Genomic DNA, 72089 nt, shown 5'->3' on the forward strand with positions numbered 1-72089 from the left:
CGATTTCCCTTCACTGGAACTAAGGGGCCAAGCCCAAACCATGAAAACAGCCCCAGGTGCCTTCCTAGGTTTTGGCCTTTCTAGGGAGTTTTTCCTAGCCACCGTGCTTCTACACCTGCATTGCTTGCTGTTTGGGGTTTTAGGCTGGGTTTCTGTACAGCACTTTGAGATATCAGCTGATGTACGAAGGGCTATATAAATAAATTTGATTTGCCTTAAATACAATATAATTCTTTGGAATATTCCACATCTATTCCCAACTCAAAGACACAGCTATCATAGCTCAGAGATCAGAACTCACTACTGGTGATGTCAGTGGCACTCTGTCTCTGTCTGTCTGCCTGTCAAAACAAATAAAATATAAATGTATTTGTCACATGCTTTGTCAACAACAGGTTTTGTCTTCCTGCCTGCCTGCCTGCCTGATCATATGCTTCTCATTTGGAGTAGTGTGGAAAGTAAATGAAAACACAAAGCCTTGAAAAAGGCTAACACAGTAAACTGAACAACAGAGTCAAGAACCTAAGGCTCACACCTCTATGGAGGCTCCTCAGAGGGGACACATGACTGAACCTCTGCACATTATTGGCATGGTGACGTGCTGCTATCTGGGACTATTTATATCACCGCGGCATCTGCGGAGGAATACGTATCCAGTTCTTCACAAGTGATAATACAATAATGTGACTATATCCTAGTTAGAGGGACCATCAGTGACATATTGAAGACCTGACATGAGACTGAGGTGGTTACCACCATGAAGGACTGATAAAACTGTGAGATAAAGTCCATTCTGTGCTGTCCATGTCTATGTGTGTATTGTGTCCAACATATGTGTGTTCCATTGTTGTACGTTCAAGCACAACAGCATTCCATGCAACCAGAATAGTTTTAAGACATTTATTACTGATGATAACACAACTTTTCCACAATGTTCAAAACTGACCATATAGTGCAAACTAATTGATTGGAAGACTGCATACCTGCATACCCAGTGATGTAAAATACTTTAAAGTACTACCTACATAGTTTTTTCTTTGGTATCTGTACTTTACTATTTATGTATATTTTTGACAATGTATACTTTTACTTTACTACATTCCTAAAGAAAATCATGTACTTTTTACTCCATACATTTTCCCCGACACTCAAAAGTACTCATTACATTTTGAATGCTTAGCAGTACAGGAAAATGGTCCAAGTCACGCATTTATCAAGACAACGTTCCTGGTCATATGTACTGCCTCTGATCTGGCAGACCAACTAAACAAAAATACTTTGTTTGTAAATTACGTCTGAGTGTAAGAGGGCGCTCCTGGCTATCTGTAAAACAAATATGTAATAAAAATATGAGTGCCGTCTGGTTTGCTTTATAAAAGGAATTTGAAATGATTTATACTTTTACTTTTGATACTTAAGTACATTTTTGAGATTACATTGACTTTTGATACTTAAGTATATTTAAAACCAAATACTTTTAGACTTTTACTCAAGTAGGATTTTACTGGGTGACTCACTTTTACTTGAGTCCTTTCATATTAAGGTATCTTTACTTTTACTCAAGTATGACAATTGGGTACCTTACACATACCTCAGCTACATAGTCTACAGAACCAGTGGCCACAGGGAAAGGGTTGTCGTAGACTCACACAAGAGACAGTCAGGGTGGGCTATCCAAAGGGTAAAGCTGACACACAGGTACAACACACACATAAGACATTCCCTCCACAAAACCCTGCTCTCTTCTTTGCACAACATCTCTTTAAAATAGTATTGAGACAGTGACATATTTTTGGTTTGTTTTGGCTCTGTACCCCAGCACTTTGGATTTTAAATTATATCATGACTGTGAGGTTGACGTGCAGAGTGTCATATTTAATTTGAGGATATTTTTATCCAAATCGGGTGAACCATTTAGAAATTACAGCACTTTTTCTACATAGTTCCCCCATTTTAAGGCACCAAAAGTATTACGACAAATGTACTTGTATGTGTATGAAAGTAGTAAAAAGTTAAGTATTTGGTCCCATAGTCATCGCACACAATGACCACATCAAGCTTGTGACTCTACACATTTATTGAATGCATTTGCTGTTTGTTTTGGTTGTGTTTCAGATTATTTTGTGCCCAATACATAGGAATGGTAAATAATGAATTGTGTCTGTAACTTTCTCATTCATCATTATTCACGATTCATTCAGGATTATCCGTAATCATGGTAGCATCCACATTAATGCAGAAATGTTTAGAAACATATTTTATTCTTATTTTACAATTAAAGTGACTCCAAAATGACACGATACATTATTGACCATTCATTTATATTGGGCACAATATAATCTGAAACACAACCAAAACAAACAACAAATGCATTCAACAAATTTGCAGTCACAAGCTTGATGTAGTCATTGCGTGCGATGAATATGGGACCAAATACTTAACTTTCTACTACTTTAATACACATAAGTGCATTTGTCCAAATGGGGGGACTATTTACAAAAAGTGCTGTCATTTCTAAACGGTTCACCCGATATGGATGAAAATAACCTCAAATTAAAGCTGACAGTCAGCACTTTAACATCATAGTCATTGAATAATTTTAAATCCAAAGTGTACAGAGCCAAAACAACAAGTTTCACTGCCCCAATACAAATGGAACACACTGTATTAATATAATATGAATGCATCATCACTGACACAGCTCCGGTGCATAGCTTAGACTTAAACAAAAGTGTGGTATGTAAGTATGCCTGCATGCACTGACACAACTCCGGTGCATAGCTTAGACTTAAACAAAAGTGTGGTATGTAAGTATGCCTGCATGCACTGACACAACTCCGGTGCATAGCTTAGACTTAAACAAAAGTGTGGTATGTAAGTATGCCTGCATGCACTGACACAACTCCGGTGCATAGCTTAGACTTAAACAAAAGTATGGTATGTAAGTATGCCTGCATGCACTGACACAACTCCGGTGCATAGCTTAGACTTAAACAAAAGTATGGTATGTAAGTATGCCTGCATGCACTGACACAACTCCGGTGCATAGCTTAGACTTAAACAAAAGTGTGGTATGTAAGTATGCCTGCATGCACTGACACAAGCACGCTCGTGCTGGAACACTCAAAACGTACAGTACTCTTACTTGTTAGGAGGCATATTTGTCACTAAACAAACCATCTAAGGGCCTTTGAGCATTTGACCATATCCTCTGACAAGCCACTCTGAAGATGGGGAGCATGCATAAAAATATAAATACATCTCAAAGAATGTATGTAATTCTAAACAAATTAGCAATGCATATTGTGGGATTTGAAGTGATGTGAGTTGTGTCCGTGTCAGAGTCATGCCAGAGCATAGCAGGCCAGCTGAGTCAACATCGCACCACCTCTACTGATCCTCCACTGGAACACTTTAGACAGCTACTCAGACGTCCTGCTCTCTATTGTTTATGCAGTGAAAACAGGTGTTAGCTGGCTGCCAGCATAACTGTAAAACAATTAATGGAGCTATAAAGCGCAGTATAAAAAATTAACATAAACTTCAGTATTCCGGAGTAGAGGAAAAGTCAGAGACGCACAATTATAGTACATTATTAAAAACGCTTTAGTAGTATCCCAGCATAATTGAACTTCAGTTTCTGTACTGTCATGGCTGCTCTCTGTTGGACAAATAGTAGAACTGCGACTGAACAAACCAAGGCAAAACAAATCTAAAATTTTATGGGTGAGAATATGATATATGGGACTTTTGTAAGAAGTTTTCAAAATGCAACATTTTGTTTAATTTCCTATGTTTAGCTACATTTAATAAGATAAAAACACAGGAAATTGATGCCAGTATCAGATACTGCATACTGCTAGATAAGCAAATAATAGAACAGTAAAACAAAATAGAAATTACAATCAAAATCTGCATATGCAAAAAAAAACAAAAGTGCCACCTTTAAGAAGTTGAATAAGTAAATCCAACAGTATTGCAAGGTGTGTGTTTAATCCTTTGTCACCATTGTGGTGACGTCATCCTCACGATCTTTCCCCCCTGTTGACACAAACACAGAAAAGAGAACCATATGAACGTCATGCTGCATCATTCTCTGGTCCATCCTCTGTTAGGGCTGAAGGAGAGAGGTACTTACTGAAACAGAGCTGGAACCTCTCAGATCTCCTGAGCACAGTGTATGACAGACCAAAGACGATGAGGATACCAAAGAAACCACCAATGACGCAGCCAATGAGGGTGGCAAAGTAACTGCCGTCCTCTGAAAATGTATCCGAAGAGGACAGACAGACAAACAGGATAGAGAGACAGACGGGATAGACAGACAGGATAGAGAGACAGACGGGATAGACAGACAGGATAGAGAGACAGACGGGATAGACAGACAGGATAGAGAGACAGACGGGATAGACAGACAGGATAGAGAGACAGATGGGATAGACAGACAGGATAGAGAGACAGACGGGATAGACAGACAGGATAGACAGGAAAGACAGACAGACAAAGAGATTAGGGTTAGCTAATGATGACAACGTCAAATACCATACGCTCAGGGAAGGTATATTAGAGAGGTGTATTTACCGTACACCCAGAGGTATCCATCCACTAGTGGTCGTCCTGAGCTCTCACATACCACACGTGTGTGGTTGTCAGAGCGGGATGTCCCACTGATAAGCCATATTGCAAAGAGCTCCTTACCTGTGTTATCACAGTACCCTTTTATTGACTGAGAGGAGAGAGAGAGAGGAGGGGGGAGAGATTATATCTTATCTCATCTGGTGATGCATAAAGACTCCAATTAGCAAGTAATAAAGAGGCAATGAAAGTAATTGTTTTGCACTCCAACAGGCCTGCTGAATTGAGCTACTGTATGGATTTCTCAGTGATTTCAGCTGTACCAATGGTCAAGCTAATTTGGTCACCTGCGTCATCCAGGCCTGTACAGAGCAAATACCTGTAACCTGGATGGTTGGTATAATATAAGCTAAGGCTGTGCCACTCACCTGGGCAGCCAGATACTCAGTGTGGTCTCCTGGGCAGATGAGGGTTATGTTTCTATGGCTACCATAGAGAGTGAAGTTGAGTTGTCTAGGAGGAGGGGACACACCACACTGAAAGGCAGCAGGCTTGCCAACAGCCACTGATACGTTATTTGGGAGCGTAGTGTAGTTGTTCAGGGCTGGAGGATGGATGATGATGTATTAGGAAGAGATGGGTACAGTGAATGAGAGAAATGGGAGGGGAGAAGAGACAGCAAGGAGAGAAATGCAACATAATCAGTCATAGCTTGTGACACAGCCTAGTCCTCATTTGCCTAGGAGGCAAAGCGCACTAGTTCTCATGGAAAGGGTTGTTTGACTGTTTGACTATTCCAATGTGAATTGGTCTGAGATTGTATTTTCCTGATACAAGGGACATCAGTGAAACCAAGGCACCACTGAAAATATTGCTCTCTGTCTACATTCTAGGTCTGGATGGCTGCTCTTGAGCCCAACCAATCTTGGCTAAAATAAACACAATATGGTAGCGTTACAGTAGCTACCTTTACATGTATGATTGGCAAGACAGACCCAATGGTCAACCAAGTCAGTCCTACCTGAGCATTGAAGATGAAGCAGAGCCAACAGGAACACAGACAGACCAAGCCCTGGTCCCGTCATCCCACATACAGACATTATTCTTCTCTTCATCAACAAAACAACGTTCTACCAACCCCTCCAAGACATTCGCTTCAGTGGACATTCATGTCCTGAGACTCTAGCTGCTGTCAATGATTCCAGCCTGAAAACGCAGAGAGAGAGAGGACATACAACTCTCCTTGAGCTACGACCTAAACAAATGAACAAACAACTTTATCTATGGTGAAAAACAAATGAACTCCCTGGACTGATTTGCAAGAAAGATTCCTGGGAATTAAGATAATGAGAACAGGTTGAGCAGGGCTGGGCCGCATTTGGCATAGAAAGCGATGAGGTTATTTCCTTTCCTTTCTCTCTCTCTCATTCCTTCTCAGAGCACACCTGTGATTTGAGTAAAGACATTTCACTTCCAAAGCAGACACCCAATATTGTCCTCTTTTTACCAAGGGAAAAAGAGCCAGTGTCTCACTATACCACACACTATACAGTTCACAAGTAATGCTGAAGACTTTAAGGTGAAAGGTTATGTACTTTAAAAACCCTTTAGGTTTACTATCAACAGATGTGTTTGCATGGCCAGTGGACATAAGTCTAGCACATTTGGGTCTGGGAAAATACACAGGCTAATGGGGTTGCCTGGCAGGGGTCATGCAGGGCAGTCATGCAGAGTTACCTAATGATGTAATGATATGTTAGATTACATTTGACTGTAGAACTGATCATATAGTGAGCCATTTATAGTATCACCTTTCAGGATGTCTGAATAGTTCAGTTCCTGTAAACCAGGAATGTTTAGATTCCATAAAACCAGTTCCACAACTGTGTCCAGATACAAAGTGTTATGTGTTGCAGAAATGACGGGCTTTTTACTGAGGCTTTAGCCGCAAAATATAATGCTGGTACAGATGTAGGATCTTAATTTGATCACCCTGTTGAAGGAAATGTACAACTTGAAAAAGCTTCTGGAGTTTGTCATTTCCACTTTGAAATTTCAGGCTTGATTTTCCCTTACAGAAAATGTATCTACTACTACAAAAATATCCATTAATTATAATCCACATAATTCATATTTCCTGTTGCTTCAGGATTAGTTTCCTTCTGTAGCAAACTGGCTCAAATTAAGATCACATATCTGTAGATGACATTTGACATACTTCATCCAGTTTGTTAAATTAAATCTTTATTTCAATACAATATTCAATAGAACAATTTACATTTACAGAAGGAACAGAGTTTAAATCAGTAATAATAACATTCTTACTAAGAATTTCATAATTTCTTCACAGAAAATATATATATTCACATCTGTTGAAGTCATCTGCATATAGACTAGACTTCAAACAATATAAAACGAGGAAATGAAAGCATAAAGGCCGTCAAATAAGTTTGATAAACTACATCACAATAAACTACAGCAAATTGAGTCATGATGATCAACAGACAATAGAGTTTTTCTCGTGTTGCTGTGTAGCTAATTCTCTACCAATAAGGTAGTTGTGGTTCTCAGCAGGTAATAGGCCCTTAACTGACAACACACAGCTGAGTATGATCTCTGTAGTGTAGTGCATCATCTTGTGATGAATATGTTATATGACTTGGTGTTGTTCACCGTTAATCCCTAGTAATTTGTGAAGCAGAAATGGTTAATAAGAACTTCATTCTGGTTGTTATTGCACATTTGAGATTGAAATCCATAGATCACTTACAAATAAACATCCATTTTCAAAAAAATCTGTTACTAATATTTACAATAAAGCCAAACAAATACAACACTGATTTAACTACGCATATCTCATACGTTCAACAGCTCAATTTCTAATCTACACAGGCTATAGAAATAGCATTTACATTTCACCTGTTTACTTGTTCCTAAATTCATGTCCCCACCAAAAACCAAACTAAGAAACATCATGTATCATTATAGAAGGTAACAGTCACTCTGAACTGCAATCTGTGATACAAACAAAGGATAGAGAGACAACTCAAGAGCTGAATATCTGACACTAATGTTTTTATTTGTTACAAACATTTGAGGTCTTAGGGAATTTCAGCTACATGTTGTCTATGTTAAAATCTCTTCAGTAACTTTGGCATTATTTGTTCAAGGGAATCATATAAAGGAGAAACTTCAAGGCAAAACTATCCAGAATGTTATTTAACATCTGTTTGAGCGTTACATTTTGATACACAGACTTGATGTGTATCATAAGTTGGTTGCACCTAAAAGAGTCAAACTGTAAGAAAACTCTGAATACAAAAATGAACCCTTTGATGACATACACATAATCCCCATGACAGTACAATCTGCACATTGGCTGGCAGAGTGGTGATTTTCTATGACTTTGTCATGCAAGTCCCATAAGTCTTTTCATTTGATGCTTTCTCATTTCACCATACACTTATTGATTATTCTTTGGTCAAGCTACCATTTCAAGGGTTTCCTCAGGTAATCTAGCTGAATTTACCTATACATCCAATTGCTGCACAAGGTTCCCTAATAGGATGGGTTTTTGGACAGGTGAAGTGCAGTAAGTCTGAATGGATAATATTTTGGTAATTTCTGATCCCTTAAAGGTCAGTGCTCCCATGTACGCGCCATTTTGTGCACTCCTGGTGAATTGTGATACGTCTGTGAAGATAAGACAGGAAAAGAAGATTATACTTCCACCTGTGTGCATCTATGTGTGTGTGTGTGCGTGTGTGTGTGCATGCGTACATGTGTATGTCTGTGTACTGTACTCACCCTCATGGCTGAGGAGATCCAGGGTAGGAAGCGGGACACTCTGGTGTAGACGCCAGGCTTCTTGGCCATGGCACAGCCTGTTCCCCAGCTCACCACCCCCAGCAGGCGGTAGCGGCTGGCCTTGGACAGGGAGTCCTCAGCCACAAACGGGCCCCCGCTGTCCCCCTGAGATAAGAAAGTCAACCACTCACATACAGTACATTGTAAAATCAGTCTCACTTGGGTGAATGGATTATATAAATATGAACAATTTCTCATGTAAAAGCTAGAATCTGGATAGAGAGCAACGGTATAGACTTGCTCATATCCGACACATTCAGATGTCAATAGATGACGTCAATAATTGACATGTTTGTAAGTGGAAGACAGAATACGGATGGAAGGTGACATTTTTGTACAAGTTTATTAATTGACTGTCAGGGCAGGGAAATGAGATGTCACTATAGCTGGTTACCTGACAGGCATCGGTACCACCCTTCTCAAAGCCAGCACAGAACATGCTGGTGGTAATCTGGTTGTCATAGTAATCAGGGGCGTTACAGACAGCGTCGTTGATGATTGGCACGTTAGCCTCCTGAAGAACGTCAGCAAGAGTACCTAAGAGAGAAAGAGAGTGAGAGATATAGAGAGAGAACGAGAGAGGGATAGAAAGAGAGAGAGAGAGAGAGAGAGAGAGAGAGAGAGAAGCTATTAATCCCTCTATTCACATTAATGATGGCGTGATCCGACAACCATATCTGACCAAAAGATTGTTGATTCCTGGACAATAGTGCTTGGCACATCTGCACACTATGACACTGTCCCTATTTACATACTCAAAGGTCATACAGCGAGAGAGAGGAGGGAGAGAAAGAAAAGAGATAGGGAGAGGCTGTCTTGTCCAATGATAACAATGATACACCTACTCTGTCTTTCCATGGTTCCAGATAATGGTTTAAACCCAACTCCTACACTATCTGTCTCTGGGAAAAGATGATGTTTTAAACTCAGCTCCTACAGTATCGGTCTCTGGGACCAGATTACGTTTTAAACCCAGCTCCTACAGTATCTGTCTCTGGGACCAGATTATGTTTTAAACCCAGCTCCTACAGTATCTGTCTCTGGGACCAGATTATGTTTTAAACCCAGCTCCTACACGATCTGTCTCTGGGACCAGATTACGTTTTAAATCCAGCTCCTACAGTATCTGTCTCTGGGACCAGATTACGTTTTAAATCCAGCTCCTACAGTATCTGTCTCTGGGAACAGATTACATTTTAAACCCAGCTCCTACAGTATCGGTCTCTGGGACCAGATTATGTTTTAAGGCCAGCTCCTACAGTATCTGTCTATGAGCCCAGATGATGTTTTAAACCCAGCTCCTACACTATCTGTCTCTGGGACCAGATTATGTTTTAAACCCAGCTCCTACACTATCTGTCTCTGGGACCAGATTATGTTTTAAATCCAGCTCCTACAGTATCTGTCTATGAGCCCAGATAATGTTTTAAGGCCAGCTCCTACAGTATCTGTCTCTGGGACCAGATTATGTTTTAAACCCAGCTCCTACAGTATCTATCTCTGGGAACAGATTATGTTTTAAACCCAGCTCCTACAGTATCTGTCTCTGGGACCAGATTACGTTTTAAACCCAGCTCCTACAGTATCTGTCTCTGGGACCAGATTATGTTTTAAACCCAGCTCCTACAGTATCTATCTCTGGGACCAGATTATGTTTTAAACCCAGCTCCTACAGGATTAGTCTCTGGGACCAGATTATGTTTTAAATCCAGCTCCTACAGTATCTGCCTCTGGGACCAGATGATGTTTTAAACCCAGCTCCTACAGTATTAGTCTCGGGGACCAGATTATGTTTTAAACCCAGCTCCTACAGTGTCTGACTCTGGGACCAGATTACGTTTTAAACCCAGCTCCTACACTATCTGTCTCTGGGACCAGATTACGTTTTAAATCCAGCTCCTACAGTATCTGCCTCCGGGACCAGATTATGATTTAAACCCAGCTCCTACAGTATCTGTCTCTGGGACCAGATTACGTTTTAAACCCAGCTCCTACAGTATCTGCCTCTGGGATCAGATTACGTTTTAAATCCAGCTCCTACAGTATCTGTCTATGGGACCAGATGTAAGTTTAAGGATGTAGAAGCCAACACAGTCACTCACCATAGTAACCTACATTTCCCCAGCCTGTCACTGTCCCTATCTGGCCGTCAATCAGGCGCTGGCCGTAGTGGGGTAAACACACCGGCTGGATGTAGTCTGCAGAAAACAGAATGTTTATTATATTTTTAAATTTCACCTTTATTTAACCAGGTAGGCTAGTTGAGAACAAGTTCTCATTTACAACTGCGACCTGGCCAAGATAAAGCAAAGCAGTGCAGCACAAACAACAATACATGGAATAAACAAACATACGGTCAATAGGTAATAAATAGCCATAGTGGCGAAATAATTACAATATAGTAATTAAACACTCAAATCAAATCAAAGTTTATTTGTCACGTACGCCGAATACAACAGGGGTAGGTAGACCTTACATTGAAATGCTTACTTACAGGCTCTAACCAATAGTGCAAAACGGTGTTACGTGAACAATAGGCAAGTAAAGAAATAAAACAACAGTAAAAAGACAGGCTATATACAGTTGCGAGGCTATAAAAGTAGCAAGGCTACATACAGACACCGGTTAGTCAGGCTGATTGAGGTAGTATGTACATGTAGATATGGTTAAAGCTACTATGCATATATGATGAACAGAGAGTAGCAGTAGCGTAAAAGAGGGGTTGGTGGGTGGCGGGACACAATGCAGACAGCCCGGTTAGCCAATGGGCGGGAGCACTGGTTGGTCGGCCCAATTGAGGTAGTATGTACATGAATGTATAGTTAAAGTGACTATGCATATATGATAAACAGAGAGTAGCAGCAGCGTAAAAGAGGGTTTGGGGAGGGTTGGGGGGGGGCACACAATGCAAATAGTCCGGGTAGCCATTTGATTACCTGTTCAGGAGTCTTATTGCTTGGGGGTAAAAACTGTTTTGTCCTAGACTTGGCACTCCGGTACCGCTTGCCATGCGGTAGTAGAGAGAACAATCTATGGCTGGGGTGGCTGGGGTCTTTGACAATTTGTAGGGCCTTCCTGGATGGCAGGCAGCTTAGCCCCAGTGATGTACTGGGCCGTACACACTACCCTTTGTAGTGCCATGCGGTCAGAGGCCGAGCAATTACCGTACCAGACAGTGATGCAACCAGTCAGGATGCTCTCGATGTTGCAGCTGTAGAACCTTTTGAGGATCTCAGGACCCATGCCAAATCTTTTCGTTTCCTGAGGGGAATAGGCTTTGTCGTGCCCTCTTCACGACTGTCTTGGTGTGTTTGGACCATTCTAGTTTGTCCAGAGTAGTGGTGCTGGGTGGGCAGGCAGAGTTGTATGACATTGAAGCTCGTCTGGAGGTTAGTTAACACAGTGTCCAAAGAAGGGCCAAAAGTATACAGAATGGTGTCGTCTGCGTAAAGGTGGATCAGAGAGTCACCAGCAGCAAGAGCGACATCATTGATGTATACAGAGAAAAGAGTCGGCCTGAGGATTGAACCCTGTGGCACCCCCATAGAGACTGCCAGAGGTCCGGACAACAGGCCCTCCGATTTGACACACTGAACTCTGTCTGAGAAGTAGTTGGTGAACCAGACGAGGCAGTCATTTGAGAAACCAAGAATGTTGAGTCTGCAGATAATAATGTGGTGATTGACAGAGTCAAAAGCATTGGCCAGGTCGATGAATACAGCTGCACAGTATTGTCTGTTATCGATGGCGGTTATGATAAGGTGAAGAGAAGGGAGCGAGAGATGAGATTGAATTATACTTAACTTCACTAGGGTAGGGGGCAGCATTCGGTATTTTGGATGAAAAGCGTGCCCAAATTAAACTGCCTGCTACTTAGGCCGAGAAGCTAGGATATGCATATAATTAGTTGATTTGGATAGAAAACACTCTACAGTTTCCACAAATTTTACAATAATGTCTGTGAGTATAACAGAACTGATATGGAAGGCGAAAACCTGAGGAAAATCCAACCAGGAAGTACTATTATTTTGAAAGGCTGTTTTTCCATTGAAAGCCTATCCACCATACAAAGACTTAGGACTCAGTACACGATCTCTATGGCTTCCCCTACATGTGGCCAGTCAGGCGTTTACTCTGAAAAATGAGGGAGATACAGCACTTTCAATGAGATGCCAGTGGAAATTTCCAGCCATGAGCGCGCATTTCTTGTTTCTGCTTTTCTATTGACGTAGCTTTTGTCCGGTTGAAATATTATTGATTATTTATGGCAAGATTTTTGGACATAAAGAGGTACATTATCGAACAAAACAAACATTTATTAACATGGAGACCTGGGAGTGCCACCAGATGAAGATTATCAAAGGTAAGTAATTAATTTTAACGCTATTTCTGACCTTGGTTGGATAATGGCTGTATGGTTTTTGTGGCTATGCGCTGACCTAACATAATCGCGTCGTGTGCTTTTGCCGTAAAGCCTTTTTGAAATCTGACACAGCGGTTGCATTAAGGAGAATTTGATCTTTAAATGTATGCTAAACACTTGTATCTTTAATCAATGCTTATGATGAGTATTTCTGTAATTTGATGTGGCTCTCTGCATTTTCACCGGATGTATGTTTGAGACAATGATTACTGTACATAACGCACCAATTTCAACTGAAGTTTTTGGACATAAAGATTAACTTTATCGAACAAAACACACATTTATTGTGTAACATGAAGTCCTGTGAGTGCCATCTGATGAAGATCATCAAAGGTTAGTGATTAATTTAATCGCTATTTCTAACTTTTGTGAGCCCTCTCCTTGGCTGGAAAATGGCTATATGGTTTTCTGTGACTAGCTGCTGACCTAACATAATCGTTTGGTGTGCTTTCACTGAAATTGGATTTACAAGAGTTTACAAGAAGTTTATCTTTAAAATGGTGTAAAATACTTGTATGTTTGAGGAATTTTAATTATGGGATTTCTGTTGTTTTGAATTTGGCACCCTGCAAATTCACTTGCTGTTGTCGAGGTGGGACGCTTGTACCAGAGAGGTTAAATATATACTTGCACAAAAATTGAGATAGTTTACTTGCGGGCATGTGTGTTGTATTCACTGTGGATAATGTTCATCTTGGCGGCTGATGTTGCATGTTCTCAATTTACCCACCAGTGAGTTATTATATCATGAGAATAGCTGCAATTCTGAGTCCAACCACTAGATGTCAGACAAGACCCAATATATATGTCCTTGATAAACAACAGGAAGTTCACTGCATAACAACTACATCCTAGATCAGTTTCCCAAAATCGGGGATGCACGTTTTGTTTAATGCCCTAGCACTACACACAGCTGATTCAAATAATCAACTAATCATAAAGCTTTCATAATTTGAAACAGCTGTATAGTGTTAAGACAAAAGACAAAATGTGCACCCCTTGGGGTTTGGGAAACGCTGTCCTAGAGAGTTTTATCTCTCACATTATAACAATGTAATGTTTTTCTATGTACGTCCAGCAATTCCAGGAAAAATGACAGTAAAACAGAGGGCAAACTATTCTGTCCGGTTCTGATATCATTGTCTTTTGTCCAGGGGACAGCAGGCAGGCAGTAAAGAGGGCCTTTGTTTGGTAGTCTGACTGGAAACCTGAACACTGAAGAAGGGAATTACCATAGTGACTCGTCCCTCATCTCTACCTGGCTTTATCACTTCTCTCTACTCCCCTTCTCTCTCCCTCCCTCTCTCTCTCCCTATTCTACCTCTAAGCACACTGTGGCTTCGTCTGATGTGCCTTGAAAAAGAACAACAAATCATCACAGTATAATAAGAATATAATAAAATGGGCCCGGATGTGTTTACCTGTGAAGTGCAGAGGCTGGGCCAGAGCCAGGACAGCGATGTCTCTGCTGTTGTCGTCTATGTTGGGGTCTACAAAGGGCAGGTAGCTGCTGTGGTACACCACAGTCTTTACCTCAAGAACTCTAACATTCTTATGGGTGAGCTTGTTGTAGATGGAGCCCAGTAGCACCCTCCATCGAGACACCTGACGGTTCCTCCTGAGGACAAACAGAATCCATGAGAAGAAGTGTGTGTAAGCGAGAAAAGAGATAGAGAGAGCAAGTGAGACAGTGTGTGTGTGTGTGTGAGAGAGAGAGAGAGAGAGAGAGAGAGAGAGAGAGAGAGAGAGGGAGACAGATGGAGATAAATATTCAGGGCTTACTCTGGGAAGCAGTGGGCTGCGCTGACGATCCAGCGGTCTGAGATGATGGAGCCTCCACACTGGTGCACCCCGTCATACTGCAGACTGACCTGCCACGGCCAGCTACCCTGCCTAGCATCTACACCACTTACTATACGGTCCTCTGTCAGACTACGCCTGCCACAGTCTAGACAGACAGAAAGAGAGGGGAGGGAGGGATAGGGAGGAGAAAGAGATATGGATGGGGAGGGAGGGAGGGAGAAGACAGAGAGAGATAGGGAGGGAGGAATAAAGAGAGAGGTAAGAGAGGGAGAGGTACAGGAGAGAAAGAGAGATAGGGAGGAGTAAAGAGAGAGGTAATGGGGGGATGCAGGACAGAGAGAGTTAAGCCATCTTGTACAACTCTCAGGTTGTTTTTCATCACTTTGTGTAAAAACTGTATCACGGTGTCAGGACCAAACCAAAGCTCTCAGCAGAACCTACCTTGACAAAGCAGACTTAGGACCTGGCCAGTTTCACAGTCACTGAAAAACAAAACGACAACAGTCAGACACAGCAGCCTGGAACCCATCTATGAGATATGAGTGTTATAAGAATGTCTGACCAGGGATATAGAGACTCTTTGATCTTCTTTCCATAGGTCAGTTCCTTCTCTTTGACACAGAAGAACTCCTCACGGTCGTTACTGCCTTCAGGGATACTGGACACGGAGTAATTCACCACGCTGGAGGGGACATAAGGCATGCATCTCTTTATTACAGATCCCTGGCCTAAACCAGATGAAGTTGTATAACTTTTTGGGCGACCCTACCAAATCCACATAGCAATGTAAGGTAAAACATACCCTCGTAAAACTGACCATCTTACCGATCCTCGACTTCGGCGACGTCATTTACAAAATAGCCTCCAACACCCTACTCAACAAATTGGATGCAGTCTATCACAGTGCCATCTGTTTTGTCATCAAAGCCCCATATTCTACCCACCACTGCGACCTGTACGCTCTTGTTGGCTGGCCCTCGCTTCATACTCGTCGCCAAACCCACTGGCTCCAGGTCATCTACAAGACCCTGCTAGGTAAAGTCCCGCCTTATCTCTGCTCGCTGGTCACCATAGCAGCACCCACCCGTAGCATGCGTTCCAGCGGGTATATCTCACTTGTCAACCCCAAAGCCAATTTCTCCTTTGGCCGCCTCTCCTTCCAGTTCTCTGCTGCCATTGACTGGAACGAACTACAAAAATCTCTGAAACTGGAAACACTTATCTCCCTCACTAGCTTTAAGCACCAGCTGTCAGAGCAGCTCACAGATCACTGGACCTATACATAGCCCATCTATAAATAGCCCAAACAACTACCGCTTCCCCTACTGCATTTATTTATGTATTTTGCTCCTTTGCACCACAGTATTTCTACTTTTCACACTCATCCCCTGGTCAAATCTACCATTCCAGTGTTTTAATTGCTATATTGTATTTACTTCGCCACCATGGCCTATTTATTGCCTTTACCTCCCTTCTCACCTCATTTGCTCACATTGTATATAGACTTATTTTTCTACTGTATTATTGACTGTATGTTTGTTTTACTCCATGTGTAACTCTGTGTTGTTGTATGTGTCGAACTGCTTTGCTTTATCTTGGCCAGGTCGCAGTTGAAATGAGAACTTATTCTTAACTTGCCTACCTGGTTAAATAAAGGTGAAATAAATAAATAAATAAAGATCTCTCATTGAAAGGAAGTCTGAGAAGTGGTAGATCCATTCTATATGCAGTATTTTTTATACTTCCTGTCCTTAAGTTTAGTTTTCGCCTCCTTTTATTTTCAGCTTTGTACATCAGCTGAAAATACAATCTTTTTTGTTTTTGAAAATATATTTCACAGCTGTTTAGATTCCCTAAACTATACATTGCTTGCTTTGTGGCCATAAACTGAAATTAGGCAAACCATTAGAATTTTAGCAACCAGGCAAGGGTGGAGCACTTTCTGTGCAGCCTTCTTGTATGGCATAGGGGTATCAGCCCCCCACACCTCTCTGATTCAGATGGGTTGGGTTAAATGCGGAAGACACATTTCAGTTGAGTGCATTCAGTTGTACAACTGACTAGGTACTGCTTCCCTTTCCCTTTCCTTTTATGATGCTGTAGATAGTGACTCCCACTTTGGGATTGAATCTAAAGTCTTTCATATCACAATCCATCAATCTCCTCACCTGACAAAGCCCATCTCCTCACAGCTGATGTTGGCCAGGAGCTGGTTGGCCTCTGAGGAACAGAGGTGTCTCCACCGTCGCTCGGCCGAGTCAAACACCCGGAGACGTAGGTCCGAGCCTGGATTGGAGTTCACCTGGACTGGGTTGGAGAAATGAAATACTGGATCAAACAAACTATTCTATCGATTCAGATACGATATGAGGTTGGCTTTGGTGGAGTGGTTTCCCTCTCACTTACCATCATATAATCCTGTGTCTTCTTCTCTGATACAAAATGTTACTAGGATTTGAAAAACAAACAAACAAACAAACAAACAAAAGTCAACAACATGTAATATAAAACTGCAAAGTGCATACACACTCTGTTGATGAAACAGCAAACCTCACAGAGCCTGCAAACAAATCCACTGACTGCAATCAAACAATGTTGGTAATATCTGTACTAGAGTTCGACCGATTATGATTTTTCAACGCCGATACCGATACCGATTATTAGAGGTCCGAAAATCTGATACCGATTAATCGGCCAATGTTTTTTTTGTTGTAATAATGACAATTACAACAATACTGAATTAACACTTATTTTAACTTAACATAAAACATCAATAAAATCAATCTAGCCTCAAATAAATAATGAAACATGTTCAATTTGGTTTAAATAATGCAAAAACAAAGTGTTGGAGAAGAAAGTAATATGTGCCATGTAAAAATGTGTGCCATGTAAAAAAGCTAACGTTTAAGTTCCTTGCTCAGAACATGAGAACATATGACAGTTGGTGGTTCTTTTTAACATGAGACTTCACTATTCCAAGGTAAGAGGTTTTAGGTTGTAGTTAATACCTCTTGAAACTAGGGGGCACTATTTTCATTTTTTGAAAAATAACGTTCCCAAAGTAAACGGGCTATTTTGTCAGGACAAGATGCTAGAATATGCATATAATTGACAGCTTAGGATAGAAAACACTCTAAAGTTTCTAAAACTGTAAAAATATTGTCTGTGAGTATAACAGAACTGATATTGCAGGCGAAAGCCTGAGAAAAATCCAATCAGGAAGGGACTCTTATCCTATGCGTCCCTATTGAGCAGTGAATGGGATATCAACCAGATTCCTTTTTCTATGACTTCCCTAATGTGTCTAGTGTCACAATACATAGTTTCAGGCTTTTATTTTGAAAAATGAGCCTGAACGACAACATTGCGTCAGTGGTCAGCTGGAGGCTCTCAGAGTGATTTGTGCGTAAAGGACAAATGCGACCATTGTTTCTCTCTTTCCTACTAAGAAGCCACCTGTCCCGGTTGATATATTATTGAATAGATATTTGAAAAACACCTTGAGGATTGATTATAAAAAACGTTTGCCATGTTTCTGTCGATATTATGGATCTAATTTGGAATATTTCCCAGCGTTGTCGAGAACGCAGTTTCCGGTGGATTTCTCAACCAAACGTGAAGTACAAACGGAGGTATTTCGGCTATAAAAATAATCTTTATGGAACAAAATGAACATTTGCTGTCTAACTGGGAGTCTCGTGAGTGAAAACATCCAAAGCTTATCAAAGGTAAACGATTTAATTTGATTGCTTTTCTGATTTTTCTTGACCAAGCTGCCTGCTGCTAGCTAGGCATAATGCTATGCTAGGCTATCGATAAACTTACACAAATGCTTGTCTTGCTTTGGCTGTAAAGCATAATTTCAAAATCTGAGATGACAGGGTGATTAACAAAAGGCTAAGCTATGTTTCAATATATTTCACTTGTGATTTCATGAATATGAATATTTTCTAGTAATATTTTTTGTCCGTTGTGTTTTGCTAATTAGTGTCAGTTGATGACAATTCTCCCGGATCCGGGAGAGGGAGTTCCAAGAATTAATATAGTATTTATAGGACTATTTCTCTCTATACCATTTGTATTTCATATACCTTTGACTATTGGATGTTCTTTTTTTTTTTTTTTTTTGCTTGTTCAGTCATTTTATTATGACAAACACGTTACGATGACATAACACTTTTGTATTATATCACTTAACCCAGAAAAGGTCATTGTTTTTGCGAAAAGGAATCGAAAGGCAATGACAGTGTAACTGACTTTTTAATACTACGGGTATTAAAAAGTCTGATTGGTTCTGATGATCACAGGGGCCCTCCTCCACCTCTTCTCGGCTAATCCTGATGGGACTCCGGAGCTGATGTCACAGAAGGCAAGAGGGTTTTCCTGTTCGGGAATCCAGAAGAGACAATCCATACCACGGTGAGTGACAGACAGACAGACAGACAGACAGACAGACAGACAGACAGGTATCTGGACATAGCACCTTCACTAAATGTTTGAATACTTTGAGGTGGCTTCTTCATCTCTCTCCTTAACGACTTCAGTATATTTTTTGTTTCAAATATTTTTATTAAACACACAAGAATGGTGTATAGGTATACAAGACAGGTATACAATTCTTATCTAAACATAAAAGAGCATACAGGAACAACAAGACCCAGAGTTCTGGGTGCAGAACAAATTATACAAAACACGACATACAAAACAAGGACACGTAGAAAGAAAGAGGGAAGATTTCCTAGTTCTTCCTCCCATTTTGCCTTGATGGCATCTGTAGACGGTGTGCTAACAGATTGAAAAGCATCATATAGACGCGATATCAGTTTATCTGAGGTGGGGCATATTTTTATTCATCCGTCAAACATGGAAGGTTTAGCATTCCCAAATGTTGGGAGGTGTTTTCTAATGTAGTCTCTAATTTGTAGGTATCTGAAAAAATTACTTCTGGGAAGATTATAAGTTTCCCTCAGCAACTCAAAGGAAGCAAAGGTCCCCTCTATGTATAAATCCCCTATGGTACTTATCCCCAACTCTCCCCATCACTCAAAGGTGTTATCAAGGTTAGAAGGGGCAAAGGAGGGATTCCTGGCGACAGGGAGCATGAATGACATTGGTCTAAGCTCAAAGTTTAATTTGCTTCCAGATTCGGACTGTGCTATGTATAATAGGATTGTTACAATAAAGTGACATCTCCAGATTGACAGGCGACAAAATCACAGCGCCAATAGAGAAGGGGTGACACTCCTCACGTTCCATACTAAGCCAGCTGGATGCCGGAAGTACGTCGTCCAACAGAAACGTAACAACGCGGAGGTTAGCGGCCCAGTAATAAAATATACAATTTGGGAGAGACAATCCTCCTTCCATCTTGGATTTACAGAGGTGTTTTTTACCTATCCTGTGTGTTTTATAATCCCAGATGAAAGGATTGATAATTGAGTCCAGTTGTTTATGAAAGGATTTAGGTATGAATACTGGGATGTTCTGATATAGGTAGAGCAGTTGTGGGAGGAAGACCATTTTAATGGCATTAATTCTTCCGAGCAGAGAAATTGGTAGAGTTCTCCAAAATAGTATGTTTGCTTTGAGTTTTTGTATCAGAGAGGGGAAATTGTCTTTAAATAGTAAAGAGTATTGTTTGGTAACTACAATTCCTAGGTAGGTAAATTTTTCTGAAGATAACTTAAATGGGAGATGTTCTAGCCAGGAGGTGTTTTGCGACCGTATGGGCATTAATTCACTCTTGTTCCAATTTATTCTGTATCCCGAGAAGGTACCAAACAAATTGATCACATCAAGAATAGCTGGGATACTAGCCCGGGGTTCTGTTACATAGAGGAGGATGTCATCTGCGTATAGGGAGATCTTATTTAGGGTATCTTTAGTATTATATCCGTGTATTGCTGCATGAGATCTAATCGTCTGAGCGAGCGGTTCGATAATTAGGGCGAAGAGCATAGGCGACAGTGCACAACCCTGCCTTGTCCCCCTATTGAGGTTAAATCGGGGCGACAATGATTGGTTAGTGAGTATTCTGGCACAGGGGTTCCTATATAAAAGCTGGATCCAATTTATGAACCTATCTCCAATATTAAATTTCTGTAGGACCTTGAATAGATAGGGCCACTCAACTTGGTCAAAGGCCTTTTCGGCGTCAAGAGATATGACGCAAGGTCCACGTTGGGTAACCTCGGAGAATACATAATATTGAAGAGGCGCCCGAGATTGAAGAATGAGTTTCTGTTAGGGATAAAGCCGGTCTGATCCGAATGGACCAATTTGCCAATTAAAGTGCTAAGCCTGTTAGCCAGAGTTTTTGCAAAATCTTTTGGTCTGTATTAAGGAGATATTGGTCTGTATGACCCTACCTCTTCTGGATCTTTACCCTTCTTATGTATAACTGTAATGAACGTTTCGTCCAAAGTTGAAGGGAGAGCTCCATCCTCATTGGCCTGAACCAACATTTTGTGCAGGTAGGGAGAGAGCATGTTGCTGAATGTTTTATAGAATTCACCAGGATATCCATCTGGGCCCGCGGTCTTGCCACTCTTTAGAGATTTAATTGTTTCTCGAATTTCATCAAGAGATATTTCCTTATTCAGGAAGTTAGAATCTTCCTGGTTCAGGGCAGGAAGATTACAGTCCTCCAAAAATGTTTGCATAATTAAGGGGTTAGGATCCGCTTTAGATGTATATAGAGTCTCATAAAACTGCCGGAATCTGTCATTGATGTCTTTGGGGGAAGAGAGTAATTCCCCAGATGCAGATTTAACCCTGTGAATCATTCGGTCACTCACATTTTTTCTAAGTTGTCTGGCGAGTAATTTGTGTGGTTTGTCACCAAACTCAAAATATTTTTGCTTGGCATAGAGAAAAGATTTAGCAATTTTAGCTGAGAGAATCTGATTATATTCAAATTTTAATGAGGTAATTTTTTTATGTTTCTCCATAGATGGGTGGCTAGCATTCTCCCTATCCAGTAAGTGAATTTGTCCCTCCAGTTCTTCCAGTTTTCCTCTGTTTTGCCTACTCCTGGCAGCCTGAAAGGAGATGATACAGCCTCTCAGATAAGCCTTCAGTGTTTCCCACAATAATGCTGGGGAGGTCTCTGTGTTGTCGTTGGTATCAAAGAAAAATGTAATTAGGTCTTTAAGATATTCACAGAATGTTGGTTCTGTGAGGAGCTGAGGATTCAACCTCCAGACCCTCTCGTTTGGTACAATGTCACCCAATCTCAGGGAGAAGGTGAGTAGACTGTGGTCCGAGATTATAATATCATGATACCTCACATTACAGGTATAGGGGAGTAGTCTAGCATCCAACAAAAAGTAGTCAATTCGAGTGTAAACCTTGTGAACATGAGAGTAAAAGGAGTATTCCCTACCCGTAGGGTTAGCAATCCTCCATATATCAAATAAGTTCAAATTTTTTACGTAGGTATTCAAGAATTCACTTGAATAGGAGGTAGGGGTTCGCCGGGTAGAGGATCTATCCAAATATTGGTCTAGCACACAGTTAAGGTCCCCTCCAATGACCAGGTTAGTATGGGAGATATCTGGAATCAGGGCAAGGACTCTTTTGAAAAAAGAGGGATTGTCAATGTTTGGCCCATAGATATTTAGTAGAGTTACTGAGGTAGAGTGGATTTCTCCTATTACGATCACATACCGACCCTCTTTATCCGCAATAGTGGTTTTATGTAGAAAGGGAATTCCTTTCCGTACCAGAATCGCTGTGCCTCTCGTTTTGGCAGAGAAGTTAGAGTGATACACTTGCCCCACCCACCTACACTTAAGTCTGCTATGAGAGTTATTCTTCAGATGGGTTTCTTGCAAAAATATAATATCAGACGAGAGTGCTTTCAAGTGGGCTAGGACCTTGCCCTCTTAATTGGTTCGTTTAAACCCTTGACATTCCAGGAAGTGAATGTAAGCCCCTCCCTCCTCTCGTTTGTAGTTCCTATGGTGGCCTGCATACCATGTAACTTGATAAAAAGGTAAGAAAGCGCACCAAACCATCACGATCAGCATATGTAGCACCTACACCCGAGCAGTATCCAACCCACCCCTCCCTCCCTGCAAGCACCTTTACTTCCCACCCTGTACCCCTAATTTCCCCAACACTTACCCCCCCCCATCAACCCACATTTAACAGGCATGTACAAACAGGAGAAAAAAAAGGAAAAATAAAAATAATAAACACATTGTCTGGCCGATGCCAAAAAAGCACGGCGCAACCTCGAACAAGAGGTAAAACAAAAATAAAATCCCAACTATACGTTCACCTCTCACTATCCTAGAACTTCTACTAACATATGAACTGAGGAGGCTCCCGCGAGTTAAGTGTTCAGTTAGCATCTAATAAACCTAAACCGAATAAGTTGCAACTTAAACATATTGCGCATTTAAGCGTCATCCTGGGTCAATCCCAGAGATAAGCAAGATATAGCCTCAAGATTATATTGCTAAGCACTGCCGGTCAAAAAAACAAACATCCGCAACCGACATAGTCAGCCGTACCTTTACATACTGTGGGTCAGGAGATCGGAACAAGGATTTGTTAAATTAAACGTTCCCCCCATAAAAAAACATGTTTAATAAGAAAGAAAGAAAAATATATGCATACATATATATATACATACACATACACACATGTACACACATACATACATACATACATACATACATACACACATATACATATATATACATACACACACATACATACATACACACATATACATATATATACATACACACACATACACACATACATACATACACATACATACACACATATACATACATATACATACATACACACCTATATACATACATATACATGTATGTACATATACCCACACAAAAAAATCATATATAAAAATATATATTTAAAGAATATGTATATACATCCATATGCACATACACACATTCATACCCCAGAATAACAATCTACACTGATTTAAAATATACACATACATAATACTAAAATGCTAAGAGAAAATAGAAATAAAGTACAAATAGTAATTATATGTACGCACACCTACACAGACATAAGCACTGCAGAGGGCTGGAGGGACTCTAGTAGGGAGAGAGGCCCATGGCCAGACAAAGGCAGAACGGCACAAAACATCAACTTGCTAACCAGGTGTCTGCCCCCTCCCAACCATCACCCCCAGTCCCCCGCAAGCAATAAATAACTGGTATGGTACCAAGAATAATGTAAGGATTGTAAAATAAATAACGAAACAAAACAAAAGTGGGGGAATATAAGTATATCCGTCCGAAGGTGTCAGTGATCAAAACTGGAAGTACAAAATATGCATCACTCTGAGCACAGCCGGGATGAAAGTGAATTTAACGTTAATTGAGAGCTCTGACCGCCATTCATTGGTCTGCTCAGCGTCTTACATGTTCGGTAGCCCTTGTTGAGCCCGTTTAATACGTTTTCACCCAATATGGTATAGTATGGATTCGAGTCCTTGAGCAGACCCTAACACGCAATAACAAGGCACTCTAACCTGTACGGGGGATTGGTGTATATCCCCGGATAAACTTCTCTGCGTCCAAAACCGAGGATAGCCAAATCTTCTCACCGGAAGGCGGGGTAATTCTTAGTCTTGCAGGGAAGAGTAAGGCTGGGCGAAGATGGAGTTTGTAGAGTTTGGTCATGACATCTCTGTAGTCGGCGCGATGCTTTGCCACATCGGGCGCATAATCATCATAGACACGGAATGGATGCCCTTTATGTGACAGGTTGCCCCTCATTCGAGCTTCACGCAGGATAAGATCCTTGGTCTTGAAACTGTGACAACAGATGCTTACTGGGCGAGGACGTTGGCCCGGTCCAGGCACTGGGACAAGGGAGCGATGTGCGCGGTCCAGCTGGGGATCCGAATCCAAAACATCCGATCCCATTGCATCCTTCAATAGCTTGGCGAAGAAGTCGGTGGGGCGAGAGCCCGCCTCTACCCCCTCTGCCAGACCAACAACGCGAAGGTTATTACATCTGGATCGGCCCTCCAGGTCCACCACTTTCACAGAAAGCCTCTGCACAGTATCCTGTAATGACGTGCATAGCTTCTCTAACTCGTCGATCCTACCAGCGTTGAATTCAGAAGCTTTCTCAAGGTCCACAATACTCTGGCCATGCGAAGCGACCGTTCGAATGATGCTCTCGATTTTGGTGTCCAGTTCAGCAATAGTGGCCTTAAGATCCTCAGCTATAGCAACACGTAGCTCCCCCAAAGCCCGGGTAAGTTCTGTAAGTGTCACGTTGTTGCATGTGCCTCCCGCCATGTCTGTCTCGTTGTTTAGTGGGGAGTAGGCCTCCGCTGTGGATTTATTGTCCTTTGGTCGCTTATTACTCAGCATTTTCATATAAAAAGTTACAATCTTGTATTAGAAAGAAACGTTTGTTGTAACAAGTGTCATAAAGTAGGTTAAATTAGATTATTTCGCAAAAAAGTTGCAGGAGCCTCTCACGCACAGCCGTTCACTCCAACATGCTAGCTCCGCCCCTGACTATTGGATGTTCTTATAGGCACTATAGTATTGACAGTGTAACAGTATAGCTTCCGTCCCCCTCCTCGCCCCTACCTGGGCTCAAACCAGGAACACATCGACAACAGCAACCCTCGAAGCATCGTTAACCATCGCTCCACAAAAGCCGCGGCCCTTGCAGCGCAAGGGGAATAACTACTCCAAATCTAAAAGCAAGTGACGTTTGAAACAGTATTAGCGCACACCCAGCTAACTAGCTAGCCATTTCACATTGGTTACACCAGCCATTAGGCTGATAGGCTTGAAGTCATAAACAGCGCTGTGCTTGCGAAGAGCTGCTGGCAAAACACACGAAAGTGCTGTTTGAATGAATGATTACGGGCCTGCTGCTGCTCAGTCAGACTGCTCTATCAAATCAGACTTAATTATAACATAATAACACACAGAAATACGAGCCTTTGGTCATTAATATGATCGAATCCGGAAACTATCATTTCGAAAACAAAACGTTTATTATTTCAGTGAAATACGGAACCGTTCGGTATTTTTTTTAATATAACGGGTGGCATCCCTAAATCTAAATATTCTTGTTACATTGCACAACCTTCAATGTATGTCATAATTACGTAAAATTCTGGCAAATTAGTTCGCAATGAGCCAGGCAGCCCAAACAGTTGCATATACCCTGACTCTGCGTGCAATGAACGCAAGAGAAATGACACAATTTCACCTGGTTAATATTGCCTGCTAAACTGGATTAGTAGTTATAACTAGTGATTATGATTGATTGTTTTTTACAAGATAAGTTTAATGCTAGCTAGCAATTTACCTTGGCTTCTACTGCGTTCGCGTAACAGGCAGGCTACTCGTTGAGTGCAATGGTTAGAGCGTTGGACTAGTTAACTGTGCGGTTGCAAAATTGAAACCCCTGCGCTGACAAGGTGAAAATCTGTCGTTCTGCCCCTGAACAAGGCAGTTAACCCACAGGCAGTCATTGAACATAAGAATGTGTTCTTAACTGACTTGCCCAGTTAAATAAAAGGTATAAAAAAATAAAAATATTATAAATATATATTTATTTTTATATAATCGGAAATCGCCGCCCAAAAATACTGATTTCTGATTGCTATGAAAACTTGAAATCGGCCCTAATTAATCGGCCATTCCGATTAATCGGTCGACCTCTAATCTGTACCAAAGATGGGAGGATGAATTAAGATAGTTCAGTCAGGCCGTTTACCATTGAAATAATTGGTCAGTACCTGTCTACTTAAGGGGGTGGCTCTCCCATTGACACCAATGTGATAGAAACTGGTTCTGGTGTACTTAGTTAATTGACTTCCATTCAAACAGAAAACAATGAGGGAGTGGGATGTCTCGCTTCCTCTTTCGTCTCTGTCTGTACTATGAAAAAACTAAAACTACTTTGCCCACAAAAGCACTGCTCATTGCCAAAAGGTACACATCACTACTATGTGAGAGCAGTTGCAGAGGTCTCTCACCTACAGCCCAGACAGCAGCTCCAATCCCCCCAAGTAGCACCACGGTCAGACACACGCCCGCCACGCGACATGGGGTCAGGAAGGTCACGCCCGCGCCTCCTGTAAAAGACAATACACACAACAAAAACAACACACACAACAAAAACATACCATTACGTTCAACGGCACACTGAAAGTAGTCTGGCCCAGGAGTGTGAAGGTGAACGGCAAGGCACTGGAATGACAAACCACCCTTGCTGTCTCTGCCTTGCGGGCTCCCCTCTCTTCACTGGGATTCTCTACCTCTGACTCTATTAAGTCATTGGCTTACACGCGCTCTCCCATTCTGTCCCTAGGAGGGGTGCATCACGTTGTGCCAGGCTTTTTTCGGTGGTCCGTCTGTCCTATCTGGTGTAATTATCCTGTCTTATCTAGTGCCCTGTGTGATCTTAAGTAGGCTTCCTCTAATTCTTCAATCTCTCTCTCTCCCCATCCAGAGGACCTGAGCCCCATGCCTCAGGACTACTGGGCCTGATGACTCCTGGCATTCCCCGTCCCCAGTCCACCTGGTTGTGCTGCTGATCCAGTTTCTGCTGTTCTGCCTGCGGTTATAGACCCCTGATCTGTTCACCGGTCGTGCTACCTTGTCCCAGACCTGCTGTTTCGACCCTCGCTCTCCCTCTTTCTCTCCCCACTTCTTGCTCTCTCTCCCCTCTCTACCACACCTGCTGTCTCGACAATGCTCGGCTATGAAAAGACAACTGACCATGCTGGTCATCTATGAACGTTTGAACATCTTGAAGAACGATCTGGCCTTAATGGCCATGTACTCTTATAATCTCCACTAGGCACAGCAAGAAGAGGACAGGCCACCCCTCACAGCCTTGTTCCTTTCTAGGTTTCTTCCTAGGTTCCTTCCTTTCTAGGGAGTTTTTCCTAGCCACCATGCTTTTACATCTGCATTGCTTGCTCTCTGGGTTTTTAGACTCGGTTTCTGTAAAAGCAATTTGTGACTGCTGATGTAAAAAGGGCTTTATAAATAAATGTGATTGATTGATTGACATTTACTCCTGATGTGCTGACTTGTTGCACCCTCTATAACCACTGTGATTATTATTTGACCCTGCTGGTCATCTATGAACATTTGAACATCTTGAAGAAGTGAAAGTGTTTTAATCAGATAGGTAAAAAGGAAGAGAGAGTGTCATAATAACACACTGGCAAATTGGCACATTGAAAAAGTACAAATGAATAGGATCAATAGTCCAAAGTCTGCTCCATTTCCATAGAGCTAAAACAAACTGCAAGCTTGATTTCAGTGCCATCTCAAGCCCCAACAAATTGTCACTGTGTCCCTAGCTAGAACACAAGGTTGGGCAGAATGAGAGGTCATTTCATTGCATTAAATTGCTGCTGATGATGAAAGGTCCATGAACTGACCAGTCACTAACTGTTAAAGTTTGGTTGAACCAAAACAAAGCCACACTTGATTATTCAAGCACTGTTTCCAACTTAAGTCACACTTATGCGCCACACACACACACAAACACACTTGTTTTACTGTCCTTGTGAGGACTTCTGGTCCCCACAAGGATAGTAAAACCAAACCACACACACACACACACACAAACACAGGTAGCATGCGTAAATCTGCTGTGTTTGCAGACAGGTATCTGAGGCGCAGAGAGTGAAGTTCTGGAGTGGTCATTAACCTTGCAGGCTGGCCAGCCAGCTTCAGCCTGTGTAGAGACATGCCACATACAAGACCAAACCAGCAGAGCAGACCAGCAGAGACACTGACTGACTGCAAGGCATAATAAGCTCCTGACTCAGTGCAAAGAAACACACTGTCTGTCTGTGTGTGGATCCAACTCAGGTCTAACCCACATTATAAGAATGCTCTGTAGGTAATACACAGGTCTATAAGTCTGTTATTACTGTGTAGGTATTCACAAGTCTTTATGTATGCTATAGGACCAAGACATTTTACTGATCTGGTCATGTGGCCCTTGCTATGTGGGCAATACACCAGTCTGACAGACACTTAGGAACAATCTCCTAATCTCCTATTGGGCATCAATACATGCCCAATAGTGAGGACATCATTCAACCATTCGACACCAACAACACAAACAGTTGCACTATATTTCACATTTGAGTCATTTAGCAGACGCTCTTATCCAGAGGGACTTACAGGAGCAATTAGGGTTAAATGCCTTGCTCAAAGGCACAGACAGATGTTTTACTTAGTTGGCTCGGGGATTCGAACTAGCGACCTTTTGGTTACCAACGCTCTTAACCGCTAGGCTACCTGCCACCCACTACCTGGATCACCCTAGCTGCCTGTACAAGCAGAGTCTGCCGGATGAGCATGTCTCTTATCAACAACATAACACTGTTTCCCATTGTGTCTTATGCAGGGAAACAAGCATCAACCTGATACTCTGCCAATCAAAAGAGAGGAAAATCAACATCGCACACAAAGGAGGGAGACTGGAATTCAGTGAGAAAACACTGGGGGTCCTGTAAGGCCATGGGGTCTGCCGTCTGTACTCCCTACCTCAGGATATGGGCACAGTTTACAGGCAGCTGATGGCTTTTCAGAGAGTGATGGGGAAATCCTCCACTTTTTTCTCCCTTACTCACCACTGTCAATCAGTGTGGACCATGCATCAACAATAAGATACATGGGTTTCTACTGAGAGGGCATTAAAAAAATAACATCAAGTACTGTTGCTCTTTAACACAGTGAAAATTAAGATGTACAAATGTATTTGAAGGCTTTTGTATACTGTACGGTTTTTAAAACACACAATTGACCTGCATAACATACAGTGAAGCTCTGTAGTGTGATGACTGTACATTATATAATAAAATAGACTTTTTCCAAACAATAACAGATGTTTTGGTGCAATCACCTATGGCAACACCAGAGAACCTTGACTGAGCACATGTTATAGGCTGCTGATTCAAGGGCTTTTCCAGATATCAGTCTGGAGCCCTGATACACTGGCTCGTGGGTGTGCTGGCTTTTGTTCCAACCCAGCACTAACACGCATGAAGACCATGATTAGTTGATTGTTTGAAACAGGTATGGTCTAGAGAGCAGAACCCTTCATACCCTGTCACATTGCAGAACCCTGCACTACAGATTTAAATTAGAACATTCCTTCTCTGTACAAAAGCGATTCTCAACCCTGTTGACTTTCAGGAGACGTTCTACTTCGAACAAGAACGTTCTACAACCACAAAACCCATCCCTAACCCATCCACCTATGTCCTGTGAGGCCGTATCAGTAGATTAATGTGTTATTGTTCCTGCCCAGGACTCTGTGTAATGACAGGGGTGAGGAAGGGACCACAGATCCTATTGACATAACCAGATCTTGTCTAAGGGCTGACTTTATCTCAGGCCAGTCTCCCTTCCAGTATTCCAGCTGCTGGTTCCAAGAAAGCCCCACATTTCCTAAACCCACTCCAGTGGATCCTGGAGTCACAGGCCTGGAGCTGGAGAACAAGCCTTGCTATTGTTTTAGCCTCTACCTGAGTACAACCGGTGTGTGGGAAATACACATCTCCTTTGCTGAAGAGAGATACATACTTCTATAAGGTGAAAGGCCTAGTTACCTTGTGTCTCTCTCAGGAAGATTGTATTCTGCCTAATTTCACAATAGAAATATTGTTTCATAAAGCTACATCTGTTTCAGAACTGTGACTAAAATGTCTCACACAACAATCAATGAGTCATGGAATGCCACAGATCAGCAGTTCCAGCAACTAAACCACAGATAGACCACAGTGTAGTACACCTCAGCCCACACCTCAACCCAGATCAAAACGAAACCAGACAACACAACAATCACCAGTCATGCTATAACTGTTTCAGCTATACTGTACAGGATCAACTCAGAAGGAGACTGAGATGTTGTTCATTGGATTGTGACTCAGGTTTGCCAATGGCTTTACATTGAAACATAGAATCTGTCAGAGAGTCCTGGTGAGCATCTCCATCTCAAGACACGAGAACTTAGGATCATTTTTAATTCTCCAAATGAAACGCCACACAATAAATGATGTCTGTGTCTGATGTCTATGTCTGGTAAAAAGCAAACAGTATAACTGTGGTCTAAAAAATATTTTAAACTCAAGATTACCCTTGTTATTACCACTGTTTTGATTATTTGCCAGTACATACAGGTATAGCTTTCGAAATACTGAGTAAAGATCATGATTAGGATCACCTACTACTAGTGATAATTAGATAACAAAGAAATACTGATATGGTTCCAAGCCAGGTACACTTGGGCCTTTATCTTATCTGTCATTCCATAAACATAATCACACAAGACATTACCGTGTCATAAAGTAGTTAAAGTAGTAAAGTAGTTAGAATGAGAGTAGTTAAATAAGGTGTATGGTCTGCCACTACAACTGAAGAGACAGCTGAGAAGTGAATGCAAGAACCCAATGGATTTGGTAAACATTGTTAAATGAGTGATAATGGTGAAAGATAATGTTCTCCGTTCAGAAATAACTCTAGACGCCCCAATTAGATAAGAAAAGAGGTTCGTTGTGTAATAGATAATAATACAGTTGAAGTCGGAAGTTTACAGACACCTTAGCTAAATACATTTAAACTCAGTTTTTCACAATTCCTGACAATTAATCCTAGTAAAAATTCCCTGTCTTAAGTCAGTTAAGATCACCACTTTATTTGAAGAATGTGAAATGTCAGAATAACCAGAGGACATTTCTCCAAAAAGTACCATCTTTGTCCCCATGTGTAGTTGCAAACGGTACTATTTTTTAATGACTCCAACCTAAGTGTATGTAAACTTCCGACTTCAACTGTAAATACTCAAAACATTTCTAAACAGAATTAAAGACACATGGATAAAGTATCACTGAACTCTTAAGGGTTCTTTGGCTGTCCCCATAGGATAACCCTTTTAATGTAGGTTCCAGGTAGAACTCTTTTTGGTTCCATGTAGAATCCTCTGGTAAAGGTTTCTACATAGAACCCATAGGGTTCTGCCTGGACCAAAAAGTGTTCTTCAAAGGGTTCTCCTATGGGGACAGCACCTTTTTTTCTAAGAGTGTGTGTACTTTAATAAAAGCTCAATTATTTGCAAGATCTTCGTCAAAAACAGATTGTACAAAGAAAAGAAAACATTTTTAAAAGGTTCCTAATCTAGATCACAAACTCGACACCACAAAAGGTAGTTTACCCCATCAAACATCAAGCAGTGGCCAGTTCTATTAATCTTTAACACTGAGTTCTTCTGATGTCAAATATAGAGGGAAAAAATGTGGCAAGCACAATGTCTGGATGTGTGCGGAACACTCACCATTCTTTTTCTCAGTCATGTTTTCTCGCTCAAAAGTAGAAAATGAAAAGAGGAAGCTGAAGTTCAGAGTGGCCCTGCTTCACAGCTCCTGTGATGGTCAACTTGCCACCCAGGCGTATCCCCAGCCTGTATAAATAGATAGCACGGAACATAAACGTTAATACACTTCTTGAGTGGAGAGAGGTGGGTTAAACAAGTTAAATAAACCAAAGGGCAAAGTGAGTTGTTTTTAGCAGATTTGACTAATAGTCCAGGCTGAAGGGGAAATTGTTATTTTTCTATGGAATAAAAGTGTAATAAACATGTCTCTACTGATGAGTGGTAGCTATATTGTAATTTACCACCGAATTAGGATATGCTGTTTCTCCCCAGTATGCATACTAGCTAGCTACCAACAGGCCTACCTTCCAGCATAGAATGATTAGGCCAACATACCTTTCATATCGAGAAACTCATAACAATCACCATTAGACGTGAACACTGGACAGAATGTAACTGTTACTTTTCCATAGCTATGTTCATGATCAAAAACAACTTTTTTTAAATTACAGAGTAGTAGGTTACTCAAAATCCACACCATTCTCAGAGCACTCACCTCTCTTTTGCAACAGGTGTACGACTGCTTGTCAAGTCAAGCGTGAGAAGAAATGAAGTTACAATCTCGGCGATTACTCTCGAGGGTCGCTGTTCCCTCCGGGGTAGCAGTATGAATAGGTTGTAAACTCCACCATAGATATTCCCAATAGTTCGACAAGTGGTTGTATGGCTACAAAGAGTACGAAAAGAAAACGTTCCCCACTTTCTCCCCTTCTGCGAAAGAAAACAGTTTTCCGTTCAAAACTGAAAATAAAATATAATTTCCTATAGATAAAACGTGTAGCTATCAACGTATTTACACGGTTGTTTTTTTCTGTAAAAACAAGACTGCTCAGCAGTTCAACTTGTTCAACTCCCGGATCTGCGCGTATAGCCTTTTAGAAACGGTCAAGGTAGTGTACAGGTGACGTCATGAGATATCGGTCAAATGGCACCTGCAGAGCAGAGCACAGGCTTAACAACCCCTTCAATTGATATACCGTTTCCTAGTTTTACATTTATGTGTTAAGTTCAGGTAATGTTCCAGGTGCAATAGACCAAAGTGCATTGAAGTTAAGGCATGAGTAGGCCAGTCCTAGGCTTAAACCATGCCATAGGAGCTTAAATGGATCTTGCAACATTATTGTCTAAACAATAGGGTGAAAATGTAGCCGGTGCTATACTGCACCGCTGTAACTCTGCGTTGTGTTGTTGATTGAGACTATAAACGTGGACTTTGGAGATCAGGTAGTTTTAATCAAGCATAACTGACTCTCTGCATCCTGCATCTGCATCCAAAAGGAAATAAAAACAATTGTAGAGCACATATGTTCTGAGAATCGTCGCCTCTTTCTCTCTCAGTGCATCAAAATGATTTTCGAATACAAAAATTAATACACTCTCTCCTTATTATACATAACATATTTTACATAGATAAAACCACATACCTGCATCCAAAAGGAAATAAAACATTTGTAGAGCACATCTGTTCTGAGAATCGTCGCCTCTTTCTACAACAGATGCACAATAGGAGGGACTGGGATCATTCGAGGAGCAAGCCATCGTTCACACATACAATAGCCTGCTAATACCTTAGCTATTAACCACATGTTGAATTCAGAATATTGACATCATCCTAAAAAGTACAATTACAAGTGCATCTTAACAATACCATCCACTTATGAGTAACCTCTAAATATACATCATTATTCATGAACAAAACACTGTGTATGACTTTGTTCTTAAAAGAATCAAACTTTTCTGAAGACAGAAAAAGCGTGCCTACCTCTCATAGTGCATCAAAATGATTTGAGCACGAGCACGCAGGGCAAAACGTAAGTACACACTCCCCTTCTCCCAGGATGCAGGCATGCATAACAAATCAACACAACATATTGATATATGAACCTGGTGAAATTCACATAGTACTTTAACAACTGTTACACAAACAGGGGGTTGGGATATGATTAGAACTAGACAGGTCTGTAGGCAGAACGGTCAGAGGTAAAGGCATAGATCTGCATATAATGGATGCTCATTGTAAACAAGGTCTCAATAGACAGAACCAAAAACAGGCTCTGGCTTGTTTAGTGACAGTGACATTATAAGCCAGCAACAGTGCCTTGACTTTTTGTTGCAGGCTTATAATGTTGTGGGGGAGCGTCAGAGATGGCTTTGGGAGTCTTCCAGACTGGCTGGAGGAGGCTGCTCTCTCTTATCCTGCAAGGTAAGACTGACATCATATTCATCATTATTATACGGAGCACACTTTTAGTATGGTATGTGAATAGACATACAAATGATTGTATCCCAGGCTGCTGTGTGTGTTCCCTCCGCTCTACTGTGTGCCGTGGCCGTCTTGTCTGTGGTTCTCCTCTGCTCCTACAGCTACCCTCAGCCCTACAGGGTGCTGTATGAGATGTGGTGCCGGGACCAGAGCCGCTGCATCACCCCCAGATATGTGTACCATAGCCAAGGCATCTTCCCTGAGCCAGCCTCCCAGGGCAGAGTGGAGTACCAGGAACTGCTCCCTGAGGATCTCTGATCTGAGGAGGTCTGATAGTGGGACATATGTCTTCTATTTTATCACCAACCACCCAGTGGAGAAGCCTCCTGGACAGCCTGGAGTAACCCTGCTAGTGGCAGGTAAGACCACAGTGCTTATTATATGGTTGTTTTTTTTACACGTATTTTGTGTAAATATGCCTTGTGGTCAATGATTATATGTAGATAGCAACTGACCGGTGGCGAGTTAATAAAGCCGCATTGAGTTAATAAAGCCTCATACAAACATAGTCTCTTTTTTGCTTTCTAAGTAAGGCAGCTCCAAAATGCAGGTGTTTTTCAGCCTAGCTCTGTGCTTTCTGTGGTGGTGGGACAGGCAGCAGAAAATACAGAGCATAGGGGTTGGTAATGTTCTCTAGTTGCGCCGTGATTGGCTAAGTGTTCTGTCACTCATGGGGACACTATGTCACCACAAAATCTACAGGGGAGAGCTCTAAAATTCATTCCCCTTGGGTGCTGCCATAGATTTACATTAGAAGTGCCCATCCAAGAAGGCTCAAGGTCATTGTGCAGTGTGCCGTCTTTCGGATGGGATGTTAAACGGGTGTCCTGACTCTGTGGTCACTAAAGATCCCATGGCACTTATTGTAAGAGTAGAGGTGTTAACCCCGGTGTCCTGGCTAAATTCCCAAGCTGTCCCTCATTCCATCACGGTCACCTAATCATCCCCAGCTAACAATTGTCTCATTCTTCCTCCCAGGTCGTTGCTGTAAATGAGAATGTGTTCTCAGTCAACTTGTCTGGTAAAATAACGGTAAAATTTAAGTTAAAAAACACATTGGCCACAGACGAAATTACTTTAAATCACATTATATCTACCGTAGCTTTGATTGGACTGATCATGTCAACATTATACTTTCAAAATCTTAGCTAGCAAGCTAGATAAGCAGTCATCATCATGATTCAAGTCGACAATCTACTGGCAAATCCTTTTCCATCCTTGTCATATGAAGGTCAATTATAGATAAAACGTATCAGTGCTCATTGACCAATTCAACAATGAGTGGTTTGGAAGCAATCAGTGGCTAACTGCAAGCATTGCAAATCAATCATTAGTCTGCTATAGAGTGAAGTGGCTGTGTGGTCCCAAGTCTAAGAGTAAGGGTCTCTTTTCCTAGTTTAAAAGATAAACTTTCAACATTGGCCATGCTGTCAATGAAGCATGATTTTTTCCGGGCTCAAAACAACTGTTAACTCGGAACTACAAAATCTGACTTTAGTGAGTTCAAGACAACTCGGAACTCGGGGGAAAACGAGCTACAATTGGGAAAATACGTTTTGAACTTTCATACAACTCGGAATTGTAAATCCGGAACTCAGGCCTCTTTTTAGAGCTACGACCCGAAGATCACTGACATCATCATGATTCAACTTTTTTGTTGTTGTTGAGTTCCCAGTTCGAATTTTGTTTATTTTTATTAGGATTTCCATTAGCTGTTGCAAAAGCAGCAGCTACTCTTCCTGGGGTCCACAAAAAACCTGAAACATGACATAATACATTAACATTAATAGACAAGAACAGCTCAAGGACAGAACTACATACACAGTTGTCTTGAAAGCACCATAAATCCAGAGAATGTCAGACTTTGATGACAAAGTTTGAAGGCAAAATTTGCCCACGAAGGACCGCCGTGCCATGTTCCTGTTCAAGTGAGCACAGCACAACAAGGTAAGTCCAAAAATGTATTGTATGCTGCTGCATAAATGATGGAATATGCCAGGGAGATATGTATACTGCCAATGTTCGGAATTCTGTCGTCGGTCCTAGCTCGCTCATTAACAGTTGATGTTGAGATGTGTCTGTTACTTGAACTCTGTGAAGCATTTATTTGGGTTGCAATTTCGGAGGCTGGTAACTCTAATTAACTTATCCTCTGCAGAAGAGGTAACTCTGGGTCTTCCTTCCCTGCGGCGGTCCTCATGAGAGCCAGTTTCATCATAGTGCTCAATGGGTTTTGCGACTGCACTTGAAGAAACTTTCAAAGTTCTTGAAATTTTCCGGATTGACTGACCTTCATGTCTTAAAGTAATGATGGACTGTCATTTCTCTTTGCTTATTTCAGCTGTTCTTGCCATAATATGGACTTGGTCTTTTACCAAATAGGGCTATCTTCTGTACCACCCCTACCTTGTCACAACACAACTGATTGTCTCAAACGCATTAAGAAGGAAATAAATTCCCAAATTAACTTTTAACAATGCACACCTGTTAATTGAAATGCATTCCAGGTGACTACCTCATGAAGCTGGTTGAGAAAATGCCAAGAGTGTGCAAAGCTGTCATCAAGGCTGGCTACTTTGAAGAATCTCAAATATAAAATATATGTTTATGTTTAACAAGATTCCATATGTGTTATTTCATAGTGTTGATGTTTTCACTATTATTCTACAATGTACAAAATAGTAAACATAAAGAAAAACCCTTGAATGAATAGGTGTGCCCAAACTTTTGACTGGTACTGTACATTTAGTGTGTAACTATTTGACCTATGAGAATAGGAGAGCTGTTGAAGTTGTGGCCAGCTTCAAGCTTGTCTTCACAGAGATCAGGTCTGACCACAAGCCTGATCTCTGTGAATGTTAATGACATCCTCATTTCTGAGTCACTCTGAGAGGAGCCATTGCTTCCTCGTTTCAGTATTATCACATGATTCAGAGAGACTCTCATAGTGTCCTTACACTTCCTCAGAAAGTTTGTCAATATTTACCAATTTTCTCATTAACTTCCTGAAAGACTCTCTGAGTAATAGTGACAGTGATATTGATATCTGTATGTACAGTACCAGCTGTTGGCAACAACATTGAGAGCTCTCTTGTAATTAAGAAGTTATTGTACTTTAAATCCTGATGGTATGGTGGCATGTCCTACGACAACAACGACTGTATGCAAAAGTTGCGGAATTGTAGCAGGAAGTCACATGGTCTTGACTGTCAGTATGGAATCATCCTTTGGGTGACCACCCACCGCCTCTGATTCACATTGTTTGGTTTTTATTTTTCAGAGTAAATAACCCACAGACACTAGAGAAGCTTTAACCAAGTTTAATTCTTCCCAAAGGTTCTGTACAGCTGTAATCAGCCAACCCAACATTTGTCCCATCAAGATATTTATTAACTGAATGATTGATCCTGAAATTTCATTGGACGACAGTTGCTTTTTTTGTTTGAGGTGCAGCCGCTGGGGGAAGGTGCTTGTAAAAGGGAAGTGGCCATGTGACTGGTTTAGTTTGTAACTATCTGACTAAGTTTGAGAGAATCTTGTTTATTTATCTTGAATTTAAGTTGAATTAATATTTTGTTTGATCTCCCCTCGACTGCACCAGAACCTGTATTTTTGGTTGTTTAGTTTGGTGGTTTTATTAATTATGTACTGTTATGACCTCCTTTTTGACCAGGCTGAGAGGGTCTCAGTAATCCAGTTTGTATTCACTAATGAAGGGGAATATCATTTTTTGAACTTGCAACCTGTTGTTGACTTCTTTATTTTGCCACTCAACCCAAACTTGAAGAACCTGTGTATAATTTGTAATAGGCTTCTGAGTGGCGCAGTGGTCTAAGGTGCTGCATCTCATTGCAAAAGGTGTCACTACAGTCTTTGGTTCAAATCCAGGCTGTGATTGTAAGTCACACAGTTGGCGTAGGCCATCATTTTAAATAAGAATTTGTTCTTAACTGACTTGCCTGGTTAAAAGAATTGCGTACACATCTCTTGTCTAATTGCAGTGTCCCTCAGTCCCACTGGTGATGTTGTTGAGGGCAGCTCAGTGATGTTATACTGCTGTAGTACTGCCCACACTCCAGCAGAAAGCCCAATAAGACATACCTGTCACGCCCTGGTCAAAGTATTTTGTGTTTATCTTTATGTATTTGGTCAGGCCAGGGTGTGGCATGGGGTTTTTGTAATTGTGGTGTGTTTGTCTTGGGGTTTTGGTGGTGGTATTGGGATTGTAGCTTAGTGGGTTGTCTAGCAAAGTCTATGGCTGTCTGGAGTGGTTCTCAATCAGAGGCAGGTGCTTATCGTTGTCTCTGATTGGGAACCATATTTAGGCAGCCATATTCTTTGAGTTTGTCGTGGGTGATTGTCCTTAGTGTCCTATGTGTACTCTCTGTTAGTTTGCACCAGATAGGCTGTTTCGGTTTCGTTTATTGTTTTTTGTAAGTTCGTGTTTCTTTGTTGTATTAAACATGGATCGCAATCGACACGCTGCAGTTTGGTCCGACTCTCCTTCATCACCACTAGAAAACCGTTACAATACCAGACAGATAACAGGACGGGGCACATCATATTACTTCTCTATTCCTGTTTTAAATGGAAATACACTGGAATGTCTATCCATATGTTGTTGTGTTTGTAGTGGTGGTTGTCTGGGCATTGATGTTGTTGGGTTTGACAATTTGAACATTGAGATATTAAATAAATGATAGAGAAGAAGCATAGAATCAAAGGAGAAAGTTAAGGGTTCTCTGTGGGAAGCCAGAAGGCTTTGGAATATGTTTGATGGAGGAGAGGAGAGTGACGTGTTGATACAGGAAAGACAGATGGACATCTGTGTATTAGATGAAAGAGGGGTTGAGGCCAGGAGGTGAGGACAGATTCTCTTAAGAGAGTAATAAATGTTTGGTATCCTGTTACCCTCTTTATTAGCTTCTTGTAGAGCCATACAATGTAAGGATTGGAAAGAAGGAGGAGTGTCTTAAGTGGGTTAATAAAGATCTCTACAGGTCGGTGTCCCACCCTCGGGATGGTTGAGCTAATGTGCGCTAATGTGATTAGCATGACTTTGTAAGTAACAAGAACATTTCCCAGACATAGACATATTTTATATGGACAGAAAGCTTAAATTAGTGTTACTGTCCAATTTACAGTAGCTATTACAGTGAACACATGCCATGCTATTGTTTAAAGAGTACACAGCTATCTACCTTAACATGTATATATTGACCAATTAGGCATATTTGGGCAGACATTTTAACATTTTGAAAGGAATGCAATGATTCATTGGATCAGTCTAAAACTTTGCACATACACTTCTGCAATCTAGTGGCCAAAATCTTAATTCCGCCTAGAGTCCTAAGTCCGATAATGGTCTTTCTAAAGTGTTATATTCTCCTACATTAATTTCACATTTCCACAAACTGCAGTGTTTCCTTTCAAATGGTATCAAGACTATGCATATCCTTGCTTCAGGTCCTAAGCTACAGGCAGTTAGATTTGTGCATGTCATTTCAGATGAAAATTGAAAAAAAGGGTCTGATCCTTAAGAGGTCTTAACAAGATAGAAGCATGCACAAGCAATGGACGTTCATGGACACACCTGAGACACATACTGTATATTACAAGTACAGTACAAGACATATTCAATGCCTTCGGAAAATACTTTCCACATTTTGTTACGTTACAGCCTTATTCTAAAATGGATTAAGTCATTTTTTCCCTCTCCAATCTACAAACAATATACCATAATGACAAAGCAAAAACTTTGGAATATTACATTTACATAAGTATTCAGACCCTTTACTCAGTACTTTGTTGAAGCACCATTGGCAGTGATTACAGCCTCGAGTCTTCTTGGGTATGATGCTACAAGCTAGGCACACCTGTATTTTGGGAGTTTATCCCATTCTTCTCTGCAGATCCTCTCAAGCTCTGTCAGGTTGGATGGGGAGCATCACTGCACAGCTATTTTCAGGTCTCTCCAGAGATGTTCGATTGGGTTCAAGTCCGGGCTCTGGCTGGGCCACTCAAGGACATTCAGAGACTTGTCCCGAAGCCACTCCTGCATTGTCTTGGCTGTGTGCTTAGGGTCATTTTCCTATTGGAATGTGAACCTTCACCCCAGTCGGAGTTTGAGCGCTCTGGAACAGGTTTTCATCAAGGATCTCTCTGTACTTTGCTCCGTTCAACTTTGCATCAATCTCCACGTCCCGGCGCTCAAAAACATCACCATAGCTCTCACATCCTGACCTTAGTTCCTTGTTTTTGTTTCTATTTTAGGTTGGTCGGGGCGTGAGTTGGGGGGGGGGCATTCTATGTGTTGTTCTAGTTTTGGTTTTCTATGTGTTTGGCCTGGTATGATTCTCAATCAGAGGCAGCTGTCAATCGTTGTCTCTGATTGAGAATGATACTTAGGCAGCCTGTTTTTCCCACTTGAGTTGTGGGGGATTGTTTTCTGTCTGTGTTTTCACCATACAGAACTGTTTTGTTTTTCGTTTCTGTCTTTCACTTTGTTATTTGGTATTTTCGTGTTCAGTGACTTTTCATTAAAAATGATGAACACTTACCATGCTGCACATTGGTCCGATCTGTCATACTCCTCGTCAGAGGAAGGCGAATCTCGTTACAATAGCATGATGCTGCCACTACCATGCTTCACCGTATGGATGGTGCCAGGTTTCCTCCAGATTTTACTCTTGGCATTCAGGCCAAAGAGTTCAATCTTGGTTTCATCAGACCAGAGAATCTTGTTTCTCATGGTCTGAGAGCACTTTAGGTGGCTTTTGGCAAGCTCCAGGAGGGTTGTCATGCACCTTTTACTGAGGAGTGGCTTCCGTCTGGCCTCTACCATAAAGACCTGATTGGTGGAGTGCTACAGAGATATTTGTCCTTCTGGAAGGTTCTCCATACGCCACAGAGGAACTCTGGAGCTCTGTCAGAGTGACCATTGGGTTGTTGGTCACCTTCCTGACCAAGGCCCTTCTCCCCCGATTTCTTAGTTTGGCCGGGAGGCCAGCTCTAGGAAGAGTCTTGGTGGTTCCAAACTTCTTCCGTTTAAAAATAATGGAGGCCACTGTGCTCTTGGCGACCTTCAATGCTGTAGAAAGGTTTTGGTACCATTCCCCAGATCTGTGCCTCGACACAATCCTGTCTTGAAGCCCTACAAACAATTAATTCGATCTCATGGCTTGGTTTTTGCTCTGACATGCACTGCCAACTGTGGGATTTTATATAAATATAAAATAGACAGGCTTGTGCTTTTCCAAATCATGTCCAATCAATTGAATTTACCATATGTGAAGTTGTAGAAATCAATTTGTAGAAACCTCTCAAGGATGATCAATGGAAACAGGATGCACCTGAGCTCAAATTCGAGTCTCATAGCAAAGGGTTTGAATACTTGTGTAAATAAGGTATTTCTGTTTTTTTTTTAAAATATTTAATACATTTGCAGACATTTCTATAAACCTGTTTTTGCTTTGTCATTATGTGGTATTGTGTGTAGATTGCTGAGAATTTGTATGTATTTAGTCCATTTTAGAATAACGTCTATAACGTCACAAAATGTGGAAAAAGTCAAGGGGTCTGAATTCTTTCCGAAGGCACTGTAACTCTATTACCATAATGACTTATTAATTGCACACTTTACATATCTTAACTTGCGTTCCAATGCAGCTTAGTTTATTCAACATTATGAAAGGATATTTTCAGGCTTCTGGTTTGGCAACAGTGGAGTAGATAACAGAATGGTCCACCTCTAAACTTTCTTCCAGCCTGCAAAAAGCAAATAGAGTTTTTGTATGAGTATATTCAAACATTTCAAATAAACAGACTTCCAGAAATAGGTTATATGGAAAAGGACTGAACTGATAGTGAGTTCACTCTTACCTGGCAGTAGGACTGGGGAGGGGGAAATGGATGCTGGCGTACTGGAGGTTGTCTGTCACGTTGGCCTTTATGGCTTTCACTGTGGAGTATACAACATCATCCTCTTTATGGCATCGGGAGAATTGGGCCTCGTCGATGGAGCTGCGGAACTGCTGGAAGTCAAAGGTAGCGTAATGAGGTTCAGGAGGGTTCTGTAGAGCTGGTGGCACGACCACAGAGTACAGAGAACTGTCTTGGTGGTGGGTGTGAGAGGGAGGCAGTTGAACGTTGGCATAGAGGGCATTTTCCTCTTCCTCTGTTCTAGTTTCCTGTGTGGCTGGGTCATTACTGGTCCTTTTTCTGGATAAGACTGAGTTTTGATCGTCCTGAAAGATGCAATCAGTCAAAAAAAGACCAAACGTTTGAAATATTGACTCCTCAACATACCTTCATCTTTTGGTTAAACTAAGTATCATGTTACTGGGGAAGAATGGAAGCTGGTGCTTGAATGTTGTTCAAATACCATGAACTCTTACTGTGTTCAAACCTTCATATAACACTATTGCACTGAAATGCTATTGGTATTGTGAATTAGAGTGTATATGCTGTGTTCCACTCACCTCTATGTCCACAGCAGTCCTTTGACATAATTTGAACGGGATCTTCCTGTCAAAGAAACCACATTTCTTTGGTGGGACAAATAGGTACCACAAGGCCATCATACTTATGCATTATGATATTTCTAGACTTACCACATCCATAAGAACACAAGAAGTACGATCACGGTGAAAACTGTGGCCGCGGAACCAATGTAAACTGCTATTTGGAAAGTATTTGTAGCTGAAAATGACACAGGGTACAGTACATGAAAAAAATACATTCAAGGGAATTCCCATTTAGAACATATTGATTCAGGAGAACAGGACATTTCCCTCTACACTCACCATGATTGGCACCCTGTATGGTCAGAGACACCTCGGTAGACTTGTGAGCCCCTTCTCTGTTCCTGGCCTCACAGAAGTACTGTCCACTGTCAGAGGAGGTTAGAGAGGTCAATGCCAACACCTCTCCTGACCCTGTCTGTGAGGTGTCTGTTCCATCCTTCTTAAACCAGGTGTAGTTCTCCACTGCTGGGTTGGCGTGGCTGCTGCAGGTCAGGTTCACAGAGCTTCCCTCTAACAGTGGGACAGAGAGACTGATTGATACCAAGGTGTTCCTTGGGGGATCTAAAATAAGCAGAAAAAAATGGAACAATTTAGCTTTTGATATCTGCTCCATATTTAGTAACGATTAATCCAAACACAAACAGTCCTGGCCAATAGGGTTGGTGTCAAGTTCATCTACATTCATGCCAGGTGAGACTGAGATTGCATTGCTTTCCTATGGTACATTCCATGTCCAATTCAACTGAAAGGAATTTAATTGTGATTTACCCTTTAACTCTGCAGATCTGTTATGCTTACATTGTAGTGAAAAACTGTTGCAATATCTTGGATATTACACTCCAAGATACTGCAACCACACAGTTTTAACAACCTGCTTTCCTATAAAGAAAGCAAACACAACTTTGCATATAAAACTGACATCCTCACATAGCATGTACAGTTAACTTACACAGAACATCAAGAAACAGGAGTGATGAGTTGAGGGCTCCATGTTTGTTCTGTGCCTTACAGTAATACCTCCCTGAGTTAGCAGGAGAGACCTTCTCAAGTATCAACTGAGTCCCTGACTGGATAGGGCTTTTCCCATTGACTCTGTACCAGGTGTAGCTCACTGCTGGGTTAGCATGGCTGCTACAGGTCAGATTCACAAAGCTTCCCTCTACCACTGGACCAGAGGGACTGACTGACACAGAGGTGTCCTCAGGAGGGTCTGCAAGTGGAAACAAATAGCTGCGAGTACATCAGTGGAAAACAGCCTTTTTTCTTTCACACAGCCTCAGCAAGGCATACATTGCATCCAAAAGGTGCTGACATCACAAAGTGACTCGTTGGCCTTCTGTTCGTTAGCACCGAATTAAACTGCCAATACTCACATTGAACATTGAGGGCAGTTAGATTAGATCTGATTGTGTTGATACCGTTGCTGGCATTACAGTAGTACCATCCACTGTCCCCTGGCTGGATGTTAGAAAAGGTGTGAGTCTGCCACCCAGCCACAGTGGTGAAGCCCTGTCCACTCTCCTTATACAGGATGTAGTCCAACACGGGGGGGTTTGCACTGCAGCTGCAGTTGAGAGTGACTGAGTTACCCTTAGTAACATCTTCAGATGGATGGACCGACAATGTGACATTCTTTGGAGCATCTGTAGGAGAGGGAGTAAGGTTACAAGTGTTTATATGATGCTGAACATATTTCTCTGTATAGAACCACAACACTACTACAGTACCTCTCACCACACATTTGGTTGTCTGTGCACTTCACAAAACCAAAAGACTGAACTTTCATCCCAATTGGTGGTTCCAGTAAATATAATGGGTCAGAATATATTTATTAACGTTCTCAGAACAGTTTTGCATTTTGTTAGTAGCCATCATTGTGTTATTTGCTCTCACCATACCCTACCAGCATGAACATCATCCTCAAACTGCTCAACTTCCTCTTCAAGTAATCACAATGCAAACACACAGCCACGGTCAGGAAATAGACATTGCCTTGTGTCACGGCAAATTTGTTATCAAGCACATTGACATTCACATCAAACGATCAAGGGATGTTGTATGTGAAAACACTATGCTATCTACAGTTGAAGCCAGAAGTTTACATGCACTTAGGTTGGAGTCATTATTAAAACTCGTTTTCAACCACTCAACAAATTTCTTGTTAAGGTGTATGTAAACCTCCTACTTCAACTGTACATCCGTCTTTCAAAATTCACCCTATTATTTTATCGGAAATAAACCTTATCATTTAGCTTTCTTATGAATATAATGAAATGAAATGAACACCATTCAGAGGCAGCGCATCCTTGATGCAGAGCTTTGAATGTACAGTGCATTCGGAAAGTACTCAGACCCCTTGACTTTTTCCACGTTGTTATGTTACAGCCTTAAGCTAAAATGCATACAATGATATAATGTGCTCATGTTAATTAGATCAGGTATTAACTCACATTGGACATCAAGAGACACTGGAGCAGAGGAGAGATTATATTGACCTTGAACAGCACATCGGTATATACCAGAATCCTCACTATTTGCCTGAAACTCTGTTTTTGATACTGATTGTCCATCCCTGAACCAGACAATAGTGGGATGGTCACTCAGTGTACAGGTTGTGCTACATTTTAGTGTCACCTTCTCTCCCTCTCTCACAGTGGCAGGGTTTACTTCAGCTGTCAGCCCTTGTAGAGAGGAGAAAAACAATAACTACTGAAAATGTTTTGTAGAGTCATGAGAGTGGGCTTTACTTCTGGTATCAAAATTACCTGTCAGAGTTAGTGAAACTGATGTTTTACTGCTCCATGCATTATTAACTGTCGTAAATCTGAAGAGATAGGAATTTGCATCACTACTAATTAGGTTATTCATTCTCAAGGTGCAGTTGTGTTGTTCATTTCCAAGGTATTCTACACGTTTTCCGTATTGCTGGTTCTCAAAGAAATTTGTGTCATCCTTTTGAGTCTTGAACTTCCAGAAGGTATTTGTTACAGTCTGGTGTGAGGGGTAGTCATAACTGCATCCAAACACCACTGATGACCCTTTTAAGGCACATGGATCTGTATCGTTGAAAGTCACCATCCAATCTCTCTCACAATCACCTTTAAAAAACAACAACAACAAAACAAAAAAAGAGTTCATGTTATCACATGTATCTACAACACTGATAGATACAGTGCCAATTTGCCATTTAAAGGTATAGGAAAATATAGCATTCCTGTGTGTGGCCTTCCTTCAGATATGTTAATCAGTCACTTCTGTATTTTGTTCATTAGAAGAGTGAGTTGCTCTGTAATCTCAGATAAAATTTTCCTTCCCTTTGAGGCTTATAATTTGACACGGTTGGGTAGGTTACTTTCTAAATAGAATCTGGTACAGTTACTAGTTACCTGTGCCAAAATGTTATCAGTGACATAACCTTTGGATTACCAAAACTCAGTAACATAATCTGACTACTTTTGAATGACTTTCCCCTTAAAAGGCATTAGCAGAGGCAAAAATAATCCCTCAAGCGCATTTGTTGTGTCACCATAGTGGTCCCTGACTTGTGGTCAGACTCGTTCAGGTGGAACAAACTTAAAGTTCTCCATTATTTCAATGCTGAATTGAATGTCATTAGAAAACAGAAAGATGTCACAATGTTGTTTTTTCCGCAAAAATCCTTTCTGAATTTAAAAGTAATCCATTATTTTTTTAAACTATCTGTAATATTATTACAATATTTTAGCTGGTAACGTAACTGATAACATAAAAACATGTATCAGATTACATGTAACTGATTAAATGTGATCATTGTCCTGTTAATGTAATCAGTTACCCCCCAACCCTGTCATTTGAGAAATATACAGTACCAGTCAAAAGTTTGGACACACCTACTCATTCAAGGGTTTCTCTTTATTTGTACTATTTTCTACATTGTAGAATAATAGTGAAGACATCAAAACTATTAAAAAACACATATGGAATCCTGTAGTAACCCAAAAAGTTTTAAAACCAATAGATTTTATATTCTTCAAAGTAGCCACCCTTTGCCTTGATGACAGCTTTGCACACTCTTGGCATTCCATCAACAAGCTTTATGAGGAATGCAGTCCTGAAGGAGTTCCCACATGCTGAGCACTTGTTGGCTGCTTTTCCTTCACTCTGCGGTCCAACTCATCCCAAACCATCTCAATTGGTTTGAGCCAGGTCATCTGATGCAGCACTCCGTCACTCTCCTTCGTCAAATAGCCCTTACACAGCTTGTTTTGGTCATTGTCCAGTTGAAAAACAAATGATAGACCAACTATGCGCGAACCAGTTGGGATGGCGTATCGATGCAGAATGCTGTGTTAGACCTGCTAGTTAAGTGTGCCTTGAATTCTAAATAAATCACTGACAGTGTCACCAGCAAAGCACCCCCACACCTCCTCATCCATGCTTTACAATGGGAACCACACATGCGGAGATTATCCGTTCACCTACTCTACGTCTCACAAAGACATGGCGGTTGGAACCAACATTCTCAAATTTGGACTCATCAGACCAAAGGACAGATTTCCACCAGTCTGATGTCCATTGCTCATGTTTCTAGGCCCAAGCAAGTCTCTTTTTCTTATTGGTGTCCTTATGTAGTGGTTTCTTTTCAGCAATTTGACCATGAAGGCCTGATTCACGTAGTCTCCTCTGAACAGTTGATGTTGAGATGTCTGTTACTTGACCTCTGTGAAGCATTTATTCGGGCTTCAATCTGAGGTGCAGTTAACTCTAATGAACTTATCTTATGCAGCAGGGGTAACTCTGGGGCTTCCTTTCCTGTGGCAGTCCTCATGAGAGCCAGTTTCCTCATAGTGCTTGATGATTTTTGCAACTGCACTTGAAGAAACTTTCAAAGTTCTTGAAATTGTCCATATTGACTATTTCATTTTTGTCCGTAATGATGGACTGTCGTTTCTCTTTGCTTATTTGATTTGTTCTCGCCATAATATGGACTTGATATTTTACCAAATAGGTATATTGTCTGGATACACCCTACCTTGTCACAACACAACTGATTGAATCAAACGCATTAAGGAAAGAAATTCTGCAAATTAACCTTAACAAGGCACACCTGTTCATTAAAATGCATTCCAGGTGACTACTTCATGAAGCTGGTTGAGAGAATGCCAAGAGTTTGCAAAGCTGTCATCAAGGCAAAGAAAGGGTGGCTACTTTGAAGAATCTCAAATATAAAATATATTTTGATTTGTTTAACACTTTTTGGTTACTACATGAATCCATATGTGTTATAGTAAAAATAAAGAAAAACCCTTGAATGAGTAGGTGTGTCCTAACATTTGACTGGTACTGTACATTTCACTATCAAGGTAACACAATAATGACAATATAACAAATACCCTCTTCCATCTGCAGTATTTCCCTGTTTATCTCCTATGAGCAATACATAGTAGTAGTACATATTTCATATCTCAATTATTAATCATAAGTCAGTGTTGACCTCCACATTATGATAGAGCATCAAAGCAAAAATATGGTTACCTGGCGACGTGAGAGTAATCACCATTATCACACTGGTTGTTTCAAAGAGCCACATTGCAGCAACTGCAACACTTCAATAAAAAACACCACAGGGTTCTATTGGGGAGGGAATTGCTTAACTTAATAGCAAAGTCAATCATGAAACAAGCTCCAACAGCGTTTTCACTTAAAACAGGTGTAATATTTATCTGTCTCGGAAGAGTTTTCTCACATTCTAGATCATGTAGTAATTCTGTCTTTAAATTCTCACTAAACAGATAGATTGAACATCACTGTGCACCAATGTTGCACCAATTAAAGGAAAGAAAACATGAAACTCTACAGAGACAAACAACACTACTCACCCCCCTGCAGAATGTGTCCAGAGAGACTGATCAACAAATGACCATGCAAATAAATACCATGGAGAGGTGTGATAATAACCATGTCACAACCACAATGCAGAAGTTGGGCTGGTTGGTGCTATTTCCCTTGCTGTTACCTTACAATTGATATATTATATTGCATTTAAGGGGGTTACAGTAACATGTTTTATTTATTTCATTTAACCTTTCTGTAACTAGGAAAGTCAGTTAACAACATTCTAACCCAAACTGCTTAACTTCCCTTAAAGGTAACCACAATGCAAACACACAGTCACCCTCAGCAAATAGACACTGCGGTGTGTCATGGCAAATTCAAATTTGCTTTCAGGCACATTGACATTCACAACAAACAGACAAGGTCTGTTATATGTGAGAACACTATGTTATCAACATACTTCTTTCAAAATCCTACTATCTTTACAGAAAATAATAGCATACCTTTTATTGACCTTTCTTTGGAATATAATGCAATTAACTTAACACATTTCAGAAGCAGCACATCCTTTGTGCTGAGTTTTGAACCTAGATAGCTGCTCCAATATGAGTCAAATAATATGATGCGCTCATGTTAATTAGATCAGGTATTAACTCACATTGGACATCAAGAGACACTGGAGCAGAGGAGAGATTATATTGACCTTGAACAGCACATCGGTATCTACCAGAATCCTCAATGTTGGCCAGAAACTCTGTGTTGTGTACTGAGTGTCCATCCCTGAACCAGACAATAGTGGGATGGTCACTCAGTGTGCAGGTTGTTTCACATGTTAGTGTCACCTTCTCTCCCTCTCTCACAGTGGCAGGGTTAACTTCAGCTGTCAGCCCTTGTAGAGAGGAGAAAGAAAAACAGTCATCAATAAAAATAAAATAAAGTAGTGTTATGAGAGTGGGCTTTACTTCTGGTATGAAAATGACCTGTCAGAGTAAAGCTGATGTTCTACTGTTCCATGCAGTTGTCTTTTTTTTTCACTAACCGTCTCAAATCTGAAGTAGCATTGTGTTGCATCACTACTAATTAGGTTATTCATTCTCAAGGTGCAGTTGTGCTTTCTGTCACGCCCTGGTCTTAGTATTTTGTGTTTTCTTTATTATTTTGGTCAGGCCAGGGTGTGACATGGGTATTTATGTGGTGTGTTTTGTCTAGGTTTTTTTTGTAGGTTATGGGATTGTGGTTTAGTGAAGTAGTCTAGGTAAGTCTATGGTTGCCTAGAGTGGTTCTCAATCAGAGACAGGTGTTTATCGTTGTCTCTGATTGGGAACCATATTTAGGCAGCCATATTCTTTGAGTGTTTCGTGGGTGATTGTTCCTGTCTCTGTGTTTGTTTACACTAGATAGGGCTGTTTCGGTTTTTCCCCGGTTTTGTATATTGTTCATTTTTTATCTTTAGTAAAGATGTATAAAGATAACCATGCTGCGTTTTGGTCCGCCTCTCTTTCGATGGAAGAAAACCGTAACACTTTCTATTTCCAAGTTATTCTACACACCCTCTGTATTCCTGGGCCAGACAAAGATAGTTGTCCCACTCTTGACTCCAGAACTTCAAGAAGGTATTTGTAATAGCCTGGTCTGTGGTTAAGCGTAAGTGCATCCAAACACCACTGATGACCCTCTTAAGGCACATGGAGCTATGGTGTTGTATCGTTGAATGTCATCTTCCAATTACACCCACAAACAACAAAACAAAAAACAGTTATCACACTTATCTACAACACTCATACGTACAGTACCCATTTGCCATTTTAAGGTAAGAAAATATAATATAGCATTCCTATGTGTGCTCTCCCTTCAGATATGTTAATTTGAAAGATAATACTCTACACATGCTGGTGCACAAACAGGCTATCAGTCACTTCTGTATTTTTGTTGATGTAAAGAGTGAGTTACTCTGTAATCTCAGATGATATATGACTTTTCTTTGAGGTAAATCTTTTGATAAATTCCACCATCAAGGTAACACAATAACATTAGACCAATATCAAATATCCCCTCTGATCAGTTCCTTGTTCATCTCTAATGAGCCACATACAATATACATTTTATATCATTCATTTATTCATAACGGAATACTGGCATCCACAGAAAGATAGTGTCAAACAAAAAATATTTATTCTATTCACCTGGCAACTTGAGAGTAATCACACTGGTTGTTTCAAAGGGCCACATCACATCAAACTGCAACACCAACAACTGCAACACCACAGATTGAGGGAATTATACAGCATTAGACAGTAACAAAGCCAGTCATCAAACACAGTAGAAAACCTTGCACCATCCCTACGGTGAAGCATGATGGTGGCAGGATCAACATTGTTTTAATTTAAATATGATGTAACTGTCACTGTCAATCAGGGTTGGGGTCAATTCCATTTAAATTCAAGAAGTACACTGAAATTCCAATTCCAATTATCTTCAAGGCTTTTCAATTAGGAACATTTGGAATATAGTGGAATTCAAATGGAATTGAGCCCAACCCTGCTGTCAATAAGACAGCACAACCGGGATACACCTTTATATCATCTAGCCATTCTGTTTTTTTTTATCATCACCAAACATGAAATAAACTGAACTATGCTTCAATTTCTTAATAGAAATCCTATTCTACATTAACATTGGTAAACATACAAATCAACTGCATGAAAGGAAACACATGAATCTTTAAAGAAAGAAACAGGATCACTCAACAATCACTCACTCATCGACAGAGCATGTCCACAGAAGGAGACTGGTCAGCAAATGACCATGCAAATACCGTGGACTGATGTGATAATAACCATTTCACAAGCAGAATGCAGGAGTAGAGACTGAAGGTTGACAGGGAAGGTCATGTAACTTTTCTATGTAAGCAGGGAATAGATTTAGTGATTTAGAGACATTCAGTATGTTGAAGTGTAATAATAATAATACTAATTTGTTGGGTGCTTGTCTTTGTCCTATTTCACACACATACAAGTGTGTATTATACACGTGTGAATTAAAAATGTGTTTTTTTGCATATCCCAACTCCCTCTGAGGTACCATGGGTAATACTGTACACGTTCTGGTGCAGACACAGTTGACCATATCACTGCCTCTTCTGTATTATTCAATAGATAAGTGAGTTACTCTGTAATCTCAGATGAGATACTGTCCTATCCTTTGAGGTTAATCATTTCAGAAATAATTTCACCATCAGGGTAACACAGCAATGACATTAGAACAATATAAAATATCCCCTCTAACTTCTGCATTATTTCCAAACATAGTTCGTATGTTAATAATTGATCAATAACTCAGTACTGACATCCACAACATGATAGAGCAGAATAAGCAGGGCAAGTGTCAACCTGATAAATATTTCTTTAATACATCTAGTCATTTTTTCTTCATTTCATTTTTTTATTTGACAGCAAGCTATTTCAACAAGCAATTTGGGACATACCAACCATACCCTAAACATAAGATATGGTCATCCTGTCTGGGTTGGCGCCCCCCCCTTGGGTTGTGCCGTGGCGGAGATCTTTGTGGGCTATACTCAGCCTTGTCTCAGGATGGTAAGTTGGTGGTTGAAGATATCCCTCTAGTGGTGTGGGGGCTGTGCTTTGGCAAAGTGGGTGGGGTTATATCCTTCCTGTTTGGCCCTGTCCGGGGGTGACCTCGGATGGGGCCACAGTGTCTCCTGACCCCTCCTGTCTCAGCCTCCAGTATTTATGCTGCAGTAGTTTATGTGTCGGGGGCTGGGGTCAGTTTGTTATATCTGGAGTACTTCTCCTGTCCTATTCGGTGTCCTGTGTGAATCTAAGTGTGCGTTCTCTAATTCTCTCCTTCTCTCTTTCTTTCTCTCTCTCGGAGGACCTGAGCCCTAGGACCTGAGCTCCAGGACTACCTGACATGATGACTCCTTGCTGTCCCCAGTCCACCTGGCCATGCTGCTGTTCCAGTTTCAACTGACCTGAGCCCTAGGACCATGCCCCAGGACTACCTGACATGATGACTCCTTGCTGTCCCCAGTCCACCTGGCCATGCTGCTGCTCCAGTTTCAACTTCCACCTGACTGTGCTGCTGCTCCAGTTTCAACTGTTCTGCCTTATTATTATTCGACCATGCTGGTCATTTATGAACATTTGAACATCTTGGCCATGTTCTGTTATAATCTCCACCCGGCACAGCCAGAAGAGGACTGGCCACCCCACATAGCCTGGTTCCTCTCTAGGTTTCTTCCTAGGTTTTGGCCTTTCTAGGGAGTTTTTCCTAGCCACCGTGCTTCTACACCTGCATTGCTTGCTGTTTGGGGTTTTAGGCTGGGTTTCTGTACAGCACTTTGAGATATCAGCTGATGTACGAAGGGCTATATAAATAAATTTGATTTGATTTGATTTGATATGATCAGCAACACATTTACACACATCCTCCAGAAGACTAGCATGAGTGATGATGCATACCAAACTTCATTTGTAAAGTATGTTACATTTTACTGATATCTTATGGAGGAGATAGTTAAATGCTAATAAATTAGTTATACTGCCACTTATAATGCCAAATGAATTACAAGTCCCTAATTGAACTATTCCTAGTAAATTAACTTTGTAGTAAATTAGATAAACAGTAAATTGGCTTAGAGTGAGCAGTCCTGCTCAGAAGCAGTTCAGGGGTCGATGGTAGAGATCTTTCTGGCGATGTCACTCAACTGATAAACTGAGCAAAGGACACTACAGTTCTCATCTGGGAGATATGCGGAAAAAATAGGAGGTTGGTCACTGAATTCACATTTAGAATATGATTGTCTCGATGGACAAACTTGAACTTATTGCAAATTATTTAATTCGATTGTGAGGTGTATATAACTCTCTGTTCATATATTAGCCGAGATAAATTAGTGACATCAAAACATGCCCTAATTTACCTGCACCACTACTGGTGTGGTCTGGCCAGGACAGTGTAAACAACATTGGCAGCATCTTTTGGCTCTTTATCACCATCCAGTGGTACATTTGTAACTTGAATCTGGTGTCATTGTCATTAAAGCGTAAGTACATATTGTTACCTTTGATCTTTCAAAAGAAGATGGGAATCTAATCATGAGTAATTCTAATGGCATGACCTGATTATTACAAGTGGACCATGGTGTTTCCCTCTAGTGGTGCAGAGTGGGAGTTGTTGTTCAACCTACCGGGATGTCGGACATCTTGCCAGTCCTCAGCTGAAGGGTCTGTTGGACTGACTCGTAGAACAGTGTGTCAGCTATCACCGATGGCCTCTGTTATTCCATATAAATACAACCAACGACAATTCTTTGTTAATTATTTTTCTATATATTATTTTATCACATAATGGTTGTAGTCTGTCACCTGATCATGATGGCCACAGTGAGAGTGATGAGACCAGCAGACACGCCCACAGCTGAGGCCAGGGCGATAACTTTCAGTCTGCTTGCCAATCAGAGAGCAACAACTGGTTCAGTCTGAGTAAATCTGACAGTAGTCACCATCATAGAGGGGAGAATGAGGATGTTTGGGGTAATGACAGTGAGAGTGAAGGAGAGTAAAGAGAAGGCCAAGAAGGATGCGAAGGAAAGAGGGACAGAAAGATTGACAGACATAGACAGGAAGACAGAGTAAAATATCCAGCTTTTGTCGGCTCCATGAATCAATTATCAAATCTCTAGACTTCTGTTATCTGATATCAAAGTTCAGCTCTTCTTTCCCTTCTACAGTTATTGAAAGTTATCCATATATGACTCACAGGTGGGAGAATCGAAAGCAGAAAAACTTTGGGATCGTGAGTGGGCAGACTAAGGGGCATACAGTGACACATTTAGGTAGGGTATCTTGCCAAACATGTCTGTGAGACAGACATTACATTTACAGTAGTGATAAATTAAGAAACACACAGACAGAAGCCATCTGGGTCACTGAGTTTAGACTCCCCACCTCCTACTCTACCCTCCCTCCATCCTGCCCAGTCCACTGACCTCTGACCCTGACAGTGAGGACAGGCGAGCTGTGGACGCGGATGCGTGCCTTGCAGTAGTACTGGCCACTCTCCCCGGGGCTGACCTCAGCAAAGGTGTAGCTTGGGCCCGATCGCGTTACCAGGCGTCAGCCGCATTGATCCTGAACCACGTGTAGTTGTCCACCGCCGGGTTGGCCTGGCTGCTGCAGGTCAGAGTCAGAGGACGGCCCGCGTCGATCACACTGGAGGGCTGCGCAAATACAGACATGTTCTTAGGGGCATCTGGGAGAGAGGGGAGGAGAGGTGGGGGGAGCAAGCGGAGAGAGAGGGATAGGGAGAGGATAAAAATATGGTGGCATGGAGGGGGCACAGACAGGGAGTGAAAGGGAGAAAGGATAATAGGATAGACAGACAGACAGCCAAGGGCAGAGAGAGGAGTGAGAGAGAGAGAGAGAGAGAGAGAGAGAGAGAGAGAGAACGAGGGGAAGAGGGGAGCAGAACAACAGGGAGCCAAGGTGAAGGTGATGGAGGAGAGAGAGGGAGGGAGAGAAACAAGGAAAGTTAAACAAATATTTAGAGAGACAGAAAGATTTTTGAGAAATGACAAAACAGAGAGGGCAAAAGAGGGAGATAGAGAGAGGGGAGAGGGAGATAGGAGAATGCGAGGAGGGGGAGAGAGTGAGGGAGAGAGATAGAGGAGGGAGATAGAGCAAAATGGCGCCGGAGGAGATGACCGCCGTTTTACGGTCTCTTAACCAATTGTGCAATTATGTGGGGTTTTTTGCGATATTTGTCAGTAATTTTGTACATAATGTTTCTGCAACCGTATCTTACGGAAGAAGAGCTTCTGGATATCAGGACAGTGATCACTACCTCGGATTACATGAAGATTTCTTCAACAACAACAACAGCAGCAAGCAGGACTCACACGATATTCTCCAAACACCCCACAGGGCAGACATCCCAATTATTCGCAAAAGGAAGCAACACAGAGGACGAAGAGCCGGATGCCTCGTCCGGACCCGCAGAAGGCAACTAGGAAAGCTGCCATTACCGTCAATATTACTCACCAACGTGCAATCATTGGACAATAAACTAGACGAGGTAAGATCACGAATATCCTACCAACTGGACATCAAAAACTGTAATATCTTATGCTTCATGGAATCGTGGCTGAATGACGACATGGATATTCAGCTAGCGGGATACACGCTGCACCGGTAGGATTGAACAGCACATATTTGTAAAATTCAACTGCCGGTGCACGAAATCTAAGGAAGTCTCTAGATTTTGCTCGCCTGAAGTTGAGTATATTGTGATAAACTGCAGGCCACACTACCTACCTAATCTTACTATATTTGCACACACTGTACATAGACTTTCTATTGTGTTATTGACTGTACATTTGTTAACCCCATGTGTAACTCTGTGTTGTTGTTTTTGTCGAGGCACAGATCTGGGGAAGGGTACCAAAAATGTCTGCAGCATTGAAGATCCCTAATAACACAGTGGTCTCCTTCATTCTTAAATGGACAAAGTTTAGAATCCCCAAGACTCTTCCTAGAGCTGTCTGTCCGGCCAAACTGAGCAATCGGGGGAGAAGGACCTTAGTCAGGAAGGTGACCAAGAACCCAACGGTCACTCTGACAGAGCTCCAGAGTTTCTATGTGGAGATGAGAGAACCTACCATAAGAACAACCATCTCTGCAGCATTCCATCAATCAGGCCTTTATGGTAGAGTGGCCAGACGGAAGCCATTCCTCAGTAAAAGGAACATGGCAGCCCCCTTGGAGTTTGCCAAAAGGCACCTAAAGACTCTCAGACCATGAGAAACAAGATTGAACTCTTTGGCCTGAATGCCAAACATCACGTCTGGAGGAAAGCTGGCACCATCCCTACGGTGAAGCATGGTGGTGGCAGCATCATGCTGTGAGGATGTTTTTCAGCGGCAGGGACTGGGAGACTAGTCAGGATTGAGGCAAAGATGAACGGAGCAAAGTACAGAGAGATCCTTCATGAAAACCAGAGCGCTCAGGACCTCAGATTTGGGCGAATGTTCACCCTCCAACAGGACAATGTCTCTGAATGTCCTTGAGTGGCCCAGCCAGAGCCCAGACTTGAACCCAATCGAATATCTCTGGAGAGACCTGAAAATAACTGTGCAACAACTAATATTGCTCATAGCGGGCGGAGGGCAGGGGTCCTTGATCCAATGGAAGCAGTAGGGAAATATGTTCATGAAAAAACCCTACATGGCACTTTTACCCCTCTCTTTTCGACATCTGCGTCGGCTGGCACAGTGGTACGTGACAATGACAACGGCAAGGGTCAGGATCACATCTGCTGCGATGATGCCAGCCATGGAGCCAGGTTCGATCCTGTAGCAGGATGGGTTATCTGATAGAGGGGACGGAGGACAAGAGTGGGATCTGTGAAAAATGACAGGAAATATGATTATTTTGGTCCCCAGTGTGTGAAAAATATGGAATTTGTGTCTCTCAGTCCTGATGTTGTGCTTAATATGATGTGTCTATCATGATACATACTTGTACCTGGGTCAGCCACAACCTTTTCTTAAGGAGAAAAATGAAAAAGAGATAATTGTCAATGTAATTATATTATACACTGAGTATACTAAACATTAAGAATATTAATGCCTGCTCTTTCCATTTTTTTTTTAACCTTTATTTAACTAGGCAAGTCATTTAAGAACAAATTCTTATTTTCAATGACGGCCTAGGAACAGTGGGTTAACTGCCTGTTCAGGGGCAGAACGACAGATATGTACCTTGTCAGCTCAGGGATTTGAACTTGCAACCTTTTGGTTACTAGTCCAATGCTCTAACCACTAGGCTACCCTGCCGCCCCATGATTGACTGACCAGGTGAAACCTATGATCCCTTCTTGATGTCACTTGTTAAATCCATTTTAATCAGTGTAGATGAAGGGGAGGAGACAGGTGAAACCCTAAGTTCAATATCCGCACCCCGCAGAAAATCTATTAGGGTAATACAAAAAAAATCAATAATGTTCCATCAGTTTAAGCTGGAGACATCAGTTTGTTTTGCATTGGATGCATCTCAATCCATCGCATCTGCCTATGTCACACTTCTGCATCTGCCGTGAAAGGTGACAGAGCTGGAGCGGTGTTTGTCAGACCTTGAGACATCCAAAAATTGTTCTTCTCACAAAATCGTCTGTATTGTCCGAATGGTTTGGCCTACAAACTATTATGACCCCTCTATTGAAAGAAGAGACTCTGTTCTCTGTTTTCCTCGAGGACCACCACAAGCGGACTCGTCTGAGGTCGGTACAGTTGATCTGCCAACTTCTGTCTGTAGCATCCGAACAGTTTGGGCTACACATTAATATGACGGTGAGACTCTCATTAACACGTTCATGTCCAAATCAAGTCAAATTCCAAATCAAATTTTATTGGTCACATAAACATGGTTAGCAGATGTTAATGCGAGTGTAGCGAAATGCTTGTGCAACTAGTTCTGACAGTGCAGTAATATCTAACATGCAATCTAATTTCCCAACAACTACCTAATACACACAAATCTAAAGGGGTGAATGAGAATATGTGCATATAAATATGTGGAGGAGCGATGGCAGAGCGTCATAGCCAAGATGGTATAAAATACAGTATATACATATGAGATGAGTAATGTAAAATGTGTAAACATTATTAAAGTGGCATTATTTAAAGTAGCATTGTTAAAAGTGAATAATGATCCATTTATTAAAGTGGCAAGTGATTGGGTCTCGGTGTAGGCAGCAGCCTCTCTGAGTTAGTGATTACTGTATAGCAGTCTGATGTCCTTGAGATAGAAGCTTTTTTTCAGTCTATCGGTCCCTGCTTTGATGCACCTCTACTGACCTCGCCTTCTGGATGGTAGCGGTGTGAACAGGCAGTAGCTCGGGTGGTTGTTGTCCTTGATGATCTTTTTGGCCTTCCTGTGACATCGGGTTCAGTAGGTGCCATGGAGGGCAGATAGTTTGCCCCCGGTGATGCGTTGTGCAGACCATTTCAGTGTGTCTGTGATGTGTACACTGAGGAACTTAAAACTTTCCACCTTCTCAGCTGCTTTCCCTTTGATGTGGATAGGGGGGTGCTCCCTCTGCTGTTTCCTGAAGTCCACGATCATCTCCTTTGTTTTGTTGATGTTGAGTGAGAGGTTCGAGGGCCCTCACCTCCTCCCTGTAGGCTGTCTCGTCTTTGTTGGTAATCAAACCCACTGCTGTTGTGTTGTCTGCAAACTTGATGATTGAGTTGGAGGCGTGCATGGCCACGCAGTCGTGGGTGAACAGGGAGTACAGGAGGGGCTGAGCACGCACCCTTGTGGGGCCCCAGTGTTGAGGGTCAGCGAAGTGGAGATGTTGTTTCCTACAGCACCTGGGAGTGGCCTTTCAGAAAGTCCAGGACCCAATTGCACAGGGCGGGGTTTGGACCCAGGGCCTTCAGCTTAATGACGAGCTTGGAGGGTACTATGGTGTTGAATGCTGAGCTGTAGTCAATGAACAGCATTCAACCATAGGTATTCCTCTTGTCCAGATGGGATAGGGCAGTGTGATGGCGATAGCATTGTCTGTGGACCTGTTGGAGTGGTATGTAAACTGAAGTGGGTCTAGGCTGGCCGGTAAGGTGGAGGTGATATGATCCTTGACTAGTCACTCAAAGCACTTCATGATGACAGAAGTGAGTGCTACGGGCGGTAGTCATTTAGTTCAGTTATCTTTGCCTTCTTGAGTACAGTAACAATGGTGGACATCTTGAAACATGTGGGGACAGCAGATTGGGATAGGGAGCGACTGAATATGTCCGTAAACACACCAGCTAGCTGGTCTGCGCATGCTATGTGGACGCGCTAGGGATGCCATCTGGGGCAGCAGCCTTGCGAGGATTAACACGTTTAAATGTTTTACTCACGTCGGCAATGGAGAAGGAGAGGGGTGGACGCAGTCCTTGTTAGCGGGCCGCAATGGTGGCACTGTATTATCCTCAAAGCGGACAAAGAAGGTGTTTAGTTTGTCTGGAAGCGTGATGTCAGTGTCTGTGACATGGCTGGTTTTCTTTTTGTAGTCTGTGATTTCCTGTAGACCCTGCCACATACGTCACGTGTCTGAGCCGTTGAATTGCGACTCCACTGTTGTTTTGTTGTTTTGTCAGTAGTTTTATTCTAGGATGAAAGTCCCCCCGTACCAGTTGAAAAAATGAAAGTAAAGTATTTATAAAGACTGTTTAGGGCCAAAAAAAGTTAAATACGTGTACAAAAAAGTATTAATAATAATAATATTTATGTATTCATATAAATATATATATAAAAGGATATATACAGTATATCCTGATCTTTCTTATACACTACATGGCCAAAAGTATGTGGATACCTGCTCATTGAACATCTCATTCAAAAAGCATGGGCATTAATATGGATTTGGTCCCCCCTTTGATGCTGTAACAGCCTCCACTCTTCTGGGGAAGCTTTCCACTAGATGTGGAACATTGTTGAGGGGACTTTCTTCCATTCAGCAAAAAGAGCATTAGTGAGGTCGGGCACTGATGTTTGGCGATTTGAGGTCAGCGTTGAGGACAGGACTCTGTGCAGGCCAGTCAAGTTCTTCCACACCGATCTCAACAAACCATTTTTGTATGGACCTCGCTTTGTGCACGGGGGCATTGTCATGCTGAAACAGGAAAGGGCCTTCCCAAACTGTTGCCACAAAGTTGGAAGCACAGAATCGTCTAGGATGTCATTGCATGCTGTATAGCATTAAGATTTACCTTCACTGGAACTAAGGGGCCTAGCCCGAACCATGAAAAACAGCCCCAGACCATTATTCCTCCTCCACCAATCTTTACAGTTGGCACTATGTATTCGGGCGGGTAGCATACTCCTGGCATTCGCCAAACCCAGTTTCATCCATCGGACTGCCAGTTGGGGAAGCTTGATTCATCACTCCAGAGAACGCGCTTCCACTGCTCCAGAGTCAAATGGCGGCAAGCTTTACAACACTACAGCTGTCGCTTGGCATTGCCATGGTGATATTAGGCTTGTGTGTGCTGCTCAGCCATGGACACCCATTTCATGAAGCTCCCAACGTACAGTTCTGTCATTGCTTCCAGAGGCAGTTTTGAACTCGGTCGTTAGTGTTGCAAAAGACAATTTGTTATCACTAAGTGCTTCAACACTCGGTGGTCCCGTTCTGTGAGCTTGTGTGGCCTACCACTTCACGGCTAAGACGTTGTTGCTCTTAGATGTTTTCACTTCACAATAACTGCACTTGCAGTTGCCTGGGGCAGCTCTAGCAGGGCAGAAATTTCATGAACTGACTTGCTAGAAAGGTGGCATACTATGAAGGTGCCATGTTGAAGTCACTGAGCTCTTCAGTACTGGCCATTCTACTGCTAATGTTTGTCTATGGAGATTGCATGGCTGTGGGCTAGATATTATACACCTTTCAGCAAATGTGGCTGAAATAGCCAAATCCACAAATTTGAAGGGCTGTCCACATACTTTTGACCATGTAATGTATCTCTCAGATATAGGACAGACATTTCAGACCAAACTTCCTTTAGATTTTTGGTGGGACTATCTTTTGTCCCCTCTCAACCCTCACCAGCATAGACAGGACTTAGACTCATGGTTTAAAGAAGGATTTTTAAGGTTTGAGACAACTGAGACATGGATTGTGTATGTGTGGCATTCAGATGGTGAAGTACGTGTCTTTGAATGGGTAATATATTAGATGTCAGGCAAACCGGTTTGTGTCAAGAACTGCAACGCTGCTGGGTTTTTCACACTCAACAGTTTCCCGTGTGTGTCAAGAATGGTCAACCACCCAAAGGACATCCAGCCACAACTGAGGGAAGCATTGGAGTCAACATGGGCCAGCATCCCTGTGGAATGTTTTCGACAAGTTGTAGAGTCCATGCCCCAATTGACTTGAGACTGTTCTGAGGGGAAAAGGGGGCAGTGTAATTCAATATTAGGAAGGTGATCCTAATGTTTGAGTCACTCAGTGTATGCTGTACAGATATAGCTTCAGTAAAAACAATGTTACCTACAGTTGAAGTCAGAAGTTTACATACACTTAGGTTGGAGTCATTAAAACTTGTTTTTCAACCACTCCACAAATTTCTTGTTAACAAACTATCGTTTTGGCAAGTTGGTTAGGACATCTACTTTGTGCATGACACAAGTGATTTTTTTAGAGGGTCAGAAGTTTACATTCACTACGTTGACTGTGCCTTTAAACAGCTTGGAAAATTCCAGAAAATGATGTCATGGCTTTAGAAGATTCTGATGGTTAATTGACATAATTTGAGTCAATTGGAGGTGTACCTGTGGATGAATTTCAAGGCCTATCTTCAAACTCAATGCCTCTTTGCTTGACATCATGGGAAAATCAAAATAAATCAGCCAAGATCCCAGAAAAAAATGTGTAGACCTCCACAAGTCTGGTTCAGCCTTGGGAGCATTTTCCAAACTCCTAAAGGTACCACGGTCATCTGTACAAACAATAATACGCAAGTATAAACACCACGGGGCCACACAGCCGTCATACCGCTCAGGAAGGAGAAGCGTTCTGTCTCCTAGAGATGAACGTACTTTGGTGCGAAAAGTGCAAATCAATCCCAGAGCAACAGCAAAGGATCTTGTGAAGATGCTGGAGGGAACAGGTACAAAGGTATCTATATCCACAGTGAAACAAGTCCTATATCGACATAACCTGAAAGGCCGCTCAGCAAGGAAGAAGCCACTGCTCCAAAACTGTCATAAAAAAGACTACGGTTTGCAACTGCACACGGGGACAAAGATCGTACTTTTTGGAGAATTGTCCTCTGGTCTGATGAAACATAAATATAACTGTTTGGCCTTAATGACCATCGTTATGTTTGGAGGAAAAAGGGGGAGGCTTGCAAGCCGAAGAACACCATCCCAACTGTATAACACAGGGGTGGCAGCATCATGCTGTGGGGGTGCTTTGCTGCAGGAGGGACTGGTGCCCTTCACAAAATAGATGGCATCATGAGGGAGGAAAATTACGTGAATATATTGAAGCAACATCTCAAGACATCAGTCAGGGAGTTAAAGCTTGGTCGCAAATGGGTCCAAATGGACAATGACCCCAAGTATACTTCCAAAGTTGTGGGAAAATGGCTTAAGGACAACAAAGTCAAGGTATTTGAGAGGCCTTCACAAAGTCCTGACCTCTATCCTATAGGAAATTTGTGGGAGTTTCCATTTTGGGAGTTTCTCCCTTTCTTCTCTGCAGATCCTCTCATGCTCTGTCAGGTTGGATGGGGAACGTCGCTATTTTCAGGTCTCTCCAGAGATGTTAGATCAGGTTCAAGTCTGGACTCTAGCTGGGCCACTCAAGGACATTCAGACACTTGTCCTGAAGCTACTCCTGCGTTGTCTTAGCTGTGTGCTTAGGGTCACTTTCCTGTTAGAAGGTGAACCTACGCCCCAGTCTGAGGTCCTGAGCGCTCTGGAGCAGGTTTTCATCAAGGATCTCTCTGTACTTTGCTCGGTTCATCTTTCCCTCGATCCTGACTAGTCTGCCAGACCCTGCCACTGAAAACATCCCCACAGCATGATGCTGCCCACCACCATGCTTCATTGTAGGGATGGTGCCAGGTTTCCTCAAGACATGACACTTGGCATTCAGGCCAAAGACTTTAATCTTGGTTTCATCTGACCAGAGAATCTTGTTTCTCATGGTCTGAGAGTCTTTAGGTGCCTTTTGGCAAACTCCAAGCGGGCTGTCATGTGCCTTTTACTGAGGAGTGGCTTCCGTCTGGCCACTCTACCATAAAGGCCTGATTGGTGGAGTGCTGCAGAGATGGTTGTCCTTCTGGAAGGTTCTCTCTTCTTCACAGAGGAGCTTTGGAGCTCTGACAGAGTGACGATCAGGGTCTTGGTCACCTCCCCGAGCAAGGCCCTTCTCCCCCGATTCATCAGTTTAGCCAGGTGGCCAGCTCTAGGAAGAGTCTTGGTGGCTCCAAACTTATTCCATTTAAGAATGATGGAAGCTTCTGTGTTCTTGGGGACCTTCAATGCTGCAGACACTTTTTGGTACCCTTCTCCAAATCTGTGCCTCGACCCAATCCTGTCTCGGATCTCTACGGACAATTCATATGACCTCATGGCTTGGTTTTTGCTCTGACATGCACTGTCAACTGTGGGAGCTAATATAGGCAGGTGTGTACCTTTCCAAATCATGTCCAATGAATTGAATTTCCCACAGGTGGACTCCAATCAAGTTGTAGAAACATCTCAAGGATGATCAATGGAAACAGGATGCACCTGAGCTCAAATTCGAGTCCCATAGCAAAGGGTCTGACTAGTTATGTAAATAAGGTATTTCTGTTTGTTTTTTATACATCTGCAAAAAATCGTAAAAGCATGTTTTCGCTTTGTCGTTATGGGGTATTGTGTGTAGATAGATGAGGATTTTTTTTTAGTGAATCCATTTTTTAATAAGTCTGTAACATAACTAAATGTGAAAAAAGTCAGGGGTCTGAATACTTTCCGAATGCACTGTACACATCTGATTGCCATTTCAGTGGAACAGAAGTAGAACAGCTTGACTCCAAACTTTTTCCACAGAAAATGTACTTTGAAAAGTTCACCTACATAAGAATGAGTCACATGGTTGTGGGCGAATTTGCAATTGTGAAGATAGAATTGGCTAATAAAAAGTTGTGTATATATATAAAAAAAGAGTTGGATATGCTACACAGATGCCAAATTATGTTTCATAATGTAGTTGAACAAAAAAAATAAACATTCAATTCAAAAATCTGAATTTACCGAGTTAAATCTAACACATATCAATCAAATTATCTGAATTGAGACAAACATTTCAACTTATGTCTTTTGGTGGAGTGCAATGGAAACATTGCAATGGAAACATTGCAGTTTAAAAAAAGTTAACCAGAATAAACAAAATAATACATTGATCTTACCTCCATGTAAACGTATCTACAGGACCTTCTACGATGATCAGTTACTGCCTTTCACTAGGGCTTGCTAGGAGTTTTCCCTTTTGAATAATAACAGGTTTCTCTGCTCCTCCCACTCCTCCTCCCCTGTTTCCTTTATATATTGGATGCACTCCATTGCCTGCTTGTAGGCCTTTACAATTCAGAAAGTTAGATTGCAGTTTTGCCAGCCTGCACATTTTGAAGTTGGTTTGATGTTTATAGTTACAAAGCAAACAATAAGCATGCAAGAGCACAGTATTATTCATGGTGAACCAAGCACACTAATTATAAGTACTCAGAGAAGAGTATAACTGCAGAAATCTATGACCCTTGTACTGCTATTTTTTTATAGCTCTACCCCTTAGTCACCTGAGTAAGAGAGATCCAAGTAAAATGGATTAAAGAACAGAACAGCACTGTGACATTCAGCTATTCACCAGTTCACTAACTTACATTGTATGACTTATTCATGGACTGAAAATAATCAGTCAATACGGTCAATACATCAAAATTGTGACATTTTATGTCTTTGATAATTCAATGTTTTACACCCAACTGCTATGTTTTTTCATTTCAGGAGAAGCTGAATGTCTTCAGTGATGTTAAACTGACCTGTGATCAAGCAGCAGAGCACATTAAGGTAAGAATGCAGAATGATCACAGCCACATTTCTACCCTGTGGAATTAGGAATGATAAACTGGTGACTGATGTTACTATCAACACATTCTTATTTGCTATCTCCAGAGCCAGGCTCAGCACACAGAGAGGCAGATGAAGGAGGAGTTTGAGAAGCTTCATCTGTACCTATAAGAGGAAGAGGTCAGGATAGTTGCACTAAGGGAGGAAGAGAAGCAGAAGAGTCAGAAGATGAAGGAGAAGATTGAGGAGATGAGCAGAGAGAGATCATCACTTTCAGACACAATCAGAGCCATAGAAGAGGATAAAAATGTATTTTGTTTCTCTGCAGCGCTACAGTGCCACCTTGGAAAGAAAGGTAAGTGATCTGCCTCCAGTCTCTCTCTTCTCAGTAGTCCTGTATCCAACCCCACTGACTCCTGTCTGTCCTTCCAGAACCTAGTGCACACTGCTGGACCGTGAGAGGGTTTCAGGAGGACTTATTGATGTGGTAAAGCACATGAGAACCCTGCACTATAGGGTCTGGGAGAAGATGCAGGCAAGAATTCAATACAGTGAATATTAGATACAATTGGGATAAAACTTTACCGCCACTAAAAGGTTCCAGCACAGAAAACAAGAAATTTGCTTAGTGAATTAAATTTATGCTGAATAATAAGATTATGTCCCTACCTCAATTTTTATTTAATTACGGTATGTGTGTGTTGTCAGTGATGACTCTTAACCCCAGCACTGCAAACTTACATCTAATCTTGTCTGATGATCTAACCACAGTGATATACTGCAACTTCCTGACAACCCAGAGATATTTGATGACTATACAATGGTCCTGGCCTCTGAGGGCTTTAACTCAGGAACACACGATGAGGTTGGGGACAGTACAGGACGGATCATGGGTGTGATCACAGAGTCTTGCCGGAAGAAGGGAGACTTCAGCATGCGTAGAGGATCCTGGGGTGTGTGGTTTTTAAAGGATAGGTATTTAACATATGTTCTAATGGTGCCACGTGTTCACAGACTCGATCACCTAACCGTGAGACAGAAACCCAAGAGGGTCAGAGTGCAGCTGGACTGGTACAGAAGAAAGCTGTCATTCTCTGACCCAGATAATAACACACATATATACACATTCACACACACTTTCACTGAGAGAGTCTTTCCATACGTCAGGAACCACTGTATTCTCCATCCTCTGAAGGTGTTACCAGTGAAGGTCTCTGTTACAGTGGATACAGGCTCCGTCTGAATCAGGGATTAGCATGTTGAATGGGTCAGTAACACTCACCGATGCCCTTCACCTGCTGTAACACTCTCATCAGTCAAACAATGATAACTCATCATTGTGTCCACCTTGTCTACAAACAGCAGGTTTACACATCTGACTGACATTACAGTAGTGCAGAAATGGAGCAGCGTGATTGGAAACATTTCCCTTCAGACTATTTAGTGAAAAGGTCACCTATAAAATAAACATTCAGGAGGTTGTGGGTGTTCATTTAAAAAAAAAAGTGTATTTGCCATTGTGAACATAGGTAACTTGCTGATAAAAAGTTGTATATTCTTTAAAAAGTCTGCGTTGGGATAGGCTACACAGATGCCACCTTATTTCCAAACCATACAGTTCAAACCTTCCAATGATAATTATCATGTGTCTTAATTAAGACTTCAATGAATTAATGAAGTTAAAAAGACTCCATGGGCTGTCCTTGTCAAGACTGCTCCTCAGCCCTCCTAACACAGAGTAAAATGGTAGTTGAACTTGCTTTACACTAGATGGGGTGAGTGTATTAAAGTGTATCAAACAGACGCTAGAGGGCTTCATAGCCTTTCCACACAGACAAAGAAACACTAAATCAGCTGTATAAAAAATTCTCAAATCCTATGCTGGAGGCTCTGTCCTGTCCTGAAAAGCTAACAAGAGCTGCTAATAGGCTACAAGGTCTGGGTTGAATAACCCTTTGATTTTGTCAATCTAGGATAAATTGCCATTAAAATAAAGAATATATGCAGATTGTTCAAATAAATGACTGACTTAATTATTTTCCAATGGAAAATATGTCAATAGAAACACATTGTGCTAAAATAAGACAAGCAAGATTCATGTCTTTCCTAGTATGCATGTAGACGCTTATCAGTTTGATAAGGAATAGTGGGTGTATGCTTTGATGCTGGATTCCCCTCCTCTCATTGGTTTGAGACCAAAGCAGCCAATGAGACTGTTCAGTTAGATTTCCTCCTCATGCAGATACCAACCGCTGCAGTGGAGAGGAAGAGGAACTAAAGGTTTCTAAATAATACAGTAGTCCGTGATGATGGCATATAGGAATATTCCTACTACATCAAAGGAAATCTCTCTTTCTATTCTCCCTCTCTTTCTCGCTCTCACTCTGTCTCTGCCAGCGTCGTCCGGGTTTGGCCGGTGTAGGCTGTCATTGTAAATAAGAAATTATTCTTAACTGACTTGCCCTGTTAAAAAAAATGAAATAAACACTTTCAAAATCTCAGCTAGGAGTCATCATCATGAATCAAGTCGACAATCTACTGTCAAATTATTTTTAATCCTTGTCATATGATGAGAAATAATGAAGAGAAATTCTAGATAAAACATATCGTAATTCACAAATTCAACAATGAGTGGTTTGGAAGGAATCAGTGACAGTGGCTAACTGCAATCATTGCAAAGCAATCACTAGCCTGCTATTCAGCCTGCTATCCACTGCTCCAAAACCACCATAAAAATGCCAGTCTACGGTTTGCAACTGCACATGGGGACAAAGATCGTACTTTTTGGAGAAATGTCCTCTAGTCTGATGAAACAAAAATATAACTGTTTAGCCTTAATGACCATCATTACATTTGGAGGAAAAAGGGGGAGGCTTGCAAGCCGAAGAACACCATCCCAACCGTGAAGCACAGAGGTGGCAGCATCGTGTTGTGGGGTGCTTTGCTGCAGGAGGGACTGGTGCACTTCATCACGAGGAAGGAAAATTATGTGGATATATTGAAGCAACATCTTAAGACATCAGTCAGGATGTTAAAGCTTGGTCGCAAATGGGTCTTCCAAATGGACAATGACCCCAAGCATACTTCCAAAGTTGTGGGAATATAGCTTAAGGACAACAAAGTCAAGGTATTGGAGTGGCCATCACAAAGCCCTGACCTCAATCCTATTGAAAATTTGTGGGCAGAACTGAAAAAGTGTTTTTCGAGCAAGGAGGCCTACAAACCTGACTCAGTTACACCAGCTCTGTCAGGAGGAATGAGCCAAAATTCACCCAACTTACTGTAGGAAGCTTGTGGAAGGCTACCCGAAACATTTGACCCAGGTTAAAATTTTAAAGGCAATGCTACCAAATACTAATTGAGTGTATGTAAACTTCTGACCCACTGGGAATGTGATGAAATAAATAAAAGCTGAAATAAATCATTCTCTCTAGTATTATTCTGACATTTCACATTCTTAAATATAGTGGTGATCGTAACTGACCTAAAACATGGAATTGTTACTAGGATTAAATGTCAGGAATTGTGAAAAACTGAGTTTAAATGTATTTGGCTAAGATGTATGTAAACTTCCGACTTCAACTTTAGTTTCACAGACATATTGTTGCATTTTTTTTCTGGTTTGTGCAAAATCTTTAAGAATTATATAAAACCAGTTGCACACCACCAAGGTGAATTGGTTTAGTCTTGACTCTTGGTTGACAGTGTTGGGGGATGGGTAATGTATTATTGCTGGAGTGACAAATCAACACAATTGGATAAGAAAAGGTCTAAGGCGTCAGATGCCCAGTTTAGGAAAAAGAGGAAAGAAGAAGAGGAGAAACGTGCAAAAGATAAAGGTATGTATCTACGTCATCTCTTTATGAGTTTAATATTATGCCTGTAATGAAATAGGCTAGTGTTATAAATCAAATCAAATCAAATCAAATTTTATTTGTCACATACACATGGTTAGCAGATGTTAATGCGAGTGTAGCGAAATGCTTGTGCTTCTAGTTCCGACAATGCAGTAATAACGAGCAAGTAATCTAACTAACAATTCCAAAAAAACTACTGTCATACACAGTGTAAGGGGATAAAGAATATGTACATAAGGATATATGAATGAGTGATGGTACAGAGCAGCATAGGCAAGATACAGTAGATGATATCGAGTACAGTATATACATATGAGATAAGTATGTAAACCAAGTGGCATAGTTAAAGTGGCTAGTGATACATGTATTACATAAGGATGCAGTCGATGATATAGAGTACAGTATCAGCGTATGCATATGAGATGAACAATGTAGGGTAAGTAACATTATATAAGGTAGCATTGTTTAAAGTGGCTAGTGATATATTTACATCATTTCCCATCGATTCCCATGATTAAAGTGGCTGGAGTAGAGTCAGTGTCATTGACAGTGTGTTGGCAGTAGCCACTCAATGTTAGTGGTGGCTGTTTAACAGTCTGATGGCCTTGAGATAGAAGCTGTTTTTCAGTCTCTCGGTCCCAGCTTTGATGCACCTGTACTGACCTCGCCTTCTGGATGGCAGCGGGGTGAACAGGCAGTGGCTCGGGTGGTTGATGTCCTTGATGATCTTTATGGCCTTCCTGTAGCATCGGGTGGTGTAGGTGTCCTGGAGGGCAGGTAGTTTGCCCCCGGTGATGCGTTGTGCAGACCTCACTACCCTCTGGAGAGCCTTACGGTTGAGGGCGGTGCAGTTGCCATACCAGGCGGTGATACAGCCCGCCAGGATGCTCTCGATTGTGCATCTGTAGAAGTTTGTGAGTGCTTTTGGTGACAAGCCGAATTTCTTCAGCCTCCTGAGGTTGAAGAGGCGCTGCTGCGCCTTCCTCACGATGCTGTCTGTGTGAGTGGACCAATTCAGTTTGTCTGTGATGTGTATGCCGAGGAACTTAAAACTTGCTACCCTCTCCACTACTGTTCCATCGATGTGGATGGGGGGTGTTCCCTCTGCTGTTTCCTGAAGTCCACAATCATCTCCTTAGTTTTGTTGACGTTGAGTGTGAGGTTATTTTCCTGACACCACACTCCGAGGGCCCTCACCTCCTCCCTGTAGGCCGTCTCGTCGTTGTTGGTAATCAAGCCTACCACTGTTGTGTCGTCCGCAAACTTGATGATTGAGTTGGAGTTAGGAGAGGGCTCAGAACGCACCCTTGTGGGGCCCCAGTGTTGAGGATCAGCGGGGAGGAGATGTTGTTGCCTACCCTCACCACCTGGGGCGGCCCGTCAGGAAGTCCAGTACCCAGTTGCACAGGGCGGGGTCGAGACCCAGGGTCTCGAGCTTGATGATTGGAGGGTACTATGGTGTTGAATGCCGAGCTGTAGTCGATGAACAGCATTCTCACATAGGTATTCCTCTTGTCCAGATGGGTTAGGGCAGTGTGCAGTGTGGTTGAGATTGCATCGTCTGTGGACCTATTTGGGCGGTAAGCAAATTGGAGTGGGTCAAGGGTGTCAGGTAGGGTGGAGGTGATATGGTCCTTGACTAGTCTCTCAAAGCACTTCATGATGACGGATGTGAGTGCTACGGGGCGGTAGTCGTTTAGCTCAGTTACCTTAGCTTTCTTGGGAACAGGAACAATGGTGGCCCTCTTGAAGCATGTGGGAACAGCAGACTGGTATAGGGATTGATTGAATATGTCCGTAAACACACCGGCTCTGAGGCTGGTCTGCGCATGCTCTGAGGGCGCGGCTGGGGATGTGTCTGGGCCTGCAGCCTAGGGTTAACTTTAAATGTCTTACAGGGTAGTGTCTTATAGGCTAGTGTTATAGGCTATTGTTATAGGCTAGTGTTATAGGCTAGTGTTATAGGCTAGGGTTATAGGCTAGTGTTATAGGGTAGTGTTATAGGCTATTGTTATAGGCTAGTGTTATAGGCTAGTGTTATAGGCTAGTGTTATAGGCTAGTGTTATAGGCTAGTGTTATAGACTAGTGTTATAGGCTAGTGTTATAGGCTAGTGTTATAGGCTAGTGTTATAGGCTAGTGTTATAGGCTAGTGTTATAGGCTGTTATAGGCTGTTATAGGCTGTTATAGGCTAGTGTTATAGGCTAGTGTTATAGGCTAGTGTTATAGGCTAGTGTTATAGGCTAGTGTTATAGGCTTATAGGCTAGTGTTATAGGCTAGTGTTATAGGCTTGTTATAGGCTAGTGTTATAGACTAGTGTTATAGGCTAGTGTTATAGGCTGTTATAGGCTAGTGTTATAGACTAGTGTTATAGGCTAGTGTTATAGGCTAGTGTTATAGGCTAGTGTTATAGGCTAGTGTTATAGGCTAGTGTTATAGACTAGTGTTATAGGCTAGTGTTATAGGCTAGTGTTATAGGCTGTTATAGTGTTATAGGCTGTTATAGGCTAGTTATAGGCTAGTGGCTAGTGTTATAGGCTAGTGTTATAGGCTAGTGTTATAGACTAGTATAGGCTAGTGTTATAGAGGCTAGTGTTATAGGCTAGTGTTATAGGCTAGTGTTATAGGCTAGTGTTATAGGCTAGTGTTATAGGCTAGTGTTATAGGCTAGTGTTATAGGCTAGTGTGTTATAGGCTAGTGTTATAGACTAGTGTTATAGGCTAGTGTTATAGGCTAGTGTTATAGGCTAGTGTTATAGGCTAGTGTTATAGGCTAGTGTTATAGGCTAGTGTTATAGGCTAGTGTTATAGGCTAGTGTTATAGGTTATAGGCTAGTGTTATAGGCTAGTGTTATAGGCTAGTGTTATAGGCTAGTGTTATAGGCTAGTGTTATAGGCTAGTG

At 41.7% G+C, this 72089-nt stretch overlaps 2 protein-coding genes across 3 annotated transcripts; both read right to left on the reverse strand.

The window, feature by feature from the left end:
• Positions 1–8192: 8192 nt before the first annotated feature.
• On the reverse strand, positions 8193–33815 carry LOC112245872 (serine protease hepsin-like). The gene is made up of 13 exons (XM_042304854.1): positions 32595–33815; positions 32000–32125; positions 26673–26771; positions 17075–17116; positions 16837–16975; positions 15231–15350; positions 15110–15150; positions 14648–14813; positions 14287–14483; positions 10545–10640; positions 8837–8979; positions 8383–8547; positions 8193–8268 (listed from the first exon to the last, which is right to left on the reverse strand). Exons 2-13 carry the CDS (start codon positions 32016–32018, stop codon positions 8215–8217), a joined length of 1281 nt encoding a protein of 426 aa, XP_042160788.1. The 5' UTR covers positions 32019–32125; positions 32595–33815; the 3' UTR covers positions 8193–8214.
• Positions 33816–41866: 8051 nt separating this feature from the next.
• LOC112245894 (B-cell receptor CD22) lies at positions 41867–48911 on the reverse strand. Of its 2 annotated transcripts, XM_024414065.2 has the most exons (11): positions 48745–48911; positions 48401–48496; positions 45652–45984; positions 45337–45567; positions 44260–44529; positions 43836–44096; positions 43166–43447; positions 42974–43061; positions 42842–42887; positions 42243–42607; positions 41867–42128 (listed from the first exon to the last, which is right to left on the reverse strand). In XM_024414065.2, exons 2-11 carry the CDS (start codon positions 48453–48455, stop codon positions 42062–42064), a joined length of 1998 nt encoding a protein of 665 aa, XP_024269833.1. In that variant the 5' UTR covers positions 48456–48496; positions 48745–48911; the 3' UTR covers positions 41867–42061. The 2 variants fall into 2 exon arrangements, with proteins under 2 accessions (XP_024269833.1, XP_024269835.1); XM_024414067.2 differs by lacking the exon at positions 45337–45567.
• Positions 48912–72089: the final 23178 nt, after the last annotated feature.

Source organism: Oncorhynchus tshawytscha, linkage group LG23, assembly GCF_018296145.1.
Source record: "Oncorhynchus tshawytscha isolate Ot180627B linkage group LG23, Otsh_v2.0, whole genome shotgun sequence".
Lineage (NCBI taxonomy): Eukaryota > Metazoa > Chordata > Actinopteri > Salmoniformes > Salmonidae > Oncorhynchus > Oncorhynchus tshawytscha.

Excerpts from the sequence above, each read along its gene's own strand:
- LOC112245872 (XM_042304854.1), bottom strand. Across the intron at positions 15,351-16,836 it reads GAGGAGATGGGCTTTGTCAG|CGTGGTGAATTACTCCGTGT; the intron begins GTGAGGAGATTG and ends TGTCCCCTCCAG. Across the intron at positions 8,269-8,382 it reads GGATCTCCTCAGCCATGAGG|ACGTATCACAATTCACCAGG; the intron begins GTGAGTACAGTA and ends TTATCTTCACAG.
- LOC112245894 (XM_024414065.2), bottom strand. The coding sequence starts at position 48,455 with ATGTGGCTCTTTGAAACAACCAGTGTGATAATGGTGATTACTCTCACG. Across the intron at positions 42,608-42,841 it reads GGACTGCTGTGGACATAGAG|GACGATCAAAACTCAGTCTT; the intron begins GTGAGTGGAACA and ends TGCATCTTTCAG. Across the intron at positions 42,129-42,242 it reads CTCCCCAGTCCTACTGCCAG|GCTGGAAGAAAGTTTAGAGG; the intron begins GTAAGAGTGAAC and ends TGCTTTTTGCAG.